Source organism: Physeter macrocephalus, unplaced genomic scaffold (assembly GCF_002837175.3).
Source record: "Physeter macrocephalus isolate SW-GA unplaced genomic scaffold, ASM283717v5 random_3, whole genome shotgun sequence".
Classification (NCBI taxonomy): Eukaryota; Metazoa; Chordata; class Mammalia; order Artiodactyla; family Physeteridae; genus Physeter; species Physeter macrocephalus.
The window spans coordinates 83,976-152,015 of record NW_021145288.1 but is presented as its reverse complement, the minus strand read 5'-3'; the positions used below and the strand labels follow the sequence as shown (position 1 = coordinate 152,015).

The following is a 68,040-nucleotide window of genomic DNA, read 5'->3' as shown; positions in this document are numbered from 1 at the left end:
AAGCAGCATGGCTTTGGATCACTTAGCCTCGGTTTGCTCTTCTGTAAAATGGGGACAAGGATGTGTACGCTTCAGAGCAAGGTCTTGGTGAAAGTCAAACAAGCTGACGTATGTGGACGTGCGCAGTCAACTGGAAAGCACGTTCCTGGGAGGGAGAGGACCCCACCCTTGGGACCTTGCCTCCTTCACCCGAATGGCAGGAGCTCAGGCAATCACCCTGGGCCAGCCCACCCTGCCTCCTTGGACCATGGAGCATGCTCACTGGCTCTTCGCCCTCTCTCTCCCAGGACAAAAGGAGAAGCAGCTGAGGTTTTAAGTGTATCTGAACCCTGCATCCTATCCCAGAATCTCTGCTTCCTCAGTTGGGGGCTTCTGAGGAGGCAGGAGAGTTCTCTGGGTGAGCGTGTCCGTATGTCCGTGTGGAAGGGACGGGTTGATGGCCATCTGGAAATGGGGACAAACATCCCGCCATTTCCCATGACCCCTCGTGTTCCCGGCTTAGGCAGTGGGCAAAGCTGAGCAGGGCCGATGTCGCTGCCACTACGCGGCCAGGAGGGGGCCCTACTGCTGAGGGTCCCCTTTCATCCCTGTCTGTCCACTCAGCTCTTCCCTCATCAAATCCTCATCCCCCTCCCCCTTGATGCATCCCCTGACCCTGGCCAGCAGACCTGTCAGGATGGACTGGTCGACCCGGAGGGTGGTGGACTTGATGGTGAGGATTCGGATATCTGCAGGGACTTTGTCCCCCACTGTGGAGAGACGAGAGGGGAGTGAAATCAGTTGAGATGGGAGTTTTCTTTCTTCCTAAGAAAAACCCAGTCTTTGATGACCTCACCTCATCCTTCACGTCTCAGGGAGGTCACCCGGGCTGTGCTCCTGTCACCCAAGCAAGCACCTCCCTCTAACACTCACTCCAATCGTCCCCCCTGCTGAATGTTTTTCTCCCTACCAGGCTGTGAGCCTGGCGAGGGGAGGTCTGGGCACACAGTATGTGCTCAAAAAATGTACCCTGAATGACACAGGGAAAATCAGGGACAATCCTGTCATCTAACGAGAAACTAAAACTGAGGCCGGGAGAGAGCAAAACAGAGAGGGAAACATGAGGGAGAGAGGTGAGGAGGGACAGGCAAGAAAAGAACTAGAGAAAATAAGGTAAGTCTCACAGACCTGCGTCCGTGGAGGAGAGCAACGTGGAACAGCCGGAGAAGGCAGCAAGAAACAGGAGGAAAATATGGGAATTGAGAAAATCGATGTCAATCCACACAAAAGGTGGAGTGAGAAGCCGGAGAGGGAAGTGTGAGAAGGACAGACGCAGGAGGAGAGGCAGGAGCAGCGCAGGCAGAGGGTGCAGGCCTGGCAGGTCCATCCCCCATCCATGGAGGGGATGGGACGCGCATCAGAAGCCTGCCGGGCCCTGGTCTGAGTATCTGGGGAAGGCAGGAAGCCACGGTGAGTGAGCTGGGGAGACGGCAGGAGAGAGGGGGAGTCTGCAGGAAACAAGGCTCTGGGGGGGCGCGGGGGGCGCCATACACAGCAGAGAGCTGAGAAAACAGGGAGGGGGGAGGGGGGAGGGGGGAGGGCAAGGGATGTGCACAGAAGGAGGGGGTCCGTACAGGAAACTTCCTGGGGAACACGGAAGATGCCCCACCAGACTTAGAGGCCTCCAAGGAAGCCAACTGCCTCCCAGCCTCATCCCGCCTGGTCCCAAGGATGGTCCTGGGGATGGGGTTTGACTGCTTTCCTTTCCCTGTCGCCAAGGTTCCTCCTCCGGTGCCAGAGGAAGCTGATGGAGGAGTGGGGGAGGTCGGCAATGGAGTTGGGCGGGACACCCTGTCACCCAAACTGAAGCGATATTTATAGACATTCATGGCGCTGACTCCAAACTGTCACCGTGGCAGAACGGCCCTGTGATGGGGCACCGGAGTCTTCAGCCCACCCGCCCTCCCTGTCACCAAGCTTCCCAGGGTGGGGACTTGGGTATCTGGTGGAGGGAAGTAGGCCTAGAAAGACACATCTTCCTATGCCAGGGGCCTGGAGACGTGGGAAAGGCCTGCACAGGGCAAATATAAAAACCGCTGAAGGGGGCAGAATTCCAGTAATCTTAGCCTCCCGGCCCCCACCCCTCCCTGGTCAGGCATTAAGTGTCCCTCACCGGAGAGGCGGGGCCCTCCTTGAGCTCCCCTCCTCCCAGTCCCGTGCTCTCTGCTGGGGCCTGAGTTTCCCTTACATGGTCGGGGGCTTGAGCCTCCGGCCCCCCTCCTCCCTTCTACCCTTGCTCCTTCCCCTTTGAGAAGCCTCAAGGGTACCGAGAGGTCAAGATTTAAAGCTGACCAAGCTTGGGGGTGGGTGGAAGGAGAGGGAAGCCAGGCCTCAGGACGGGGGTGGAGACAGGGCCATTGGCAGGGACTGGGTTCCACCTGTTACTTGCAAGTGCTGGGTGAGAGGAGGGGGAGCAGGGGTCTGCCTGCAGCGTCAGGGACAGGACTGGCTGTTCCTGCTGACACTCTGATGGAGAGGGGGTGCTGTGGCCACAGTGCCCTGGGGTGACCTCCTGAGGAGTCTGGGAAGGAGAAGCAGAGACTCCACCATCCTGGCTACCTCCTGGGCACTGGGGATCAGGGCCCGACCAGCCCCCAACATGCACATCTTCTTGGCCTCGAACCCATCCTGGACCACTCGTCCCCATCACTCACCAGCCACCTCCACGATGTCTCCGGGGACAATGTCCCGAGCCTTGATCCTTTGCACTGACTTGCGGTCAGCCCGGTAGACCTTCCCCATCTCGGGTTCATATTCCTTCAGAGCCTCAATGGCATTCTCTGCATTCCTCTCCTGGGGGGACAGGGTTGAGGAGAGGAGGGTCAGCAGAGGGAGGAAGGTCGTGGAATGACAGAGGACTGGTCAGGGAGGATGGGGAGGTGTAGGGATGGAGGAGCAGGGGCCAGAGTCCTGGGGGAAGTAGGGGCATCACAGAGAAGGAGGCAGGTTATGCAGTCCTGGCTCCTGGCCCAGGGGAGCAGACAAACCCCACATGACGGTTAAGGAAACCATCACCCACAGCTGAGAACAGGTAAGGAGGTTTGGGGGAGAGAAGGAAGGCGAATCAAAGAAAATCAGAAAGCAGGGGACAGGAAAAGCAGAGGGTGGTATAAGGTAAGAGGAAGAAGCACATCAAACTAGCATTTACTGAGATCCTCCTTTATGCCAGACACAGGGCTGGGCACTTTCACACTCATCATCTTGTTAAATTTCGCCACAACTCTGAGGGATAGGATTATGAGCCCCATTTTATGGATGAGGCAACTGAGACTCAGACAGAGGAAGGAACCTGCCCAGGGTTGTACAACCAGCAAGTGACAGTGGGAACACCAGTCTCCTGCCTCTTTCCAACATTCTGTCCCTTTTCTGAATTGGGCAAAAGGACCAGAGAACAAGGCAAGCCCAGGGTAAGTGATGGAGGAGAAGGAGACAGGGAGGGAGGCTGGCCTCATGTCCAGTGTCAGGATGTGAAGGAATGAGGCGGGGTCAAAGCTAACCTGCCAAACCCCCACGATGGCATTGGCAATGAGGATCAAGAGGATGACAAAGGGTTCAACAAAGGCAGTGATGGTCTCTTCGCCTTCCTCAAACCAGGCCAGCACCTGGGGAGCAAGGGAAGGGAGAATAACAGGTACTAAAGCCCCTCAAGTGAGTAAGGAGAGGAAATGGAGGTGAGAACATGTGCAGGAGCAAACGGGGCAGGGCATCACGGGGGCGCTGCAGCCCCACATCCCTTTAAGGGTCTATGTGCTCCACAGCTCGAACTCACATAAGCACGGCCACTACTGTTATTCAGCGGGTGCAGGCCGGCACAGACATGCGCAGCTAGGGGATTAACTGGGAATGCTTTCAGGTTTCCCTGACCAAGTTACTGGCTTGTAAACGAAGCTCAGGGGACACCCAGGCCAACTACCCCCGCAGCCACATCCATCCCCCGGGAGCCAAAACTCAGTAGGAAAAACCCTGTGGTCCTCGCAGGCGCCCGGCCCACACACGGCCCTCCCCCAACAGCCCAAAGCAGGGGAGCTCCAATTTCATGAGGGAGCAGGAGTGGGGGATAGTGTTACGGGGCCTCCTGTGCACACCCCACCCCAGCTGTTGCCTCTGCCAGGCAACAGCCTCAGGCAAATGTCAAGGAGCAAATCTGAGAAGGGAGAAGTGAGGCCCTGCCAGCTAGCACTCAGGGGCCCAAGGGGCCTCCACTAAAGACACCAGGGGACAGGGAGACTTTTTTGCCTCCAGAGTCTTGTCTTCCAGGACCATTAAGATGTTAAGGAAGAAACTCCAAAACGCAGGCCAGCCTGCTGGGGTGGTGGGTGTGGAGGGGAGCTCCAGGGCAGGAGAGGTGGCAGGGCCTTGAGACCCGGTGGGGGCAGCCCTGAGGCTGTGAGGGGGAAGGGGAGGGTCAGGCCAGGTAGGTGACGAGGGGGATCCTGGGAGTTCTAGCCCTGATGGGGTGAGTGAGGAGGTGAGGCTCTGGTTCTTTGAGCCACCCTCGCACCAGCAGCTCTTTCCCGCCACTACGAGGGGAGTCTCTGCCTCGACCAATCAGCGTCAGGAGGGCGGGGCAGGGGCGCCAGGATGCCCCGGGATTGGTGAAGCAGTGCGTGCGCCCCCGGGGCATGCTGGGAGCAGCGGTGGCCTGGGAACAGCAGTAGCGTCGGAGCCGGAGCCCCGGAGCCGCGGAGCCGAGCGCTCCGTGGGGTAACCCGAGCCCTCGGAGCCCTTGAAGCTCCGGGGGCGGCTTAACTTCAGTGTTTTGGCTGAGAACACCCTTAAAGCTTAAAATAAAACCTGCCTGCGGGGTGTGGGGGAGGACAGAGGAGTATACAAATCAGCGTCACCCCACCGCCCTCGTTTCTGGTCTGTAGAAAAGGATGCTGAATGCTTGGTCTACAGGAGCCGATGATTTGGGGCTGCCCGCCAGCAGACTCTCCAGATCCCCCCAACCCACACTCCCAGCCTGCCCCCAGATGCCCTCCCACACTTACAAAGGAAATGCAGGCGGCCAGGAGAAGGATCCGCACCAGGAGGTCTTCAAACTGCTCTAGCACCAACTCCCACAGGGACTTCCCTGAGGGAAGAGGCAAGGGGAGGGGGCCCCGGGGTTAAGGTCTAACGGATGAACGGCTGGGACTCCAGGTGCAGGCAGGCCATTTGGTACTGAGAAAAGGGCTGAGAGGAGCTGGCCCGGAGTCCAGAAACAGGCTCCTCAAAGTGGTGGGCAGTTGTTCAAGGACTGGATGCCTCAAGGAGAAAGTGCCTGGAAACTTCTGCCCCCAGCCAGACTCTAACCTTTGGGGAGGAACAATTGCCCCAGGAATTGGAAGGAAAGGGCAGGGAGAAGGGAGTGGGGCACAGAGGGGAGGAGGTGTCATTTATGAGAGCTCAGGGCTTCCAGTAACTTACCTTCCTCGGCAGGGAGCTCTGCCCAGGGAAAAAGAAGAAAAGGACATATTCATTTGGCGTTCAGTCTAATGCCGCCCACACCCAGGACTTTGTGGCTAAGGTAAGAGAATCAGGCCACCAAAAGGGCAGCTGAGATTCACCAGGGTTATCCCATAAAACTTCCCAAAAATCAGGGTCTCAGGAACCCTGTTTTCTCAGTATCCTCCCCTCCCTTGCAGTCATTGGACCATGTCCTACCTCTTCCGTAAGATACCCTGGAGGGAGAGGCTCCAGTGTGTTTGAGTGTGAGTGTGTGTGTGTGTGTGTGTGTGTGTGTGTGTCCATCAAGGGACACTTACCATTGTGGCCGTATTTCTCCAGATGCCGCTTAACTTGGTCCGGGGTAAGGCCTGTAGTTTCGCTCACCCCAAAATAGGCCAGACATTCTTCTGTGGTCTTGGAGTGTGCAGCCTCCATTGTGCTCCCTTCCCGGGGGCCAGGGGGCGGTGTGTTCCTTCTGGGGGGTTCTCACACGTCAGGGGCCTTCTTCAGTGTGTCCACCTGCCTGCTTGTCTGGGTTTCTTCCTTCTTCTCTCCTGCCCCCCCAAGTTATTCTTCCCTCCACGAAGCTCTGACCCCCGTTCCACTTGCAGCAGCCAGCCACCCGCCCCAGCCCCCAGCTGGTCCTTATGAGGGAGTGGGGGGGGGGCAAGCTCCCCCCTCCCCCAGATCAGGGATTGGCTGGCTGAGACTCTAGCAGGAGGGGTCAGAAGAGAGAGATATTTCTGCTGACAGAGGGGGAACAGTGGGGCTGCAGCCTGAGATGTCACTCATGAGGGAAGCTAAGGTGGCCCCAGCCCCAGGGAAGGGGGGGCAGAGAGAGACTTCACTTTCTGTCTTCTGCTACTGAGCCCTCCCTCAATTGCCTCGACTTCTTCAGCTGCACTGAATTTCCTGTTCCAACCTCACCCCTTCCAGTTCTTCCCTTAAGCCCACTTCTCCTCTCAGGCCTTCACCGTTCCCTTTCCTCGTGTCCCCTTCCCGTCTCATCCCCCTGAACCTGCCTGTTTCCACTGCCCCAGTCTCCTCCTTTCTCACTTACCTTGTTGAAAGGGCAGCAGAGATACTCCAACCCTCAGGGGATTGAAAAGGGGGAGAACACCCCTTGGGGGCAAGAGGAAGTGGCTCTAGAGGGACGAGGGGAAGTAGGGAGGGGAGAGGGTCAAGGGGACAGGGCAGAAGATGGTAACCCTACCCTAGGGAGGGGATGCCGCAGCCATCAACAAGGGATTTAGTGTCCAGGCCCTGGTGAGCAAAGCCAGGACTGCCTGTCTCTCCCCTAAACCCCCCCTCCCCATCGCTCTAACTCAGCCACTGGGAACAGAGCCTTCAGGGCCCCGCATCCCTGACAGGGAATCCCCCCCACCAAGAAAACGGGATACCCAGGCAGCCGGGTAACCCAAGAGCCTATAGAATGTGCTGATGGCAGAGGGAGAGGGATCAATGTTTCAGAATGGGGGCAGGGGTCACCCCAAGTCATGGAATAAGGGTCACCTCATCCCACACCGTGCTCTCTTTAACCCACGGGGTTTACATGGCAGACGCCACGTGGCGTGTGGTCGCACGCCGCCCTGGCCCTGAAGTAGCTGTCCTCAAAGGGAGTGAGGATCGGAGCTGTGTGCTCAGGCATACCCTGGGCACGCCCTGTCGGCAGAGGGCTGAGGGAAGGGACATTAAGGGAAGGGGCTCGGGGAAGCTGGGTAAAGCAGAGGCTCCAGACCAAAGGAGTGGACAGCGGGCAGATTGATGGGGACAGGTCTAGGGGAAATAAGGACAGTCATAGCTGGGGGAATAGAGACAGGGCTGCCAGGGTCAGAGGGAAGTCTGAGGAGCAGTGGGGAAAAGGGACAGCAGGGAGCTGGCATGCGGCAGCCAGGGGGGTGGGGGCCCAGGGCTGGGTGCAAAGCCACAGGCTGTTGCTGAGCGGCTGGCCTCAGAGAAGCAGCTGCTCTGAACACCCCACCCCCATCCCTCCTCTGGGATAGGGGCGTCTCTTGGTTACTACCAGCTGCGGGAGGAACAGACAAGAGGGTAGCATGGGGTGTGGGCAGGGGAGGAAAGGAGGGCAGAGAGGAGAAAGGCTGAATGAGAGAATGGTGAGAGGTCAGTGAGGGGAAGCAGGCTTATGGCCTTGGCCTCAAGTCCTTCCCCCATCTAGGCCTCAGTTTCCTGAAATGAACGGTGAGGGGTATAGGCCACTGAAAGGGTTCTCAAGGTCGCTTTGCCGTCTGGCACTCAAGTTCCTAAGCAGACAATGGCACAGGAGACAGCGGGGCAAAGGAAAGGGAAGCCCCACTTTTGGGGGCTGGGTAGGCCAGCATGGGTGGATGGCACCGAAGGATTTAGCCCCCCATACCCATCCTTTCCTCTGCCTGGACCTGGGGGAGGGCGGCCTCTTGGGTGAGTTGAGGACACGGTGCTCCTTCCCTCTCCCTTTTCATGGGTCCAACAGACCCCTCCCTGAAGCAGAATCCTGCTGCGATGTGCGGGTGTGAGGGCTCAGACAATGGTGTGAGGTGTTGGGGGTCACACCCTCCACCTGGCTCAGCACCCACCTTCTTAGGCCAGAGTCAAGCTCAGCATCTGCCAAGCCTTTTGGTGCTGGCTGGCTTCTCCCCGCCACCACCTAGAGGAGTGACAGGGGCACTGTCTTAAAGGAGCAGGAATGCCCAAACATGGAGAAGGGGGAGAAGACTGGACAGATCTCAGCTTCAAGGGACTGGAGAGCATGAGGCCGAGGAAAGGAGGCAGGCTTTACAGGGCACTGCTGCCAACAGGGCCCTGTAAGGTTATTCATTTCTGCCTCCCCCAGCGTCCCAGAGGGGAAACAAGCCAGAGAGGGAAAGCCACCAGCCAAGAGCTGCCAAAGGATCACCATCAGGGAGGCTGGGTGTGAACTGGGCTGGAGGCGCGTGCTCTCTTGGAGCCCTCACCTAGGGTCTCCAGGCCCAGAGGTGGAAGGTGTTCATCCCCTCCTGAGCACTGAAGCTGAGACTGGGAAAGGCGTAGTTCTGAAGGACACAGAGATAGAGCCGGCTCAATCCCCCACCAGTTCCGAACTTCAGCTGAACCATCCACAGACAGGCTTAGAGGGAAAGCGTCTTAGGCTCCTCCAGCCAAGACATGCAAATCTTGGGGGTGCGGGCGGGGGCGGTGAGGAGGCCCTTGTGCCCTTCCCCCGCACATCTTCAGAAGGCAAGTCCCTGAGGGCTGGCAGGATTTAGGGGGAGGGGGGAGCCTTGCAGCACCAGTTGCTGCTAGATTAGGAGAGGATCAGGTCCTGCTTACCCTGGGGCGCCACAGCCTTCACTGGCCATCTCACTTTGAGAACACAGCATCCAGATCCCCAAACCATCCCCCGCCCTTTGCAAGGCCAATCCTATCCCCAGTCTCCTGCGGCCAAGGTTTGGGGTAGCCCCAGGGATTAGACAAAACCAGGAGAGACAGCAGGCTTCCCCCATCTAGCCCCCAGGCTGGGTGGCCTGTGAGCCCAGCTGTCTCCTGTCCATCTCCCAACAGGACGCAAGGCCCAGAATAGCAAGGTCATAAGCATGGTCATAGGGCCTCCTGGGGGTGGGGGCAGAGGCTGAGGGGCATGGAAGTGTAGACTCCACACTGCCCGGGAAGGAAAGTGAGGCAGAATGGTAAGAGGCAGAGCTGGATGGAGGTGGGGAAGGGAGAGGGCCAACAAAACAGGTGGGATTCTTCAGAACCTGGCCCCTCCTTGTTGGCACCCACAGAGCTGGGAAGCCCAGGGGTGCCCTCGGTTGGAGGAGGGCACAGCCGCAATTCAGTCCAGAGAGGAGAGGCTGGGTTTAATGGCGGCGGGGGGGGGGGGGTGCGCAGGGAGGAGGAGATGTTGCAAACTCAAATGCTCACAGGCCTAGCTAGGCACATCATGTGAGTGAGGTGGGCTGGTGGGGATGGAGCAGATGTGGAAGGTGGATTCCACGTGAGGCTGGATCTTCTAAAGTTTTCAAGAGAAACCAGTAATCTGAACTTTTATGTGAAATTCCAATGGAAACACTGTCCAGGCCAAGCAAATCATGTCAGCAGCTCCAACCTAGATGAAACTTCCCATTTTACAGATAAGGATATTGAGGCCTGGAGAGGCTACACCTTGCCCAGGCCACACAGCAAATGAGAAGCAAAGGCAGGAGTGGAAGCCAGCACTCTTTATCAACTATCTGGCAGCTTCCCAGCTTGGCTCTGAGAAGGGGGGCAGTCAGCCTGCTCTTGGGTCCCTCTGGCTGCCACATTAAATCTCTCCCAACACAGCCACTGTGCCCCCAGCCCAGCCCCCCTACAATCTCTCTCGGCCTGCTTTCTCCCTAGGGTAGGAAGCCTTAACTGAAGAATTCAGAGCAGGAAGGCTCCTTGGAGGTCATCAATCCTGCCGTTCACTGTCCTGTCCCATTAAGAGAAGTTGGCTGGAGACCCCGAGAAGCACCGTTTGGCTCTGCACTTACCGCTCAAGAAACAGGACAGACCCCCAGAGGAGTGATGGGCCGAAAGCACAGGTCTGGAGAGCAACAGGGACTCAACCTGACCCAGCCCTCCAGTCTCTCAGCTCTGGAGCTCGCAACACTGAGTGGGCTGCCTTCCTGACCCACCTGTCCCAGTCCCCACTGCAAAAACTGGCCACAGCCATCACGATGGAACTGAGATAAACCCTTTTATTTATTTATGCTTCTCCATTTTGTTTAAAACAACAAGAACAACCACCTTAATGTAACTGACAGCCCTTCCCCCTCACCCTTCCTTGGGCTGAGGAGTGGTTAATGGGGAAATGGCCCCCAGGGATGGGGCTGACCATAAGAGCCCCTTGGGGAGGTAATGGAGCCTGAACCCCCTGCCCAGGGGATGGGGCACCTGTAGTGTATGAACTAGGGAGTTAGCAGGGCTCTTGAACCTTTTTGTACCAACATATATGCCCTTAGCCGTCAAGGGTCAGGAAGCATGTGGGGAGGGGATTCCCACTGCTCCTCTATGTGCCTGCCCAGCCCCAATCTCACGAACTGAGGGCTGGGGAGCAAGAAGAGTGGAGAAAGGGTGGGGTAGGGTATCTCACACGAAGGAGTACTGGTTATTTATGGCTCTGGGATGGCCCCCTTCTTCTCCATCGCCCCCTAGTGGTAACTGCTGGAGCTGCAGCATCAGGGTTACCCCGGGGGCCCCACCAGATCCAGCGCCTCCCTGGGCCTCCGTGCCTGGTGCTATGGCCTCTTCCATTTCAACCACGGGGACCAGCTCAACCACGGGGACCAGCTCTTCCTGGACCCCTCCACTGCCCGCTTTCTCTTTCTCTTGCCTCTCTTTGGCTGCTGCGGCTGTTGCTGCCGCCACTTCTGGCGTCCCCGACGCCTCTTCTGCCCCAGGATGTGGGGGATCTGTCCATGAAGGGGGTTCAGGGGGCTGGGGTGGGTCATGGGAGGTGCTCGGTTCTGGATAGGAATGGTAAGAAGACAGACTGATTGTGGAGGGAGGCAAGCTCTTGTAGCAGCCTCCCCTTCACTCATCCCCCCAGGAGCCATGTGCTATCTCCCCCGTATCCCATCTGGAGAGCAACAGGGACTCAACCTGACCCAGCCCTCCAGTCTCTCAGCTCTGGAGCTCGCAACACTGAGTGGGCTGCCTTCCTGACCCACCTGTCCCAGTCCCCACTGCAAAAACTGGCCACAGCCATCACGATGGAACTGAGATAAACCCTTTTATTTATTTATGCTTCTCCATTTTGTTTAAAACAACAAGAACAACCACCTTAATGTAACTGACAGCCCTTCCCCCTCACCCTTCCTTGGGCTGAGGAGTGGTTAATGGGGAAATGGCCCCCAGGGATGGGGCTGACCATAAGAGCCCCTTGGGGAGGTAATGGAGCCTGAACCCCCTGCCCAGGGGATGGGGCACCTGTAGTGTATGAACTAGGGAGTTAGCAGGGCTCTTGAACCTTTTTGTACCAACATATATGCCCTTAGCCGTCAAGGGTCAGGAAGCATGTGGGGAGGGGATTCCCACTGCTCCTCTATGTGCCTGCCCAGCCCCAATCTCACGAACTGAGGGCTGGGGAGCAAGAAGAGTGGAGAAAGGGTGGGGTAGGGTATCTCACACGAAGGAGTACTGGTTATTTATGGCTCTGGGATGGCCCCCTTCTTCTCCATCGCCCCCTAGTGGTAACTGCTGGAGCTGCAGCATCAGGGTTACCCCGGGGGCCCCACCAGATCCAGCGCCTCCCTGGGCCTCCGTGCCTGGTGCTATGGCCTCTTCCATTTCAACCACGGGGACCAGCTCAACCACGGGGACCAGCTCTTCCTGGACCCCTCCACTGCCCGCTTTCTCTTTCTCTTGCCTCTCTTTGGCTGCTGCGGCTGTTGCTGCCGCCACTTCTGGCGTCCCCGACGCCTCTTCTGCCCCAGGATGTGGGGGATCTGTCCATGAAGGGGGTTCAGGGGGCTGGGGTGGGTCATGGGAGGTGCTCGGTTCTGGATAGGAATGGTAAGAAGACAGACTGATTGTGGAGGGAGGCAAGCTCTTGTAGCAGCCTCCCCTTCACTCATCCCCCCAGGAGCCATGTGCTATCTCCCCCGTATCCCATCTCCTGAGCAACCCCCATCCATGGAAGATGGATCATGGGCGGCGGTGAGAGGAGGACCACACTTACACACAGTCACTCGCTCCGAAGGGCATGAGGGTGGAGGAGGCATCGGGGTAGCATCGATCTCCCTCGCACACCCCTGCATGGCTCCCGGCCTGCTCCCGGCCTGGGGGGGAGGGGCAACGTGGGGACAGATGGGACGTTGGGGTGGGGAAAAGGGAGAGATCAGACAGGGACATCAGACATCAAGGGAGGAGGGAGGGGGATCAGACCGAGCACCCCCAAGAAGGGCAGGCCCAAGGCAAGGTTGTGATGAAGGGCAAAGACAAGGCCAGGGAGGATGGATCTAGGAGACAGACAAACGATGGAACAGAGGGTCCGATGGAATGGGAATGCGCCAACCCAGCTCTCCACTTCCTCCCGGCTCCAGCACGGAGGCACCTGCCTTCCTACATCCACGTGTACTCCTTTCCCCAAGAAACCCAGCACACAGGAAACTTCTCTACCCCTCTCTCCCTGACAAAGCCTCTCCTCCTCAAGCCCCCCACCCCGTCTTTCTGGCACACACACCTCCTCACTTCTTGGGTGCACGGGCACCTCCTCCCCTGCAGACCTGCTCTGCTCACCCTGCTGTCGCTGGGAGGACACGACATAGCTGACAAGGACAACGTCACTGGAGCCTCCAGACTCCAGAGGGATGGGGTGCATCCGGAAATGCTCGAGCATATCAAAAATGGACTGGAACCACAGGTGCTGAACCCGGCACTGACCTTCCTCATTCAGCGAGAGACGCAGGTGCTGAGGGCAGGATGAGTGGGGTAAAGCAGGAGCCCGAACCCCGCCAGTCACAGAACCCTTCTCCCCTGATGGCGGCATTCCCCACTCTACCCGCAGGCCCACTGCCTACAGCGGAGCCTTCTCCTCACTCACCTTGGCCTTGCCCTGGAAGTTGAAAGTGAGTACGTATTCACCCCGTCTCGTTTCACTCTGACGTACCAGGAAAACGCCATGGGAGCCGGTACCTCCAGCCAGCACTAGCTGGGCAGCCTTGAGTCGAGAGAGCATCCCGTGGAACCAAGGATACCCTGAGAGGGGCTGATCCCCCTCACCTCCCTCTGGCTCTCCCTGGAACAGTAACGACCCTTCAGGAAAGAGAGAGGGAAGGAAACTGAGGTGTCGGGGAAGCCTCCCTCATCCTGGGAGATGAACAGCCTTGCTTTCCCCTCATGTCACTCCCCCTCTGTTCCCCCACCAGCCCCCCAGATCCCTCAGGATCCCAAGACAAGAGTTTCAGGCAGGTGGTCAACCAGGCTTGGAGGCAGACACACACTCACACCTCTGGTACCTGTGGCTGTTTCCGGAGTGTCCAGGGGTGGGTAGGGGGCCGAGAGGGGATGAACTGTCCCTGCTGGGGGTCCCTCTTCAATGGGGATACGGGGGGGCAACTCTGGGGGAAGCAGTTCCATTGAGTCAAAATGGGAGGCGGCAATGGAGGCGGAACTGGGGGAGATGGACGCTGAGGGGCGGTCTGAGAGGCCCCCATATGCCCCTGGAAAAGAAAAAAAGGAGGAGGGCAAAACTGAGAGCTCGAGAAGCTACTCTTTGGGAGGATTGGTCTGCTTGGGCCCACTTCTCCACCAGCCAGGTCACCCTGGGTACACCGGTGGTCAGCTGGCTGAAATGCTGAGTATTTCTTCAGGCACTGAGCCCTGATTGTTTTTATCAATGGCTCCTAACTTATGCTTCACGCATTGCTGAAGGACTGAAGTTATTCCAACAAGGTCCTAGAATCCTAATGTGCCTACATCTCTTCTGAATCAACAGTTGAAATTACAGCTATAGTCGCAGAGGTGGGGATGGAGGTGGGTAGAATCCCTCAAATATTTTCACGTTAAAAATGGGTCCTTTTTTTGCCTGCAGGACAAAACCCCCAACTCTGAGAGGCATCAAAGATTCTCCTTCTGTGAATCCCCGCAACCTAACCAACCTGATCTTCAGATTAACTTGTATTCTTGTGTCCTCTGCTTTAACCCAATTATCCCGTCTAATTTTTCCAGCTCTCCGGGCCTCTCCCCGTCTCAGGTCTCTGCTCTCCTAGCTCCTCCTAGCCGCGTTCTTTCTCGCCTCGCCTGTGTAGGATTCCCCGTCTGTCCCACCTCCCATGACTCTCTTCCTCCTCTGAGCTCCCGAGGCTTCCTGCTGGTGCCGCTCAGAGGACACGAAGCACAGGGTCTCCATTTGGGAGTCCTGCTTTTTAGAGGGAGTGATGTCTCGCCAACTCAGCTAGACTCAGCCCACGGGGCAGCTCTGAGCTCCTCATCCTGCCCCAGAGCCTAACAGAGGGTCAAGGATGTACTAGGGCGCTCCTGAATGTCTGCTGAGCGGCAGGCATGAGCCTACAGGCACGTCGTACATAATCAGTGCTCAGAGGATGGGAATATGCGGAGTGCAGAGTGCCATGGCTCAGGCAACAAGCCGGCATAGCCGCTGTCTTTGTCAGTGACTCTCACATGACCTCAGAAATGCCATTTCTCCTCTCTGCTCTTAGCTGCCTGAGAAACGAGGAGATTGGAATGGAAGACCTGTAAGGTCCGTTCTGGCTCTTAAGAGTCTTTAATTCATTTGTTTACTCATTGCATACAGCCCGTGTGCTAGGCACAGTGAAACTGAAGTTCGGAATGGAGGATCAGAAAAAAAGGGTGGAGTGGAGTCTAGAAAGGTGAGCTGGGGCCAGGTAGATACATCTTTGTGTGTTTATGTATGTGGGTAGCATACACGTGTGTTTAAAAGTAGGGAGTCAAAAGAAAATCTAGTACCGTCAACATGTGCACAGAGATGCAGAGTAAGAACAAAACAAAAATATGTACAAAGCGTTCTGGAAGCTCTGGAGAAGAGAACCATTACCTCCAGCCAGAGTAGTGGCCGGCACAAGGCCTACAGAAAAGGGGACAAGGCGGGCACAGAAGGCTGGAGAGGAGCTGGCCTGGGGCCCGTGTGGGGCTGCTGATGGTGATGGTTCTAAACTGTAAACTGTGGTCAGGCACGTTCGGGGACAAAAGTCAGACATTTGGTCGTGGCAGCTGAGGAGCAGGCATGGGGTGCACAGCAGAGCCTGGAGAGAGGGCCTGGGCCTGATGGCTGGGGTTCTTGCGTGGCGGGTCCCGAGGTTCACAGCTCTCTAAGGCTCCACCCTTACCCTGCGAAAGGCGGTCGCTGCTCTCGCTGGGCCCCAGCAGCAGCCCCTGGCTGGGCAGACTCTCCGAGTGATTCAGGCAGGGCAGCTCCAGGCTGTCTGTGTTCTCCCTTGTCAGGAATGAGGTCCCAGGGGCCAGGGGGAGGGTCATGGGGCGGGGACTGGTAGCAGGGCAGGGTCTGCAGAGACAGGGAAAATGGTGCTGGGAGGAAAGTCACCAGGGGAGAGGCAAAAGGCTGCTCACCAGCCTCACCCCCTGGTCCCCTCACTGACAGAAGACGGGCTCCTCACCCTGGGCTCAGGCATTCTTGGATGTCAGACACCCAGGCCTTCACGTGTAGAGCATCAGCTGTCTCCAGGATATACTCCGAGGGGCCTTCCACCTATGGGGACAAGAGGAGGCCCACAGGCCACTTCCAGGTCTCGAGGCCTTAATTCACTCCCAACAGGAACAAGAACATCCTCCCTCTCACCCCTTATCCCAGAAAAGCTGCCACCCCAGGGACACACCGTCAAGGTACCTGGCATATGTGCCCCTCCTTGCATCAGTGTCCCTTACTTCAATGTGCTAAGAGTGCGCCAAGTGGACAGGGGAGCCCAGGGCTCCTACCTTAACCACAAACGTGTTCTCCCGGTCAGGCATCTCCAGGGCTGTGGTTGTCCGCACATCGGTGATCGTAGAGCAGGGAATGCTAAGTCGAGGCCGAGACGCCTAAGTCGGGAGAGAGAACAAGATCCAGGTTTTTGGTGTGCAGAGACCAGCTTTCCTTTCCCTCGAGATTCATCTTTCCTTCCACACCCCAAGGGAGTTAAGACAAATAACACTACTTTCTCTGTCCTGCCCACGCTAGGAACCCAGTCAGGAGCTAGCTTTAAAAATCCAAGTAAGCAAAGCTAGGTATGTGCGCCACGTCCCCAGCGCTCAATCCCTCGCTCCCAGTCACCCACCCTCCTCCTCTGGTCCTCACCTTGGGTGGTACAAAGAACTCCAGACGACTTCCTCCTCCTCCTTCTCCTTCACTTCGAAGCAGCAAGCGACACTTCTGCCACCGAGGTTGCCCTCCTCCCCCTGAGGTAGGCCCCGCTGCCCCTCCTCCCCGGCCCACTCCAGCTGGGTCAGGGGCTGCCTCTTCAGCCCCCATGAAGCTCAGCACCTCTTCCCTCTGCACCACGCCCCCTCCATCCTTCAAGGTCCCCCCTCCCCGGCTGAGTCTCAACCTCTCAAAACGGTGAGTCCATCTGTCCCCAGGGGATGTTCCATCGCTAACCAGTCCCCTACCAATGGTCCCAGCCCCACCAGAGGAGTTGGAATTGCTGTTTCCACCTAACACTGGGGGGCCCGATGAGGTCTCTAGGGGCCCCGCTGGGGAGGGAGGGTCAACAGTCCCCCGCCACTGCAGGATGCCGCGGACTGAACCACGGACCGAGCGACCCACTGAGCGGAGGGAGAAGCGTTTCTTTAGCTTCGGCTTCGAGGAGGTTGTAGAAGAGGAAGAGACTGAGGAAGGGAGGGGGCCGGCCAGGTCCTCAGATGATCGAGAAGGGCCCAGCACAGCCAGGGGCCCGCCCACCCTGCAGCTCTCAAGGGACAGGTCCTGTGGCGGGATCTCCACACCAGGACTCAGAGGAGCCAGGATGGGTGGCGAGAGGGAGCCGGAGGCCCGGGCCACCTCAGCTTCAAAGTGCTGCAGGAAGAGCTCAGCAAAACGGCGGGAGAAGGCAGCCTCGGCCCCAGGCCCTGCGTATTGGGGGTGGGAGGCCAGGTAGAGGCGAAAACGGCGTGCAAAATCCAGGGCAGCCGCCCGGGCGTGGGACTCGCAGAACTCCCGCCAACTCGGGGGAGGGGGTGGGGGCAAGGGGGGAGGGGAGGGCGAGGCCCCATCCTCCGGGGAAGGGGCACCATTCATGATGGCCCCCAGGAGGTGGAGAGGGGGAGCCTGTGGGGAGGGGCAGCAAAGAGGGAAGCGGCCAGAAGACACAGGGTGAGCGGCAGCAGCTGCAGAAGGAAGAGGCACATAGATCGAGTCACTGCTGAGGTGGGACTGGGGCCAGAGCCCCACCCCGAGCCAGACTCCCTCCTCTCGTCTAGACTCCTCAAGAGAGCAACGGGGCTGAACACCACGCTGCCACCCTTCCCTTCCCCAGATCCTCGTGCCCCACCACCCCCAGGTCTAGCCTGCACCCACCCTGCTGCCTCCCCAGTCCACTCTCCCTGGCTTCAGCTGCAGGTGTGGTGGACGGCTGTGCAGCACCTTCCTCTAAAAGGGACTCTTTTCCACGTCACCTCCCTTCTCTAAAACCATCCTTCAGTATTTATTACGTGCCTCCCATGTGCCGTTCTTACCTTTCCCTGCGAGAGGTTTTAACAACCTCTGTAATAGATGAGGAACCCGAAGCTCAGAAAGTTTCAGAACTCCAAGTCTACTGTTTTTCCCACCGCACAGTCCTGACTGCACCAGCGTCAGTCACCGCCCCTCACTGCCCCAGCTCTCAGGGGAGCTGGGCCTGCAGAGCTTAGAGACCCTGCCTCATGCATCCCGAGGTCCATCTCTGAGGAGGGAGGCTGCTCATTAAGGAGGATGGATGGATGACAGATTCAAACAACTGTCTTGAAAGCCGACCCCAGGCCCCAGCACCCAAGCACTGTGTCAAGGAGGCTTGGAATGCCCGGAGCCCACTTCTTTGGTGCCCTTCCAGGTGGGGGCCCAGAGGCAGCAGCACCAGGTGAGGACAGACTGTGGGTTGGGTCCGGGCAAGTCTCTGCTGGCCACAAAGTAAATAAAATATAACAGGGAGCTGGGGCCTTGGATTTTTCACCTCCTTCTTCTCTCACAGGGGAGCGTGCCCTAAAGGCTGGTTCGCCTAATGGTTAAGGCCACAGGTTCTGGAGTTAGGCTTAGGATGAAATTCCATCTCTGCCACCTATTAGCTGTGTGATCGTGAACAAATTACATGTCCTCTCCGAGCTTCAGTTTTCATATCTATAAAACAGAGCTAATGATCCCTACCCCCTTAAATTGTTGGGAGAATTAAACAGAACATGTCCCTGCTTGACACAAAGTAAGCACACAATAAATGACTTGCCGTTATTACTATCTTTATGGGTTCCAATTTTCTCAAAGAGAAATCAGCGAAAGGAAGAGCCTTCCCAACGTCTTACAACTAGCAAGTGGCAGAGCTGGGCATGGAGTTTACAACCCATGGCTCTTCTGTTAGTGTTCCTCCCCCATATTATATTGGAAGATGACTGGCACCAAGAATGGGGTGAAAGCAGTTCAGGCAAATCTCCCCAAACCCCAGACTCCTGCTCAGACCCGCGGTCAGCGCCCCCGCCCCTTTTTCCTTGACCTAGACCCTACACACTCAGATGGCTCCAACCATAGGGACAATTCCAAACCAACGAGAAGACGCCAGGAGATGAAAGAGTCATGGAGCACGGGGGAACCGAGCCAAGAGGTGCCGACACAGCAGAGAAACCAATCTCCAAGCAGAGGCCACCTCAGCTCACACCGGCCGACCCAACCCTCTGCACCACAGGCAGACCCAGCCCCCTTCAGGCCCGCTGACCCTGCGGCTCCTGAGCAGGTGACTCAGTTTCTCTTCCGCCAAGTAAGACTCAGGCACCTTTTCCCAGTGCACCTGCTTCTCGTGTCAGTTCTGATATTTCCCGAAGGGCGGGTGGTGGAGCGTGCAGGCTCCGCTCCTCGCTCGGACCCTCCGGACCCGGTGGTCAACCCACTCCGACCCGACCCTCCTCCCTGGACACCCTCTACCCGCCCATTCCCCGGGGCCGCAGCCTCCAGGGAAGCAGCCCGCTCTGCTGCACTCTCTGGGGCCGGGCGCCCCTCCTGCCTCTAGCCCCCCACGCCCGCCCCCACCCAAGGTTCCTCGCAGGCGCCGGGGCCGGGTCGCGGAGAGGGAAGAGGGACTTGAAGAGGGGGGTTCCGGTTCCGGTCCCACCTGCATCTCGGTCCCCGCGGTTAACTCCGGCGGCGGCGGCAGCTCCCGCTCCCTGCCCCACCCCCCACTCCGCGACTAGCTCCCAGCCCGGTTCTGCGCAGGCGCCGGGACCCCCTTTTTCCCGTCACCGAAGGAAGTGACCATAGAGAAGAACGAGGAGAAGGAACGGCACGTTCACACTCACTTCCGCCATCCTCCCACTCCGTGCCACCTTTCCAGAGCTGAGAAGGTGGGAGTCTCGGAGGGCTCAGTGACTTCTCCAGTTGCGCCTAAAAGGGACCGCAGAAGCAGCCATAGGAAGGGGTTGGGTCCCACCAGAGTGTCCTCCCAGAGGAAAGTCGGGACAGTAGGGAGTCGTCAACCATAGAGAAGGCACCTTAGGGGAATAGAATCCCGAGGCCCTGATGAAGGCTAGAGGAGCCACCGGTACCGGAAACCAGCGAGTTGAGAAGGCTTTTTGAAGGGCCTGCTGTAGCCTAGAGCGCCCAGCCGGGCTGCAGAGGAGTTCGAGGACACCGCCCCCAAAGAGCTGGGGGAGGGAAGATGCGGGTGACCTTGGTGAGGCCCTGCGAGGAGGCGGAGCCTGAACTTAACGACCTTGGCTTCTCCGAGGAAAGTACTGGAGGTTCTAGAGGTTCCAGCTCTGAACTGGGAAATAAAGGTTGGGGAGGCAGGAATAATGAGGTCAGTTTGGGGCATGTCTGTAGGACGTCAGGAGGCAGGTGGACATACAGTCTGGAGCTGAGGAGAGACATCAAGGCCAGATATAGAAATTGAGACTCATTAAGGTGTAGTAGAGGGCAGTCGAAATCATGAGCATGATGAGATCCTAATCAATCAGGTCTCTCATTGACCCAGCTCCATCTGGCCTAAGCAATAAGGGAATCTTTTGGCTCAAGCCATTGAAAACAATGGATCAAGCTCCTTCAGGAACAGCTGAATAAAAGGGCCAAATGATATTGGGAACCTGTGGTTCACCTCTAGGCTGAGCTCTCCCCATGCCTCTCTTAGTGGCAAAATGGATTTCCATAGCTCCAAACTTAAGTCCCAGTAGCTTAGCAACTCTCGTAGGAGCATGTCTTTTTTTCTGAGATTTGCAGTAAAATTTCCAGAACTGACTTTAGCTGATTGGCTTGGATCATGTGCTTATCCTGAAACCCGAAGGCCTCGTGACCCACGAGATTGGAGATGGATAAATGCCCTGACTCATACAAGGATATTTGTTCGAGGCTGAGGCTACTGGATGGAGTTGAAAAAAAAAACATTGTGGAAGGGCAAGTTCTGGCCTAACCAGCCTTTGTCCCCATCTCTACCCCAGTTCTAACCAAATTAACGTCAGCTCCCAGATGGCCTTTGTTAAGGTCTTCATCACCATCTTTGTCAATTCCATCTTCCAGTTCAGAAAAAGATGTCACTGGAAAGGCCTCTAGTTCTGTGATCACCCCCCCACCTCCTCCCTGATACCCTTACATACCCTTTCTCTGTAGTTGGCCCATCCTTGTCCAGGAGAGAGAAAAGTTGAGGAGTACAGAAAGGTAAGGGGCTGGTGACGATGGGTTAGGTTTGGAAATGTGTCTAAGCTGTCCAATAAAACCTCTGCAATGACTGAAATGTTCTGTATTAGTACTGCCTAGTTTGGTAGGCACTAACCACATGTAGCTTTTAAGCACTTGAAATGTGGCTAGTGTGACTAAGGAACTGAAGTGTTCTTTTTTTTTTTTTTTTTTTTTTTTTTTTTTTTGTGCCATGCTGCACGGCTTGCAGGATCTTAGCTCCCTGACCAGGGATTGAACCCGGGCCATGACAGTGAAAGCGTCGAGTCCTAGCCACTGGACCGCCAGGGAATTCCTGGAACCGAAGTTTTCATTTTAATTAATTAAAGTAGCCACATGTGCCTAATGACTACTGTATTGGTGTAAGAGGTGCCTGGAGGCAACTAGGTGGAGCTGTCCAGCAGAGATGGATCTACAGCCTCAGCTGCACAAAGTAGTGTGGTCGTGATCAGACATGAGTAGTGGTTAAAGCCATGGACATGAATGAGATCATCCCGGTAATATGTGTAGAGAGAAGAGAGCCTGAAACCTAATTCTGGGGGCAAAGCCACATTTAACAGGCAGGCAAAGAAAGAGAAGTAGAAAGTGCTGAGATGTTGTCTTGTGTAAGATTTTCCAGAAGCATACTCTGCGATGAGAATTTTTGTGCAAGTGATTTATTTAAAAAGTGCTACCAGGAGAAACTAGTAAAGGAGTGGGAGAAGCAGGAGAGGAAACCAAGCAAACATGTGATCTCAGGAAGAGAGTAGTTCAGCTTGATTCCTCAAGGGAGCCCTGGATGTAAGTTGTGCCTCAGATTTATCCAGAAACAAGGGAGCTGGGCCTTTCATATACCAACATCTCTCAGCTGTAGACTAGGGCTTCCCCTGGGAGATGTCAATTCTCAGGCACTTCATCAAAGCAAAGACTCCAGTAGCCTGAGGACAGTACTCAAAAAAAAAAAAAAAATCTGGAAGGTCTAATTATTTGGAAGAAAAACCACACACCAAAGACCAGGGGGTGTGGGAATACAGTGTGTGTGTGTGTGTGTGTGTGTGTGTGTGTGTGTGTGTGTGTGGTGTGGGGAGGGGATTGGGCAAACACTTCACACACAAATGATAAAGAGGGATCCATGGTGTGTGTGTGTGTGTGTGTGTGTGTGTGTGTGTGTGTGTGTGTGTGTGTGTGTGGTGTGGGGAGGGGACTGGGCAAACACTTCACACACAAATGATAAAGAGGGATCCATGGTACTGGGCACTGCCATCGTCTCCTATAGAATATATTGACTTAGATTGCTTGGTGACTTTGTTGAGAGTATCTTTAGGGAAGTGAAAAGGAAGCAGAAGCCAATGGTAGTGGACTGAGGAATGAATGGAAGGTGAACAAGTGGGAGGAGGAATGCTGAGAGCTGCCCTACAGTTTGGCCAAAAAGGGAAGGAGAGAGATACTGGAGGGCTGCAATTTTAGAGGGTGGAAAGGTTTGTTTGTTTGTTTCAATCCTGAGGGAAACCTGATTATACCTGAAGTCCTAGGGGAAAGGAGCCAGTAGAAAGGATGGTAATTGAAGGAGTGAAGTTTGGGGAAGGTGGGAAGGATGGATCCAGGGCCCAGGTTAAGCCAAGGTATTAACATGAAAGGGAAAACACTTCTTCCTCCTTACGAACAGGGGATGTAATACTCAGGATGCTTTCAGTTACAAGTAATAGGAACACCCCCCCCTCCACCCCATTTAAGGTAGTTTAAACATGAAAAGAGGGGGAGTTTATTGGTTTACAGAATTTAAAAATCAGAGGTAGAATGATGTTAGGCATGGCTGGAGCCACAGGCTCAAACGATGTCCATCTGAACTTGCTGTCTCTTAGCTCTGCTTTCCTCTGGACTGTCTTCCTTCTCAGGCAGGTTTTCCCCTCATAGATAGCAAGATGGCCACCAGAATTCCAAGCTTACATTCTACCGGCTTCATAATCCTAGCAGAAAAAGATCATAGCTTTCCTAGTAATTCCAGCAAGTGCAATAGGGTTGTGTCTCATCAGCTTAGCTTGGGTCACCCAATGCCTATCTATCGTATAATAAAGAATTTGTCTGGTCTTTGTCCCATGTTCCTGGCACAGAGCTTTTAAAATACTTGGAATGTCCTCAGTGACAGATGTGCCTGTTATTCGTGAGCCCCTTAGGTCACACCTGAGTTTCTGCTGACAAGCTAATGGCAAGCCCCTACATAGCTTCAGGATGGGGTCACCAGAAACACCACCTTTGTGATTAGAGGGTTGGGATTTTGAGCCAGTTTGACCTCCAGGGAGGGGAGGGGACTTGGAGATTGAGTTCAGTCACACGACAGTGATTTAATCAATCATGCCAAAGTAATGAAACCCCTAATAAAAACTCTGGACACGGAAGCTCAGTGGGGCTTCCTGGTGGGTGAATACACTGATGTGTCGGGAGGTGGGGGTGATGTGCCCCGATTTTATGTCTCTGTGGACCCTCCCGGACCTCTCCCTATGTAGCTCTTTATTTAGCTGTTCCTGACTTGTATCCTTTATTATAAAATGTAGTCGTAATTATAATCGTGAGTATAGTGCCCTCCTGCATTCTGTGAGTTGTTCTAGTAAATTATCAAACCTGACGGGGGTCGTGGGAAACTCCCAGAGCCGTAGGCAGTTGACCAGAAGTAGAGATGGCTGGGGGACCCCACTTACAGGTGGCATCTGAAGCGGGTGCGGTCTTGTGAAGGAGTGAGCCCTTACCTTGCGGGGTCTGGGCAGCCAGTGCCAGAACTGCACTTCAGCACACCAGTGAGGGTTGAAACAGACTAACACTGAACAGACAATTGTGACTATGAGGAACAGATTATGCTGGTTGGTAAGCACTGGATCGCGGACCCATCACCTGAGGTTGGGATGGGCTCGGCTCCAGTCAAACTCCATGGGCTGAGCATGGCAGAGGGTGGCGCTTCAAAGGAAAACTGGAGTCCCAGACTGAAGGGGAAGTGGTTGCTTGTGGGCTTCTTCTGGAGGTCATCTTGACCCTCCCCCACTCCAAGAGATGGAAATTTCTCTTATTTTGTCCTATTTTCTGGGATGTCAAATTCAGCCTTGGTGCTTTGACCAGAACCTCCTACCCTCCAAGCAAATCATGCTTTGCCCAATCAGAACATTCTGACAGCTGAAGAACTCCACCTTTACTCAGGTTTTGCCTCTGATACTGCACACACCATTTCCCCCAGTTCTGCCAATCTTCCTCCCCCTGGTTTCAGGCTTCAAAGTGTAGCCTCCTCTAGGAAGCCATGCGTGACTAACACACCTAGGTTGCCTCTCAAGTGCCTTTTACGTAGGAGCTTTTGTGTGACATTCACAAAGTGTTTCCAACTGGAATGTCTCCAGTCACATCTGAGTGACACGAGTGTGGTAAGAGTTCTGTGTTTAGAATGGCATCCAGGGCCAGTATGGGAGGGCTAGGACTGGATGCAGAGAGGAGACGGGTGCAGTGGTCCAGGAGAGGGCTGATGCTGACCTGGCCAAGGCAGTGCAGTGCGGTTAGTTCCAAGGAGAATGTCCAGAAAGATTTCTGAGGAGACACTGCCAGGCTGCCTGGTGGGGAAGAGTGAAGGATGCCCTTGAGCTTCCAATAAGTCTGTTGAGTGACACCAACAACAAGGCTCTGGGTCCTAGTTCCCAATTTGCCACTAAGTTGTGGGTCACCCCAGAACCTATTTCAATGACAGAAGACCCCATCTCCTTTTAGAAGTTAGAGCTACAAAAAATCTTAGAGATCATCAGGTTTAACCTCTTCACTCAACCCCATTTTATAGATAATAAAGCAGAAGCCCCAAAAGTTACAGTGACTCACCTTTATTTTTAAATGAATGTGAATACAAAATTTGCCTTCCATTGAAAACATCGAGAAACTTAAGCCCAACACAATGCTTAACTGAATGCTCAACTGAAATTATTCAACAAATTCTTCCTTCAACAAATACTTCTTCACCTAAGCATTAGGCACTGTTCCTAGAGTGAAAAATAAGTTCTTACTGTCAGGAGCTGGTGAGACAGAAAAAAAAAATAAAAACAAAAAACCAAACCCCCAAAACAAGCAAACTACTGAGATAATTTTGGATATTTCGATGCTATGAAGAAAATCAAAGAGGACCATTGATAAGAGAGTGACAGAAGAGGTGACATCTGAGGTGGAAAGATGAGAAGGAACAAGCTGTGGGGAAATCTCCAGGGAAGATCATTCCAGGGAGAGGGAAGAACATTTGCAAAGACCCTGAGGTAGAAGCGATGGTGGATGTTTGTGGAACAGAAGGATGGCAGTGTGGCTGGGAGAGAGTGAGAGGAAAACAGTACTGAGATGGGGGTCAAAGAGGTGGGCAGAGGCCAGATCATGCATCTTGTGGGCCACAGGGAGGACTCTGGATTTTTTTTTTAATAGTAGGTTTATTGAGATATAATTCACCTGCCATACAGTTCACCCTTTTTAAAGCAGGAGTTTGGATTTTATTCTAAGTGTAATAAGGAGTCATTGAGGGAGGATTCATTTCTGAATCACATTTAAAGACTGATCTGGCTGCTGTGTGGAGGATGGATTTGACAGGTATTGAGAATAAGGACAGAAGCTGGGAAACCCATTGGAGAGGTCATGAGGTAACCTAGGGGAGAGGTGATCCCGGTTTGAACCACAGTATTGACAGTGGAGATAGAAGTGGTCACACTGAGACTTATTTTGGAGAGAGAACAAGTGGGACTGGGTAATGGATAGATGTCAGATGAGGGGAAAGAAGAAAGGTGGTGCCATTTATTCAGATGTGTAGGGAGAGCGTGGGAGAAAACAGAGAGTCCGGTTTTGGATATGTTAGGTTCATAGCATCACACTGGTAGCACCCTTCGGTTTGGAAGGCTCCTTAATATAGTTCAAGTGTAAACATGCACAGAGGCCTGCTGTGGCCAGGCACAGAGTACACGGAGATAAAGGAAGCCCAGTCCTTGCCCTCCTCAAGTCACTCAGTCTCAGACAAGTGAAACCAAGAAATATGTCTCAGGGTACCAAGTGCTGTAAGGCAGACTTATCTGTTAGGGTGTATTTGGCTGCAAGTAAGAGACAACTCTGACACAGTCTGGCTTAAACAATAAAGACATTCGTCATCTCACACCATGAGGAGTCCAGACTTCTAAGATCCTCTTCGCTTTGCCCTCTTCTGGATTTTGGCTTCATCATGGACTGGGAGCATGATGGGCACAGTAGTTCCAGGCTTCCCGTCCAGACCCAACAACTCCCAGAATCTGAAGGTTGTCCATCTCGTCAGTATCTCCTTCTTAAAAGTGGGGGATCCTCTCCTAGAAGCCCTCCCCAGGGTAGATATCCTCTTACCAATCATTAGCCCCAAAGGAATCACACACGTAACCCCAAACAAACCCCCTGGCAAGGAGAATAAGACCAGCAGAAGTGGGCTAGCTCTGTCAGGATTTATTCCTGGAACTGGGGAAAGGGCCACCTGAACAAAATCAGGGCCCTGACTGCAGAAAGATGGAAAAATAGTTATTAAGCGGGAGCTCAAAGTGTCCGTCATAGAGCAGAATGAACGCACTGCTGGGGAGACCAAGAAGGTCAAGAGCATCTTTTTTAAAGAGTTCACGATTCTGCACAAAAAACTTCTTTAACTGTAATCACATAAAAGAAATGTTTGCGAGAAAAATCTCTCCTTCTCCAAGCAAATTACAGCCTCCTAAAATCAGAATTGTTTTCCACTTTGTCCCCACTCCCACCTTGTAAACTTGCTTTTTTTTTTTTTTTTTTTTTTTTTTATAGTGGCCAAACTTCTTTCATTTAACACTGCTCACAAGCATTTTCACAGGTGGTCGGCTCTTGTCTCTGCAACCCTGAGCCCAACATTTCATCTAGTGGCTGTGCCAAAATGTATGCTACTGTATCCACGTACTGGGCATTTGTATTCATCTGCTCTTTCACTGTGATATTGGTCATAAGCACGGCTGGACATCTGGAGAAATTCCCTGCTATCAGTCTTGTTCTTACAACAAAGTTAGAAAAATACATCCCTCAGCCTCCTCTGATACAAGAACACTGAAATACGATGACCTAAACTTCTCCAATCAGACACATCCATGTGAGCCTTTGAATTTGCCTGGCTTTGGGGGTGGAGAGGAGAGAAGGTCACTTTCTTGATGCAAAAGTGGCTCCAGTGCCACAAGCAGTCACTGTTACAGATAAGTCTAAGTCCTGGCATTTAGTGTTTGGTGGCAGCGGCAGTAGCAGCGGTTTTCTTATCAGATCAGTTCTATGGCTTAGGAGCCATTTCTGCAGCCTGCCCCACAAGTCTATAAGCTGCCTACCACTTTTTTTGGTTATTTATTTATTTGTTTATTTGGCTGCATCAGCCCTTAGTTGCAGCATGAGGGATCTTTTGTTGTGGCAAGTGGGCTCTTCACTGCGGCACGCGGGCTTCTCTCTAGTTGTGGTGCGTGGGCTCAGTAGTTGCGGCACGCGGGCTTAGTTGCCCCGTAGCATGTGTGATAGTAGTTCCTTGACAAGGGATACAACCCGCGTCCCCTGCACTGGAAGGCAGACTCTTAACCACTGGACCACCAGGGAAGTCCCAAGCTGCCTACCACTTTTAAACAAATCCCTCTCTTCTCAAACCAGCCTTTGTAAATTCTGTTATCTGTAAATCAAGACTCCTGACTATTACAGAGGATGCTACACTCAACAGCTCTACAAGAAATTCTCTCCCTTTGGACTCTTTTCCGAGCACTGTGTTTTGCAAATTTCAGTCATTCATGTTCACCTCTCCCCAAATTTGCCATATATTCATACCACCCATTTTATCTACCAAGTATTGTTTTTCAAATTGATTCATTTTTTCAACTCAATATTTACAATGCCAGTCTTTCTGTCAAACTAATACACATTAAAATAAATATAGCACCACTAAAATAGTAAGCATGATTTCAAGTACCAACCCCCAAAATCTCACATCCTGGTGGTGGCCAATAGTGTCTTAGGAAATTCCCAGGAGTGACTGAGGTACAGGCTGGGGACAAAGAGAACTCTTTTATACTGTACCAACCCTTCGTAAGCAGAGCTGATGGGTTTGGAGGGCCAGGAGGACAGAAGTCTTAGCAAGTTTCTCATTGTAAAATGACAGTTAAATTATAGTACAGTGCAGTGGCTAAGGGCACACTCTTTTGGAGGTTAGCCATGTTGGGCTCCTTGATCACCCTATGCTCAGTTTTCTTGTTGCTAGAATGAGATAAATAATGGCTCCTATTACAGACGATAACACTGCGAGCATTGAATGTGAACCAATACGAAGCATTTCCACAACGTCTCATCCATAGAAGTCTCCAATTCTGAGTTTCCCAAACTCCTCTGAGCTTAACAAGGGTGTTTGTGTGTGTTAAAAATAAATATAGTTTCCTTGCCTATGCCCAGGCACTACTGAATCATAATCTCCAAGGGAGGAATTAAGGAATCTATTTGAAACAGACACCGTCAATTGAGTCTTAGGCTCTGATGAGTTTCGGAAACATTAATCAAGGTTAAGCAGCTGCTATTATCATCCCAGGGTGATGAGATGATGGATGTGAAAGTTAAAGGTCATCCTTGCACTCATTCATTCAGTCAACAGACATTTATTGAGTACTCACTGAGTGCCCCGCCCTGTGGTAGGAGCCAGGGACACAGCGGGAACAAGAAAAGACTCAGGCTGCCCTTAAAGGCACTAGAAGTTTGTCTCTCACCCGGTCATCTGTAAAATTGGGTGGGTGGAACGACGATCGAGGGAATTACTCTCTGGGCTGCTGAGGGTCCACAAGGGTGGACGGCAAACTTTGTCGCCTCAGGCTGTGAGCCAGGAGCGAGGGTATTTGAGGGTCAAATACTGTGGGACCTGGAGGCTTCTGGAGCCCTTTTCTGTCTCTTGCCCAGCTCATTTCCTCTCAGAGCCAGATGTCAGCATCTCCCTATGAAGTAGATACTACTATTCCCATTTCACAGATAAGAAAACAAAGGCTCAGCGGAGAGATGGGTCATACTAGAGCCCCACCCCCGAAAGATCCCCAGGACGGTCTTCCTCAGCCAGGCCGCAGGGCCTGGTCCTACCTCCAGCCGCGACACACGGCCGCCAGATCTGTCGCCAGACCCGCGCAGTGGGTCGCACTCCAGGGGGTTCGGGGCCAGGACGTTCCGGAGTCATCCACGCCGGGACAGCCGCTTCTGCCTCAAGGAGGACGGGACCGTGCCTCCAGACCTGGCCTCGCCCTCCCACGCTAAGCTCCAGCACAGCTCGCCGCCCTGGGAACTACAACGCCCATGAGCCTCCGGGGCGTAGGTGCGCTGTGGGACGCTCCACATCGCCCCCCAGTGCCACCAGAGAGAACTGCGTGGGCCCTGAGCCCGCGAGGCCCGAGGGCGCCTTGGAAACCTTCTCTACCCTCACCCAGCCGAGAGCCATCAGCACCTTCCTGGACGTCTTACGTCCCGCGCCCGGAAGTTGACACGGCCATAGAGATTAGGGGCTAGAAGCTCCCAGACTTGCTCTCTCAGCCTTCACTTCCGCCGGAAGCGACTTCCATCCACAGTTGCCCTTTGCTTACTGCACGCGCCGCCGCCAGTGCTCGGTACACACTAGTCCGGGCACCAGTACGACCACAATGGCGGCCTCCACCCTGCTGCGCGCGACGCCCCTCTTCAGCGGTGAGGGGGCGGGGAGGGCGATTGCGGCCCGGGTTCACGTGGGGTCTTCGGGAGCGGCCGGGCTCAGACCCGCGCCCTGACTCCAAGCCTCTGCCCCGGCAGGTCTCGGCGCCGGCCCGACCCCACTGCTGAAGGGTCTTTTGCGGCCGCTGAAGGCCCCGGCATTGCCCCTCTTGTGCCGCGGCCTGGCTGTGGAGGCCAAGAAGATCTATGTGCGCGACAAGCCCCATGTAAACGTGGGTACCATTGGCCATGTAGACCACGGCAAGACCACACTGACCGCGGCCATCACGAAAAGTAAGCAGCGTTGGGGTGGAGGCTTCCGGCAGCGCCCGCTCTGCTGGCGGGACCCGGAGCCAGGGAGGTGGGGCCCGCGGAGAGGCTGCTAGAGGTGTTTAAGTGTGACCCCAGGCGCCAGAACTCGGGCGGACAGTAGGTTGCAGGATGCAGGAGACAGATTTCCCGTAGACATGAAGAAGTTTGTGATGCATAAATTGGGGGACCCCGAATGGCCTCCCTCCAGCCGTGGGGAGTGCCTTGTAAGCAGAGGTGTTACCCTAGAGAAGTCACAGGGATGGCCCTTGAGGCCCTATAACCTTTTTTTCTGACCTGAAGTTACCTCTGCTCCAGGAGTTGAAGGAGGGAGTCTCGGAAGCTTGCTTCTCCCAGACTGTCCTTTGTTTAGGTAGGAGGGGCCCAGGGGTGTGGCCTGAGCCCCTCCTCTACCTCTGGAACTTTAGCTGAAACGTGTGTTCCCTGCCTTCCGTTAGTTTTAGCCGAGGGAGGTGGGGCCAAATTTAAGAAATACGAGGAGATTGACAGTGCCCCGGAGGAGCGAGCCCGAGGTATCACAATCAATGCCGCCCATGTGGAGTACAGCACCGCTGCGCGCCACTACGCCCACACTGACTGTCCAGGTCATGCAGACTACGTTAAGGTGAGAGCTGCTGGGGACAGGGCCTGGAACTGCCCCCCTCGGGAAAAATGTTAGGCTTGTGGGGAGGAGGTTAAGATACTTGAGACGTATGGTTTTGAGATCAGGGATCTGTGGGCCTGGCCAGTCACAGCAGGTGGTAAGGAGGTGGCTGGGGAGCTGAGGAGGTCATTGACCTACACTGAGTGTTTCCTCTCCTCTCCTCTCCCTCCCCAGAATATGATCACAGGCACAGCCCCCCTCGACGGCTGCATCCTGGTGGTGGCAGCCAACGATGGCCCCATGCCCCAGACCCGAGAACACTTATTACTGGCCAGACAGGTACCCAGAGCCTGGGTATGGGTGGAAGGAGGAAGGGGGGAGCGGCGTTGGGCCACTCTGGACATCATCTCTATGTCTTTCCCCACCTGCAGATTGGAGTAGAGCGTGTGGTGGTGTATGTGAACAAGGCGGATGCTGTGCAGGACGCTGAGATGGTGGAGCTGGTCGAGCTGGAGATCAGGGAACTGCTCACTGAATTTGGCTACAACGGGGAGGAGACTCCGATCATCGTTGGCTCTGCCCTCTGTGCCCTTGAGGTGAGGGCGGGGTCGGGCAGGAGCTGCTGCTGGCTGGGGATGGGGCTGGATGGGCATCAGAGCTCTGCTCTGAGTCTGGAGACTGGCTCTTGGCAAGTAAGAGGAGCAGAATGGAAGTTTCAGCATCCTGTCACCTCCCGCTCATAGCAACGTGACCCTGAGCTAGGCCTGAAGTCTGTGCAGAAGCTGCTGGATGCTGTGGACACTTACATCACAGTGCCCACCCGGGACCTGGAGAAGCCTTTCCTGCTGCCTATAGAGTCAGTGTACTCTATCCCCGGTGAGGACCCTGCTCATTTGCACTCCCTTCCCCTCACAGAAGCTTCACCCGGGGTCCCTGATATCCTGTCCTGTTTCTCCCAGGCCGGGGCACGGTGGTGACAGGCACACTAGAGTGTGGCATTTTGAAGAGGGGAGATGAGTGTGAGTTCCTGGGACACAGCAAGAATATTCGCAGTGTGGTGACAGGTACAGAAGGAAGCCTTGGGACCCAGGGGCTCCAGGATTACCCCTCCCCTCGCAGAGCCCTTGTGCCTTCCCTCTGCCCCACACCCTCCTCCCTCCTCCCTCCTCCCTCCTCCCTCCTCCCTCCTCCCTCCTCTCTCCTAGGCATCGAGATGTTCCACAAGAGCCTGGAGAGGGCAGAGGCAGGCGACAACCTTGGGGCCCTGGTCCGCGGCTTGAAGCGGGAGGACCTGAGGCGTGGCCTGGTCATGGCCAAGCCAGGTTCCGTCCAGCCCCACCAGAAGGTGGAGGCACAGGTGAGGGCTCCCTGTGATGGTGGGCAGGCACCGTGGAGAGGCTCAGTGCTTCCGGCCACGCCCAGCTCCACCCTCGTTTTCTCTCACAGGTGTACATCCTCAGTAAGGAGGAGGGTGGCCGCCACAAGCCCTTTGTATCCCACTTCATGCCTGTCATGTTCTCCCTGACTTGGGACATGGCCTGTCGGATTGTCCTGCCTCCAGGGAAGGTACGATGTGTATGACAGCGTGGGGGACTTTTCCCTCCTAAAGAGAAGCTGGCTGATGATGCAGGTGGAACTGGTGATCGAAGGGCCTAGATCAGTGGATTTAGGGGGAATGAGTCCTCATCCAGTATTCCTTAGCTTTGGTAGCATTTGCCCACAAAGATTTCCCAGAAAAGTTCCTGTGGTTGAGAGTTCCAGTGTATTTTACATAAGGGCTCAGAGAAGGCCTGTAACTAAGAAACTTGTGTAACCCAAAATTCCCTAAACATTTTTTTCTCAAGAAAAATGTGAGAAACATTAATCACCAGTCCTTTCCTGCCTTTGTGTATGCTGTCTGCATGTGCCTAACAGCTGGGATGAAGGTATCCCCAGAAGGAATCATCACCCTGCTTCATTTTCCCATACCTTTAACCTCCTTGGTAGCAAACAAATAGGGAATGGAGGCGCCCTGAAGAACATGAGTGGTCCTTGTCTCTGCCCTCCAGGAGCTTGCCATGCCCGGGGAGGACCTGAAGCTCACCCTAATCCTGCGGCAGCCAATGATCTTAGAAAAGGGCCAGCGTTTCACCCTGCGAGATGGCAACCGGACCATCGGCACCGGCCTCGTCACTGACACACCAGCCATGACCGAGGAGGACAAGAACATCAAGTGGAGCTGAGTCTGGACCTCTGCTGGGGCTCTCTTGTGTTCATGGCTGCCCTGGCCAGTGTTCTCTCCTGCCTCTCGTGCCCCCTTCTCAGGGCAGAGGCTGCAGCCCAGCCGAGTTACAGCTAGACTGACACTTCCCCTGGCCAGAGGGCCACGTGGCCGGCCAGGTGAGGTAGGGCAATAAACTGTTTTGTGAATAGAAAGCTAGCTTATGTGCCTTGTGTCCTTTGTACACACTGGAGAGGATGAGGAATATAAAAATGGAGCTGGACACATAGCTTGGGAGAGATCCCTGAGCCATTTGAACTGAGTTCACCTCTCTAGCCTCAAGAGTTCATCTGTGGTACAGGGTGGAAAAGCTCCTGTCTTAAAGCTGTCACCACTGCTGTGACAACTTGAGAAAGGCAGAGAAGCTAAATTAGGATTGAAAGCTAGTGAGCTTTGTATGATTGCCTAGCAAAATGCTACATATAATAGGCTATATGTTGGATATCCTACTGGGAGACACTGGGAAAGTGGTTATAGCTTGGGCCCAGTTCAGGTGCCAAACCCACCTGGTTTCCTCTGAGTAGTTACTAGGCTGTTAATGTCTAGCTACCTTTATTTAAGCTTGATACTGGGGACTGTATCTCACCCAGCACATAAAATGTACTTGGTAAATACGTAATTTGCTTGATGGGTTATCATCACCATATCACTAATTCCAAACAGGAGTGAGAAACTGTAGCATGAAAGTTTCATTTTCAACATTTACTTAGATTTAACATTAACAAGGTCTGTTTATCAAATGCACAGGGAGTAAAATGCTGAGATTTGGGGGAATTCCCTGGCAGTCCAGTGGTTAGGACTCTGTGCTTTCACTGCCCAGGGCCAGGGTTCAGTCCCTGGTCGGGGAAATAAGATCCCACAAGCTGCATGGCACGGCCCAAAAGAAACAAAAAAATGCTGCAACTTATAAAAACATGAAAGTACCGGTCAGATGCTGACCAACAGAAAGGTAACTTTCAGCAGGGACTAATGGGCACCCTTTCAAACTTGGATCCTGACAAATGAGTATATTCAGGACCGACAACCTGTTCACAAGCAGCTCATAGAAGGGAGGGTCTTGGGCCCAACCTGAGCTGTTTTGAGAAACTCAGCCTGATCCGTGATTCCAGAACGAGGCAAACTTGAGAGGACAAAGGAACATGATGAAAAGTATCGTCCAACAGTAAAGCGAGGTTACTGGTTTTACCCTCTTCAGTGTCCAAGGTGAGGCTGAAGGGTTTCACAGGATTCCTGACGGGGGTGAGGCTTAGTTCCAACTTCAAGACTTCTGCTCTTAGGAATAAATTATCATCGAAAGGGCTACCTCAGGAACGCCTGCAATTACACCTCTCCCAGGACTACAGAAGCCTGTCTCCATATGCACTGCAAACACCAGGAGCCCAATTGAAGGCTTTCCTGCTCCTGTTTTCTTCCATCATGGTTTGCCTCCCAACCCCAATGGATGGCCCCTAAGACAGGTCCAGTCACTTGGAACCCCAGACCCGCCCGGTTTTTAACAGCCAGTTAGCTGCTACAGATAGCCCCTTTCTCTACTCACCTCTTTAAACACCTCGCCTGTCTTCCCCAGTGCCATGCCTGCCAAATACCAGGTTTCAGATACACCTGGGAATTCTCCCCCAATATCTAACTTCATTCTTCCTGCCCTGGTCTCAGCCAATTTTCTCTGCCTGTAACTGAACACCAGTCCCATCCTCTATCCTCTAAGGGTGAAATCTTCACTTTTTAGACAAGAAACCAAGGCCAGGTCCTATAGTAAGAATTCCAAGCTGTCTCTAAAAAAACCCCCTCTCTTCTGAAGCCTGTTATTTCTCCATCCCATACTTGCCTCCTCTCTTCCTAATTTAGCTCCTGCTCCCCTCAGCCTGGCTCAGTTCAGCCCTCTCCCCACGTTCACCAGCAGCTTCATCTTACAGCTCTCAACCCACACCCAAGACCTCTCAGCTGTGTACCAGTCAGGCCCTTATTTCCAGTGGCCCAAAACACTAACGTACTTTGCAGTGTAAGAGGTAGACACAACTCATGAAGTACTTATATTAGAAATGAAAACCTCAAACCATACCTAGGAGGCCAACTGTGAGGGGAGAAAACAGCCTCAGAGACTGGGTGACCTGTGTAGCACTGAACAGAGCCAGAAAGGCATCTTTGGGCAGTACTGTTACACTGCCCCACCTTGGGAACCACATAAAACTGAGCTACGATCTCACGATTCTCCAAAGAGGAAACTATAAGCGGGTTAAGTTAGTTTAAAATTTTATTTTTTTTCATTTTTTTAAATATTTTTATGTAATAAAAAGTAAAAGTCCTTGTCCAACCATCCTTGTGGGGCATCTGTGTCTCTCACGCAGGTCATTCAAGTTAATGGGGAAGAAAGAACAGGGGGCCCAAGTCTGAGGTTATAAATAATAGAAAATAAAAGATCTTCGTCTCCAGCGGGGAGGATAGATGAGAGGATGGAAGGGCAAGATGGGGTGAGGATGGGCAGGGGCAGAGCAGGAACCCCCCACCCCCGCTGGACCCCGGCCCTGCCCACTTTGAGGCCCTTCCCATTCAAGGTGCTTGGCAGGAGTTCCCCAGCTCCCCCCGCCCCCGGGAGGAAAGGGGGATTGGGGGGCTGGGACTGGTCCGAGCTGCTGGGGGAAGAGACATAGGTCACTCTTCCCTCCATTCATGGAGGTCTCAGGTCGCGGCCAGGACAATCTTCAGTTCCCCGGGGGGTGGAAGGGGAGCTGCTGGGAGGGATGAGATTGAACTGGTTGGAGGGGAAAGAGAAGAGAGCAGGAGCATTAGAACCCAAGCAGCTGTCCCTGCATCCAGTGCCGTCCAGTGCGGGGTGTGGGGCAGTGCTGGTAGGAGCGCCTCCTCAGGGTGTCTCATGGGGCTGTCAGAAGCACAGATCAATCGCCGTTTCCCAGTGAGCAGAGCCCTTCCTCATGTGCCCAGCTCAGCCCCCCACACCCCAGCCTGGCCCTGTCTGCTGCGCTGACCTTACCTCGGCTAAGTCAGGAGACAGTCGGGGTCACTGAGAGCTGGGGAGGCAGTGGGGAGGGGGGCTGCTGGATCACAACTGAGCGAGGACGGAGGGAAGCAAAGGACAGAGCCAGGAGCAAGCCCCTGGCGGCGGCGACTGTGGCTTCTGCCCACCCTACATACTTCACAGACAGGTGCACGTCGGCAGGCGCCCTGTGGGACAGCCCTGCCTCCAAAACCCCTCACTCCCCACCCAGAACCCGTGCATCCTGCCCCACCTGCAGCCCATCAGCTCTTCCATGCCAAATTCCCCCAGCTAACGAGAACTCACGAATCCTGTCATCGGCTCCTCCTGGAAATCCAGGCGCCTGGCCAGGCTGCTCACCTTGGGGGTGTCCGATGTAGGGATAGGGTGAGGGTGTGGAAGCTGAGAGTGCAGGCACCCCACTCTGGGGCACCGCGCCTTGGGGGGGGCCCCCATGGCTCTGGGGTGGGTGCAGCAGCATCACCTGGGGCGGGTGGGGAGCCCCAGGGTGAGGGGGCGGGGCTGCTGTGATTCCAGTTTGGACATGGGCCTGCAGAAAACAAAAAGCAGCTGGGAGCACCTTTCAGACATGGGCTCTGAAAGTCCCAGTGTCAGGAGCCTGAAGTGAAAGGTGCACCGAGGGTTCAGGTCCTCGTGGCAAAGCGGGTCACGTGGGCTCTTACCTGGGTAACATGGGCCATGTTGGTGAAGCCGTGGGGCAGCTGCTGGTGGGCATGGATAGCATACACAGCGGCTGGCTGGGGGAAGCTGCTCTGAGGGGACTGCGCAGAAGGTCCCGGCGGCAGAGAAGGCGGCGTGCCTGTCAGGGCCCCTGGGTGGTACAGGTTCTGCTGTGGCTGTCCACTGCCCAGGTGTGGGGCCTGCCCCGCCTGGTGCTGTACAGGAGAGGGGGAGGGTGAGTACCACTTCCTCCTCCGGTCCCCCGGCCTACCACTTGCTGACCCCTGGTCCTCCCTCCCCGTTGGGGAATGACCCCTAGCCTATCCCTCTCTTGCAGCCACCCATTCCTGCCCCGCCCACTTGGATCCCCCACGGCAGGCACCTGGACGGGACTGGGGGCTGCATGCTGGGACTGCGGCTGGCTCCCAGTAGGCGTGGTGGCCGGCTGCGGCTGGTGGGCATGGAGCTGCGTGGCATGGTGTGGATAGGACTGGTGAACAGTGGCTATAGCAGGAAAGGGGGAGAAAATCAGGGCTGAGCACACTGGAAGGGGCCGAGGAGCACAGCCTGGAGCGGGGGAGGGTACAGAACTCACCATAAAGGGCTTGGGGGGTGGGCTGCTCTGCAGAAGGGTACTGAGGGGTGGAGGATGACACAATGGCCTGGGGATGGCTCCCCGACGTCAGCATGCGTGGGTTGCTTTGAAGCATGGGGGCAAACACCGGCTGGAGGAGCAAGGAGAGGAGCGGTCAGCACGGCGGAGGGCGCGGGAGGCGTAGCCTGCTGCCGAGCACCCTGGGCGCAGCGCTGCCCTGGTCTCATCACGACCACCTGCTTCCCGTTCACAATAACCCTACTAAGTTTCTTTCCCTATAAAGTGTAGCACTGCTAAGGCCCAGGGATCGACTGCCTTGCACAGGTCTTACCAGAGCCAGGACTGAAGCCCAAGTGGGACATCACCACCCAGAACTCTGCCTGTCTCCCTCGCCAGCTCCCAGAGTCTGGGAGGTGGAGAAGACGGGCTTTCTAAGAAGCGGGGGCTCTACACCCCTCTCTCCTCCCGTGCCTCAGTCACCTGCGAGGGGTAGTGGGCCATGGGCTGCATCATGGCGGGCTGGCCTGGGAACTGCTGTGGATTGTAGGGGATGTAGGAAGAATAAGGTGTGGCAGCCACCAGAGGGGGGCCAGCAGCGGCGGCGGCCTGCATCATCGGAGGGGCTGAGGCTGGCTGGTGTTGGTCCGAGCGCTGGGGGGGCAGAGACCCTGCCGGTGGGGGGAAGATAGTGCAGAGCTCAAGCTCCATCTGCCAGCAGGCACTAGGCAGTGCCACCGACTGCCCCTCCTGACCCTGCTCACCTTTTGCTCCCCGGTACTTGCCCTGCTGTCCAGGCACTGAGTTGGACACAGGATATGGATACATCTGAGGTGCCTAAGGACAAGGACACAAGTGAGACTGAACGACTTGCTTATAAATGCTCAGAACAGGTGTGACTCGGCCCCTCAGGTAGCCCAGCCAAACCTCTTACCCTGGGCCACCCAGTCTCTTCTCTCACCTGAACAGCTGGTCCCATGTGGATCTGAGGTATGTAGGAAATGTACTGGGGGCTATATAGCCCACTCTGGCCTGCTGTCAGCACCGGGATGGAGGGAGTTGAATGAGTCCGGGGCCCAGGAGAAGTTGGAGTACTGGTGGATTTATTCTGTGAGAGACAAAGGAGGACACGTACAAGATACCTTAATGACTTTCGTACCACCCCCCCAATCAACAGCATCCCCGGAGTGCTGTGCGCCAAACACATCCTATGCTTTATCTTGGTTAAGCCTCACGTCAAACCCTATGAAATGAGCTTTCTCAAATTACAGGTGAGGAAACTGAGACAGAGAGGTTAAGTGGCTTGTCTAAGATCACAAAGCTTGCAGGTACAGAGGATCAAGCCCAGTCAGTGGGCCCGTGCTCCTAACTACCAGACTCTGTCACCTCTCGCTGCCTGACAGTCAGGTGCTCCCCCACTCCAGTGCTCTAACACCCTGCTCCCAAGTCTCCCTCACGGAAACCAAAGCCCACATTCCCCCATCCCATCTCACCACAGACAGCAGGGGCTTAGTGGGATTGAACTCCTTGGCATTAGGGTTCAATGTTGACTTCTTCACTTGTCTATGAGAGAAAAATAAAGTAAATCCTCACGGCTTGCCCCTCCTCACCCGATACCCACCCAGCTCCCCACCCCACTCACTCAGCAACAGGGCCCTCATCCTTGTCATCTCCCTTGATGAGGCCCACTGGGGGGCTACTGGTTTGGCTTGGGCAAGGCGGTGGGGGCTGATCCGGCCCTTCGGTGCCTCCTGCTGGTGGCAGGGGTGGTTTGTCCTCCTTATCCGATATGGATTCTGTCTTGGAGGAAACAGGGGACCCCATGGGCTCTGAAGCCAAAAGACTATCAACCTCCTTCTCCTTCCCTTTGGCCTCCTCCTTTAGGATCCGGGGAGGAAAAGGATCCAGGCTGGTCTCAGGGGAGCTACTGGGCTGAAGCTGGAAGGAGAGAAACACATACACAACATACAGAGTACTGTCCAGTCCAGACCCCAAGCCCACCTTCCTTCCTTCATCTTTGCTTGTTCTCACCTCTTGGTGCCACCCAGTGCCTATTCCATAAACCCCCTTCATCTCCATCCTAACATCCTAGCTCATTCCCACACTTTTCTCACCTTAAACTGGGCCCCAAATTTTCTCAGTTCTTCCAGTTGAAAGCGTTTCTGCTCGTTCTGAAGGCCAGGGACTATGAGAAATACCAAAAAAGGAAAAAATACACATTTCTTTTCTCGAAGGTGGCTACACAGCATCCCAAAGGACAAAGAAACCATGGGAAAAAAGAAGAGCTCTTTAGAACCCTTTAAGTTAGGATCAAAGGGCTGATACACATTGTCTTTTTCTGAATTCCAACAACTTTCCTAACTGAAAGGCTGTCCTAATCCAAGGGGTATTAGACTCTGGCAGGGGAAAAAAAAAAAAAAAAAAGTCCTCACCTTTCCCTGCTATCCGGGACAGCTCCTGGGACTCCAGCGTTCTCCCAGGTTCCTTGGCTGGGAGTTCTTTTACTGAACAAGAAAGGAGAGATGCATGAAGGCCCTTCTGTCCAGAACCACACTTCCCACTGTCCACGGCCCTCAAGGAGGTGGCTCTTACCATCTGTGGGTGCCAGTGAGATCTTTGGAGAAGCTGGGGAAATGGAGCCTACTCCAGGATCCCCAACTGATGATGTCACGGGGATGGAAGCTGAAGAGGTCGGTACTGCTGAGCCGATGGGAGGCTCAGGACAGGAAGCTGAGATTGGGGCAGGGGCAGCTGACTTGGGAGAGCGTGGGGGGTACATCCGGCCTACGGGAAAAAGGGAGGGCGACGTGATAGTCACTGCTGGTCAATGAGCAGTGGGTACTGGGGACTCACCAGAAACACCAAGAAAAGTTTATCCACAAGGTCACAAACCTAAATACTTAGAAGGGCAAGGCAGGTAAGGTAAGCAGGTAAAATGGCTTCATGGGTACCATGAAAGACTGGAATGGTGAAAGGGACAGGCATGACTCAGTTCCAGCCAACCAGAGCTATGCATCAAGACAGGTTCAGTGTTGGCAGAACTTTCTGTATTTTAAAAGAAGTTAGAAATTCTCTGCGTTTTCTCCTGTCTTAAAATGTTGGCAACTAATTTAAACAAAAGACATCTGCCGGCCAGACACAACCCATGGATTGCCACGCTGGGATTTCTGCACGAGGGAAACTGAAAAATTATTTCCTAAAAAGCATAAATCCAAGCCTCCAAAACACCTGTGATCGTATCTTGAAACTGTCTCCCATCCCAGCATTCTAAGTGACCCATTTACATCGCCCTTCACAAATTTCTATCCATTTCTTCATGTAACACCACTGGAATCTTACCTGCAGGAGGAGGTGGAACAGAAGCTTCTCCAGAAGGCCTGCTGCTGGGGGAAGACAGAGTCTTGGCACCTCTCAGAGGCCGCTGTGCCTTAGGGGACATGCGGGAAGGGCCTAATTTTTTTTTTTTTTTTTTAAAGATGGGAAAAAAGAGGCAGAGTTCCTGCTATTACATTACCATCAACACACCTTCCTTCTAACCTATCTAAATCCTTTTAATTGTCTTCCCCACCTCCTTACCTTCCTGTTCCCTGCCCCCAACAAGTCGGCTTCATAACTCACCTCCATTGATACCGCGTGTCTCAGAACCTGGGCCAGGGCTGCTATTGTCAAGATGGTGAGGGCCACGAGGTGGCAAAGAGCTAAGGCCAGGCCGGCCACCCCGAGAACTACTGCATCGAACTCCTCCCCGGGGACCTTCCCGAACTCGTTGGGGTAGAGGGATATACTTTCCCTCCCTGGGGAGAGAGTTCAAATAACATTAAGTAGCCACAAAACACATTTTACAAAGATGAAGCCCTCCTCCTAAAGTCCACCTCCTGCCTCAACACACACACACAACTATGCCTGGCTTCGCTGGTCTGCACTCTTTCACTTGACGAACTGTCCTGGTTATGTGTTCTGTGGCTCCAGGATTATGCCCTTATGTGGCATCAACCCCTGACCAGAACAAAGCAGCCAGTACTCCACAATCCTAACCCTCCTGACCTACAAGAAAGGTACTATCACAATGTGGTTTAAGGTGCAGCTTTTATAAGGCACTATACACTTTGGTTTCATTTTCATAAAGGGAAGAGTAGAAAAACATACGAATGAATATGCAAAGGAAAAAAGAACATGTATCAAAAAGCTGAAAAAAACCTTTCCTTATCCATAAGCTTTAGCCTTGTTACCTTGGGCAAATTACCTAATGATTCTAGACTTCAGTCTCCTAAACCTAAGAACTGGAAATAACTATGTATTAACCTATATGGCTGTAAGGCTTCAACAAGAGTATACCGAGGCTCTTGGCCCCAGCCCTGGCCCAAACGGTGCGCCCGACGTGGACCAGCCATCCCTAGCAATCACCTAGATGCCAAGCTGGGGCTCTCTCGCCCTGAACCCTGTCGCTGAACTGCACTGTGCTTCTCCTCCTCGGTGCGCCCGTCATCGTTCTCCATGGCGATCCGCAGGCGGTACTGGGGGCTCGATTCAATCTCTCGAGCCAACTGGGCTGCGCGCAGCTCCCGCTGACGAAATTCTTCTGAGTTGTCCTTCTCTAACGGCACCCTGAGAGGACCACAACCATCCCAGTGCCACGGGACAAGAGGAGAAAAAGGGAAGACACTTCTATCAGTCCTATCACCAGCTCAGATATGTAGGTGTTTAAACCCTTCAACAACTCAGCATGTATTGAACTGGCATCTAGGAGGGTCCCAGGCAGAGCAGCAAGGCCTACCTCTGAATCTGAAGGACACTTAGACACATATATAAATCTGTTATGGTTTTAAGAGGAAAATATGGACAAGAAAGCAGTTAATTCTACTCATGGAATCAAGGTTAAGAGAAAAGAGAAAACCTTTGCGGGAGCAGTTCACAAGGCAGATCAGGAGTGGGGAGAGGACAACCCAGCACCCAGAAAAGCATGTACAAAAGCTATGTTCCACCTAGAGACCCATCCGCCTTCTGTTGATGACCCCACACCTCAAGCTGTACCACGTGAGAAGTACCAAAAGACACTCACGTGTAAGAAGAGAGACTGCTGTCATAGGTGGTCTTTATGCCGTAGTTCTCCTCATTGAACTTGAACATTTCATTGGGGTCCCATCCATTGGACTAAAGGAAAAGGGAGAATGTTTTAAAACCCAGGAAGGAAAGCAACAATAACCTATCTTTGTCCTCCATCAGGTTGAAAGATTAAAAATCTGACCAAATCAAGAGTGAAAAAAGGAACACAGCCGGTGGGAATGTCAACTAGTACTACGGACTGTAGTACAAACCGGCAATATCTAGCAAAAGAGAAGTCTTTAAGACCTAAAATCCATTTCCAGGTTTATATCCCAGGGAAATTCTGGCATACGTACATGAGGATACATGTTCTAAAAATTCACTAAGGCGCTATTTTTAATACCAAAATCATGGCCAAAGAAACACCAATCAGTAAGGAAAGGGATAAACACAATTTGTTGTGTATACATACATGTACATGTATATAAATAGGACAATACACAACAGTTAAGAGCAATGACTAGATCCACAGACCAACATGAAAAATTCAAAATCTATAAGCAAGAAAAGTAAATTTTAGACAAATTAATGCAGTGAAATGACAATGCACTCACTAATGAGCAACTTTAAATGGTCACGGTAGTTGTTCTGAGAAAGGAAAATAGGCCTAAACAGTACTCAATCTCATCTATATCTTTTTTTTTTTTTCAGGCTGGAAAGAAACTGACTTGAAGCAAAGGTTAACAGTTGTCAATCACAGATGATAGAAGAACAGGTATTTTTGTTTTTTTATTTTCTGTACTTTTCCATTGGAATCTAACTGCCATCAACAAGCAATAGTAAAAGAGATTCCCCCCGCCCACCCCAGCAACTCTTGGTTCCAAGAATTATGTCGTGCCAACAACCCACATGCTGGCAGCAGAGCTCCCCAGCTCTCAGGTTCTTGGGGAAGGAGACTGTACCATGTCAGACTCCAGGTCGTAGTCATCGCTGTTGCTGTCGCCCCCCTCCCAGCGCTGAAGCACCTTCTCTTTGTGCTCCCCATTCACCTTCGAGTTCATGGCAATGGCTGAATCAGTGAACTTGTCTGTGAGGGCAGATTGAAGACCAGGAGTCAGGTGATATTTCACAGCCTTCTTCCCAACACCCCTCCCACCACGGGAGTAAAGAAAAGTTTCTGTGTGTCAGAGTTTGGGGGGTGGGGGCAAGGGGTGGGGTGCAGCATAAAAAGCCTCATTCTAAGAGTTCAAAAGGAGCAAGGAGTTGTAAACAAAGCAAGGAAAGTATGAAGAACCACAACACAGGCTGGAATTCATTCCACTGTATCTTAGACATTAAGACATATTCTCAAGAAGAAAAATCTAGTCATCTTCCTCAGAGATAAAGGAAGATGGTAAAGAGGGGGAGGGAGGAGGAGAAACAAGTCATCACGTTCTCTGCCCTCTACTCAAGAAGTGAGTCTGACATAACACCCTGGCCCAAAAAAATACCTTTAGTAGCATAATTGAAGTCAACATTTCGGAAGTGGACAAGCATGACATCACTTGGCTTAAACACCATGGTGTCCACAATGTCTTCCCGACGAGGGCCACCTGCTGGCTCCGACGCTTTCCGGTGCACAGCGTCTACTGCCAGTTCAAACTACAAAAGTCCCATTTCCCAACACCCAAGGGTCAGTATCAAGAAATGTGAAGACAAAAATATGACTACTTTTGTTTTACCCTTTCTAAACTTTCCCCAACACCACATTCTCACGTACACTGTCTTCTCAACACCAGCCACAGGACTTAGCCAAAGTCCCAAACTTAAAAATTCACATCTTTAAAGTTGAGCATTTTAACATCAAAGTACTGAGCCCTCAAATCTCAAACCCATATCTTTTAAGTGAATGCAGCACTATTCCGGCACAGGCCTGAAAAAATGAGTACAGCCACAATGTTGACCAACACCACTCAATTTATATCTGCAATGAGCCTATTTCATTTTCCCCCTCTTCCTCCCATGTAATTCCAAAGCTAAGCTAATTTGAATACACTGACCTTTGAGCTCAGTGTCTTGAAGATACCTTCATAGGTGGTACCATTCTTTACCTTTACATCACAAGTGGAGCCCTGAAAGACCGGGGGGTGGGGGGGGGGAGAAGAGTGCCTCTAGCAAACTGATGCATTACATTCCTCAACCTAGGGGTTAGGTACCCACTTACCACAACAGCTGTAAGGAAATGCAGCATTCTGGAATTGTTGTAGACACCCTCAAACACCTGTCAGTAACATAGGAGAAGGACAAATAAAGGAACAGCCAGTCACCATCTCACCTTTCTTCAAAATGTCCACATTCCACTCACACCCACCTTGTATGTGCTGGGCCCCATGCGCTTCTGAAGCCATCTGACTATTTCTGCACCTAATCTGCCCTATATCCCCACATATACATCTTTTAGGTCTCTGTACCTTAGGCAGGGGGGAAAAGGCACTCACCGGTGACTGTGGGGGTCCCTTTCCTGTGCTTTGTCCCCTGTAAGAGAAAGAAATGAGCAACTAGTTATTTAAATATGTTCAATTCCTCTTATACAACTGATTTCAAAAAACTTGGTATGCTAGAGCCAGATACCATGTGAAGATGATCATTTAGGGTACAGACCAATCAATCAACAAGATTTTCAAATTCTCACTTTATAGAGGAAGAAACACAGGCATTAAAAGCCATTTTCTCCAAATGCCAGTCAATCATCAACGGCTGTCAATTGCTTTAAGAGCCAATTCAACACAACCGTTTCACTTTCTGCAAGAGGGCCAGGGCTGCATGCTTCCAAAAGACAAATGCTGCAATATTCGACAACAAATAACCCACCCCCGATGTAAAGGTGGAAACTCAGAGAGTGCAGATTTGGAACTACCTAGCTCAGGCATATTACCTCCGAAACAGAAAACACCATCATTTTTACGTCCTAAACCCTGGAGGGTGGGGGTACTCCCTCTACAATCCACCCTTCTCGACTTCTTTACTCATTCAGCCTGTTACCCCACTCTGGGAGGGGTCACCTATCGCCCGGTAACCCTGCTCCTCGCTGGGTGATGTAACCAGCGTTGAAGAGGGCGATCAGGGGGGCCGTTGGCGGGGCTGGGGGACAGCGCAGCCGCAAAACCTATCCACCGGGAAGCCTCGCCCGGTCTGCGCCTGCGCACTAAAGCCCACGGGCCTCTTCTAACCTCCCCCCTCCCGCGATCAGAACCCACTGCGCCTGCGTGTACCTCCACTCTCAATTCCATACACCCACACACAGAAGAAACCGAGTGGGGTGTCCACTAGTCATCCAAGAACACCAGGCGAACCCGTCCACGCACACTCCCAGCAGCTGCCCTATATGTTACCCGGGGCTGGAGAATGGCCGGGTCATAAGACAGAGCATCGGCGCACACGTAGGGGAAGAGCGCGCGCGCGCGCTGGAGGTTCCCGACCCGCAGTCCTCCCAGCTTCGTCCCTCCTTCCGCCCCCCCACCCCCGCCCACCCTGCTCCCCTCCTACTGGCCAGACTGGGAAGGGGGAGGTAGCAACTCGCTCCCAAGTCCCTCCCTCCCCATTGGCCAAACTGTGGGCCGCGCGCCCCCCTCCATTGGCTACGGCCAGGGACCCCTTCCCGCAGCTGACTCCCCATTGGCTGAAGCCGGGGACCGCCAGACCCTTCGTGGTAATGGAGCCGGGGACCCCGATCACCTCTTCACCACCCCCCCCAAACTCCTCGTTCCGACGCCGCTGGCGGGATGCGCCCTGCCTGCCCTTAAAGCCCAGGTCCCGAGCCCTGACTAGGCTCGCAGAGCTGAACACGGCCCCTAAACGCCCCGGTGGCCATCCGGGGACCCTTTTCCTCCGACCTGTTTGGACCTGAGGGGCCCAACCCCAGCTTCACGGGGTTTCCCCACTCCCCCTGGCGCCCCTCAAAAGTGGCCAGGCTGTTAGTCCGCCTCGCGCGGTGTCTCAGCCACCTCAGCTCCAGCGCACGGAAACCCACCCATCCTCACCTGGCGCTGCCGATGGCCGCTGCCCCTGGCCTCTCCTGATGCTGCTGCTGCGGCGGCGGCGGCGCCAAGATGCCCTCAGCTCCCCGGCGGAGCCCGCTCCCGGCAGCGGCTGCAGGCCCCAAGCAGGGAGAAGCAGCGGCGGGAGGCCCTGGGGGAGCCGAGGTGGAGGCCAGGGGCCCCGGGAGGCCGCCGTTGGGAGGGCTGGTGCCCCCGGGAGGCCGGCGGGCCACGGCCTGTTGCGTGGGGGGCGGCTGCTGGGGCTGGGAGGTCTGTTGTGGCGGCTGAGGCTTCAACATGATGGCAGCGTCCGGAAGGGGAATTAGGGGGAAGGGAGGGAGAGAGGAAGCCGGGGCTGGGCCCCCGCCGGAGAGCGCGGGAAACGACGGGGACTGGGAAGCTGGGGACCCGCCGTTGGCAGGCGGGGGCGAGCCCCGCGGTGTCGGGGGTGGAGAGAGAAGACCGCGGTGCGAGGAAGCGCCGCGAGGCGGAAGGGGAGGGGGTCTCGCGGGCCGGAGGAAAGCGAGAGGGCGCGAGCCGGCTTGGCGCGCGTGCGCGTCGCCGGGGAAAGGGGAGGGGGAAGAGCGCCCGGGCGGGAGCTCCCGAAGAGCTGGGGGGAGGAGGGAGCGGCGGCGCGAGCTGTCCGCGCACACCGGGGTGTTTAGCTCCGGGCGGGAGAGGCGAGAATAAAAAAAGGTGAATCTCGCGCCCCTCGCCTTTGGAGTTGGGAAAGAGCAGCGCGGGCGCTCACGCGCGCCAAGGACTTATGGTCTCTAGGTCTCAAACAGCCCGGAAGGCTGCCGACCGCTGTCGCTTCACAATGAGCGTGTGAAGCGCTGGGGGTGGAGCCGAAGAAGCAGAGAGGAAGGAAGAGCCGGCCGCCCCGCCTAGGCCTCCGGCGTAGCGTCGGGATACCTCCGCAGTCGTGTGAGAAGTCACGACGAAGGGTGCAGTTCTTCCGCCATTTGGGGGCCCATGGGCGGAGTCTTGAGTACAAAAAGAAATCCCACGACTAGACCAGGGACTTATCCTAGGCTTGTGGTAGGTTGCATGGGGACCTTATCTGCTTTACATAAAAGACTGATAGGCATTAAAGTTATCAGTTTGAGCATGCTGATCTTTGGGGATAAATCTATGCCTAATTCTAAATTATTTTAATGATTTTCAACCTAATGGTTTCTCCATGCCCTAGGATGAACCCTTAAACTGTAGTAACAAAGAGACTGAAGGCCATAGTTCCTAGGGTCTAGTTCAAAATCCTCCACCCAACTCCGCAATGAAGGCAGGCTTCATTCATTCAAATTAGTTGGGCATTAGGCTAGGTGCTTTGGATGTAACTAATTAAACCACTTCTTGCTCTCAAGGAGTTCAAACTAATGGTGGATTCAGATAATTAGATGAGATCTATTAGGTGAAGCACAGGGCACTATGATAGTACAGCTAATTCAGCTTTGGGTGATGGATTTCTAGGCAGGGGAAATAGGATATGACAAGGTAAGAAAACTTCATTATGTCGAGTATAAAATAAGAGGGAGGAATTAAAAAACAAAAACAAAAACTGGAAAGGTAAGTAACCTGGGACCAGAGTTTAAAAGAGATGTGGAGGGACTTCCCTGGTGGTCTAGTGGCTAAGACTCCATGCTCCCAATGCAGGGGGCCTGGGTTCGATTCCCTGGTCAGGGAACTAGATCCCACATGCCACAACTGAAGATCCTGCATGCCACAACGAGGATCCTGCACGTGGCGATGAAGATCCGTGGTCCACAACAAATACCTGGTGCAGCCAAATAAGTAAATATTTTAAAAAATAAATAAAAGCACTTCCCTGGTGGCGCAGTGGTTAAGGATCCGCCTGCCAATGCAGGGGACACGGGTTTGAGCCTTGGTCTGGGAAGATCCCACATGCCACAACTACTGAAGCCCACGTGCCTAGAGCTCGAGCTCCACAACAAGAGAAGCCACCACAATGAGAAGCCCGTGCACCGCAACGAAGAGTAGGCCCTGCTCGCCGCAACTAGAGCAACTAGAGAAAGCCCGCACACAGCAAAAAACACCCAACACAGCCCCCAAAATTAATTAATTAATTAATTAATTAATTTTTAAAAAGAGACGTGGACATCATCCTCAAAGCAGTGGGGATCCTTTTACAGAAAATGAAGGGAACAGATTTGCATTTTTAAAGGATTACTCTTTCTTTGCAAAGTGGAGAGTGGAGTGATGGGTCTGTGGTCTTAATCCTGGCGAAACTTTCAACATCTCATTCTCTCTTCACTTAGGCATTAGCATTGGAACTCCTCCAGCTCCCAACTCTCCCCTGAACATGCACACACTTAGCTAAAAGTCTACCTTACTCTTTGGGAACTATTCCTTCGCCCCACCTCACTCCTAGCTTTTTAGAGTGTTAGGTTCCCTCCCTCTGTGTTTGGCCAGCAATTTTCTCCACTGAATTCTGTGAGCTCCCTTTCATTCTGTTTTCCTGCTGGTATCAGCTCCCTAACGGCTGGGATCTTATTCTTGCTGCTCCTTCTGTGACACCTGGCACAATGCAGGCAGTCAATTAAATACCTATGAAGTGGATGGATCCAAGAGGTATTTTGAGGACCATGTCTCCTGGTTGTCTGAATAACTGTCTAGCTCTTTCCTGGCATTATGCCACGTCCCCAGCCTCGTCATGGGCACTCCTGTCTCCCCACCCACATTCTGCTCCCACACTCTGTTATGTCTCAGCCTGTTAAACTTCCATTTCCGCAACATGCCTTGCCCTTATTCAACTCTGCCTTTACATGTGCTGTTTCTTCACCTACTTCTCATTCTTCAAGCGCTGTTTCTTCACCTACTTCTCATTCTTCAAGCTCAGGTGTCAGTCCTTTCGAACATCTTGTTATTGACTCCCTCCTCCAGGCTCCCAGAACACTGTGATTTTCTTTTTTTTTTGGCTCCCCTTTCCATTGGAGCCTAAGGTCATTAAGGTCAGGGACTGTATTTTACTCATTTATCTATCCTTCCTGTGTAGCTCAGTGGCTGGCACACAGTCATTCAATAAATTGATAAATGAATGAAATGTCTTATTACCTGCAATTTAGAGATTATATCACTGTGATTTGCTCTGGAGTGATCTCCAAGGTATACTGTTAAGTGAAGAAAGCAAAGAGTATAAACTATGCTTCCTGTGTGAAAGGAAGAAGGGGAAATAAGAAAACAAATATATCTCTTTCTTCCAAAGAAAAACACAAGAAGGGTAAACCAAAAACTAATAAAATTGGGCACCCATGAGGGGTGGGAGAAGATGAGGGTTCCCTGGTTGTTGGGTTACATCCCTCTTGTTGAGGGAAACAACAGTGCCCTGAATGGGGAAAGGGAGACACTTCCTTGAGCCTATTCATATAGTTTTGACTTTTCAAATAATGGTCAATATATTAAAAAAATTAAATCGATAGAAGCAGAGTACCTAAAATCTGAATACAGACATAAATAAATGAACCCAACACTATTTTAGATAAGTAAAAATAACACCCTTGGGCTTCCCTGGTGGCACAGTGCTTAAGAATCCGCCTGCCAATGCAGGCGACATGGGTTCACGCCCTGGTCCAGGAAGATCCCACATGCTGCGAAGCACCTCAACCCGTGCTCCACAACTACTGAGCCTGCGCTATAGAGCCCGTGAGCCACAACTACTGAAGCCCACGCGCCTAGAGCCCGTGCTCCACAAGAGAAGCCACGACAATGAGAAGCCTGCGCACCGCCAACGAAGAGTAGCCCCAGCTCACCGCAACTAGAGAAAGCCCACCTGCAGCAACAAAGAGCCAACGCAGCCAAAAATAAAAGACAAATAAATAAATTTATTTTAAAAAATGCCCTGGGGGCTTCCCTGGTGGCGCAGTGGTTGGGAGTCCGCCTGCCGACGCAGAGGATACGGGTTCTTGCCCCGGTCCAGGAGAATCCCACATGGCGCGGAGCAGCTGGGCCCGTGGGCCATGGCCGCTGAGCCTGCGCGTCCGGAGCCTGTGCTCCGCAGCGGGAGAGGCCACAACAGCGAGAGGCCCGCGTACCGCAAAAACAAAACAAAACCCTGAAGGGCAAAAAAATAGAACTAATTCAAGTAACTTTTAAGCACCTTCTGCTAAAGAAAAAATATCTGCAAACCTTGAATTCTTAAGTCAGTTTGCTCTTAGTGGTAAGGGCATGGCAATTCAGAAATTATTTTGGGTTTATGGTAGGATTGAGCACATGAGTAAATATGCAGGCTGGTTGGGAGCGTTCTCACTGAGGAAGTAGGGAGAAGCAAATGTGGAGTGAGAGAAGTGAACAAAAACTGTGGGGATTGGAATGGGAAGCATCAGTATAAAATTTATGGGAAAAAATTAGATGGATAGACAGACTGATATTTACACAAGTTCCCAGATCTTGTTTACTAAATATTCCACCGAAAGAAACCAGGGGTCCTTGAAGAAATGGCTGACTCCAGCCTGGACAGGCACAAGGAAGGTGCCAGATGAGCTTGGAACATTGTGTTGTGCCAGAAAATAAGTACTAAAAACATTTAGAAGCACATCAAAGAGCCACACGAGCCATCTTGAGAAGGCCAAATCTGGCACAATTTGAGCATTGAAACAAATAAGGATAGTGAATGATTATAGCTCATTGAATAAAAGAATCCATGCATCCATACTGTTAACAGAAATAACCATACATGCAGGACTTCCCTGGTGGCGCAGTGGTTAAGAATCCTCCTGCCATTGCAGGGGACACGGGTTCGATCCGTGGTCTGGGAAGAGCCCACATGCCATGGACCAACTAAGCCCGTGCAACACAATTACTAAGCCTGCGCTCTAGAGCCCGCTAGCCACAACTACTGAGCCCACGTGCCCTAGAGCCCACACTCTGCAACAAAGAGTAGCCCGCACTTGCTGCAGCTAGAGAAAGCCCGCTTGCAGCAACGAAGATCCAATGCAGCCAAAAGTAAAATTAAAAAAATAAATAATGCATACACTGCTAAAAAGAAGAAACGTAGAAATGACTGTATTTTTCAAAAATGTCCATGGCATGAAAGGCAAAGAAAGGTTGAGGAACTGTTCCAGATTAAAGGAGGCCAAAGTGACTAACAACTAGATGAAATACTTGGTCCTGGCCTAAATCCAGAACAAAATTGCTATAAAAGACATTGTGGGGAAAATTGATGAATTTGGAATATCGATTATGAAGTATTACATCCATGATAAATTTCTTGAATGTGCTAACTCTGTAGATGTGTAGGAGTATATTCTTAGTAATTATACACCAAAGTATTCTGGGGCAAAGGAACATGATATACGCAACCTACTATTAAATAGTTCAAGTTATATATATTCTTTATACACCCACAGAGAAAATGATGAAGCAAATTGGCAAAATATTAGTTGTTTGTGAATCTTGGCAAATGTTATACGATAGTTGTATGTAGTAGCCTTTCAACTTACCTGTAAATTTGAAATTAAAAAAAAAAATTTTTTTTTTGACACTCAGTTTGTGGGATCTTAGTTCCCCAGCCAGGGACTGAACCCTGGCCCTCGGCAGTGAGAGCACCGAGTCCTAACCACTGGACCAGCAGGGAATTCCCTGAAATTATTTTTAAAATAAGGAATTTACATGTAATTAAATAAGTAAAAATTATTTGATACCCCTAAAGTTAGGGAAAAGAGGGAGAGTAAACCACCTAATTATATTTACTAAACACCCATAAACTCGTTGATAAATTAGGTGAGGAGTTTTTAGCTCTTGAGAGTACCCTTAGGCAGTACCCCAGTGTTCACTGCAAAGTAATCCCACTTTGAGGTTCAGGTGTTACCAGACTCCATTGATACAAAGAGGCCACATTCCTCACTTAAGACATGTTAAGAGAGAGTGGCTGGAACAGCAAGAGACATTCGTTATGATGAAGCCCAGCTCAAAGGCATGTCCCCGACAGATATCCCACAGGGGCAGTTTTCCTTCACAAAGGCCTGCACGGTAGCAGGAAGAATAGAGAGTCTGTCCCGGGAGACAAGAACTCTAGCTCTGCCTTTGTCTCTTATTAGCTCTACCGACGAGGGCAAGTGATTGGACTTCTGGGGCCCCAGTCTGAATCTGTAAAAGGAGGGGCTGGATTAGAGGAAGGATCCCATACTCAAATTCCTGCATGAGACGGGTAATAAAATAGGGTGAAACAAAGAGGCACCGTGAAACTGGAGAGCATGTGCCCTATCTAAAAGGGGTGCCTGCTTCTCAGCTCCAACAAACTAATGCCAGGCAAGGATGTGTCCCAGTGTTGCCAGAGATCTTGATTTAAAAAAAAAAAAGAAGAAGAAGAAGAAGCCAGAATTTTGGATTTTTAAAAATTGAAATCTCCCAATTTTTCTTTTCTTTTTCGGGGGAAATATTTTGTGTGCCAAACAATGTATGTGTGCAAGCCACAGTGTGCAGCCGTCAGGTTGGATGAACCCCAGTGTCTGCTGTCCTCCTTCACCGAGGTCTTTCCAATGCCGCTCATGCTATCCAAATATGGTATGAAGACCTGCTTCAGCCTTCATCAGGAGAAGATAGGCACACCTTAGCTATGCCTTTGCAATCAGTTTGGAGAATAAGCTCCCTTTCTGAGCATATCTTGCACTTCCTTTCCAAAAGAAGACTCTGGATTTCTCATTTCCCTCCCAATGGACCACTAGGCACAAATCTCCATGACTGCATCCTTCAGGAGGAAAGTAAAGGCAAGAGCAGATGACACATTAACAGATGCTCTACCCACATTTTCCCACTTGATTCACTGGGTTTCTCTATCTTCTTTAGGTCTCTCAGAAGTTCCATCACCATCTTTTGGCACCTGCTCATCAAACACTTCTTCACTTTCTGCTTCTAGGACTTGGCTCTCTCATTTGTCTCCCCTGACCAGTCTCTCATGTTTATCTCTGTCCTCCTGAACATCGACTCAAAGATTGAGCTCATTTTCTCCCACACATTCAAGCTCACTCCTTCCATCTCCTTCCAGGAACCTCTCCATTCTTCAAAAACCATCTTTCTCTCTTGCTGGTGTCTGGCCCCCAATCCCTTTGCACTTTCCTGGGCTTTGCATTTCAGTATTTACATATCATGCTTTCATCTCTCCCCCACCTTCCAGTAATCCAGAGAACAGTGGGGTCTAGCACTCCTGCCTCCTGGGAGCTCCAGCCCACTTGATCATAGGGACTATGCTTCCAAGTCTACCTCAAGGACAGGAACCCAGTTCTCTGTGGCACCTCTTCCCTGTCCCCTCCATCTGCTGCTTTTCAGATCTTGAAGACTGGGAATACATAAGGATGCTAGAGTAGTTTCTCCTTCCAAAGAAGCAATTGTCTAATTTTCTCCTCTCCCTGTCCAGAATCCAGGATTTCCACAAGAAAGGCAGCAAAGTTCCTGCCCTTCTCAAGCTGCCCTGCCCCTCCTAGTCCATGTCACCAGGTCCCCAACTTTTATTTCTTGTCTCACTCTAGGGTCTTCACCTTGTTCCTTCTCTACCCCCAGAAACTTCTGTGCTTCTTTAGATGTAGAAAATCACACAGCCAGGGCAGTGATGCTCGTCAAAACAGTCAGGATGATATTCCTATGGCTCATCATCACCCTGAAAACCCTGTTGCCCCTGCCAGTCTCCTGACCATGGAGGAAGGAAAAAAGTAGAGTCTGTTTCCTGAGACTTCTGGAGCAGACTCTTCTCCCTGGAAACTTTCTCACTTGTTCCAAGGAGAAAGACCTTCCCATAGCTCAGTGTTCAAATCCTTGAGAAATGATCCCTCTCCTGAGTATCCTCCGAATCTCTGACCATGTAGCCTCTTCGTGATGTTGGATGGATGAGTCCACATTCAAGAACTTTCCTTGTCCAACCCCAGACGAAGCCTGAACCAAGCCCAGACTTTTCTCCATGAACACCCTCTTCTGCCTCTCAGACCTATATTCATTTCCCCAGTGCCCCCCTGTCTCTCATGCCTAAAATGCCACACAGTGACTTAAGAGTTACTTTTTCATTCACTTCTCCAGGTGCCCTTTGTTCTCTTTCCTTTGGTTCCTCTTTCTGGTTCTCTGGCAAGTTCTACCTTCTCTCCTCCTTCAACCTTTCCAATTCTCTTTTAGTTGGACTCATTTCATACCCGTGTCCCTTTCTCCTGACTTCTGCTTTCCAAAAGGATTTCTTATTTCTAGAAGTAACCTTCTAATCCATCCCGTTCTATCACTCAGTCATTCACTAATGCATCAGCATTAATGGAGCGTCTATTATGTGCCCAGCACAACCCCAGCAATGAAGGGTGGATTTGAAGCTGAGAGGCAATAAATTGATAACCATCATCGTAGCCATCTCTTTGGCTATTCAGCTTTTGTATGCACCCTTTTTTTTTTTTACACATTAGAACATCCATGCCACTATGTTTCCACCTTATAAGATACAGCTACCCTTCATACAAGTGAAGTTCTTTCCTGTTCCCTAAAATGAGGGAACCATCATTGTATAAACTGCTGGTTATATGAATTACTCCTCAAATTCAGTCACAGTCCTACAGAATACTCTACTACCTAAGCACTCATTGTAAAGTTAAACCCCAACAACTTGTATAAAAATAAAAATGAGGAGAGAGAAAAAGAAATTGGTTAGCATATACAAATAAACACGTGAATATATTAAGGGAAGAGAAAATATGCCTAGCTTCTACAGTCGCCATTTCTGTAAGTGGTCATGAGGCTGTAATTAATACCTATAGTTCCTTCTTCAAGTATCCAAGCCATCTTTCCTCGGCACTCAGCCAGAATCTCAGATAGTTGGGATTTTTACCTGGTGGAGTGATGCAAAGCTTCATTCCTTAAGGGTCCTCAATTGTCCTGCCTTCTTTTAGTTGTGGTAGCTCTCCATTAACCTCTGTAACTGGGCATGGAAGTAGTGCCCAGAGGCACCTCAGAGAACCCCTGGGTTTCAGACACACCATTCACACGCACACTGTGTAGCAGCAACCCAGTCTCCCCTGGTCATAAGTATCAATTACTCCAGCCAGTAGAGTAACCCCCATTTTTTGCTGATTGGTTCAGTGGCATGAAAGTCCAAAATAGCCCAGCGGAAGTCTCATCTTCCAATTCAATGGAATCATCCTTGTGGGCCCTAGTGGAAGAATTCCTCCCTTGAGGACTAAGTCCTCCAAATCAGCAAAGCTCAAAGTTGCCAAGTTGAGAAGCAAAAATTCTACAAGGGGGTTATTAAGTATAATAATGAGAAGAGCAAGATTCATTTCCACCCATTGATTCTCAGACCCATGTGTTCTGGCTTTAGGGGAAACAGCATCATATAACGGTCTCTGATTAAAGTATACACTCCATGCTGTAAAAGAGAGCCCCATCCTTTCAGGGTGTGGTCTCCCAAGTGATGCCATAATTAGCCCTTAGCCCTTATAGTTAGCCCTTCTTGCCATAATATTCTCACTCCATGGACTGGGGAGCCATTGTGGGGAATCCTTCAATTTGCTATCAAGGTCTATTCTAGTTATACTCTCAGGAACTTAGAAATAACTGCAGGGTGGGACTGTGGATCAGCTGAGCCCTCTGTGAGTTGGGCTAAGACTCCATCTATTACCTGACCACCTTAAGCCCCCACTTTGATTGGTGAGCCACAGTAGCATTTGGATCCCCAGGAGTTATCAACAATACATAGCCAGTATCTAGTAATCCTCAAAAGGTCTGGGTATTTCCTTCTCCCTAATGTACAGTCACTCTAGTAAATGGGCCACAGTTCCTTTCTTGAGGACACCCAACCTCCCCTTCAATCAAAGGATTCTGGATCTATGCTGACTTAGGTCTGGAAACTGGGAGAGCAACCAGGGCTCTCCACTGTGGTGACTCAAGTTGGGTTTTTGGCTACCAGAGCAGGATTTTTTCCCCGTTATATAGACCAGGCAAATTTTTAGTAGGCTTCTCATCTATTTGTTCTTAGGAACATCGTAACCAATTAGCCACGGCCAAAGATTGCTGTGGGCCAAGGCATTCCAATTAATGGTATATCCTGCTGCCCTTTACAGCAGATGCATCCATCTTGTCTTTGGTGGTAATATACTGTCATTTGGCCTCTGCTACTTCAGGTTCCCATTATCCCTATTAAAATCAGAGAGCCCATCTCAATGGTGGCATCCTCCATGGTAGTACCTGGCTTACACAAACACACAGCAAATCAGAGCTTTCAATAATGAGGTGTTGGGACTCCCCTGGCTGTTCAGTGGTTAAGACTCCGTACTTCCACGGAAGGGGGCGCGGGTTCAATCCTTGGTTGGGGAACTAAGATCCCACATGCCGCTCGGCGTGGCCAAAAAAAAAAAAAATGCAGGTGTTTTCCTCACTAATGTATTACTCAATGCCTTTGTGAAGGAAATATCTTCTAGGCCTTCTCATGAAATGTAATTAGGTGAATATTTTAATTGCACGTGATAAATCTACTCCAAAATTCCCCTCTATTCCCTGCTCTGCATCATGGCAGGAAAGTTCTGGCATCTCAACTTCACTGAAGGTAGGCCACTGTTAAGTTCACATCGCAGTCAACTTACTATGTAAACTGTTAAAGAGCCACCTGCAGCTATATGAGCCAACACATTAAATCCAGAGTCTCTAGCAAGTGCACCCATATCAATGAATTCAACCCAAACCAGGGCTATACTCTGCTCTACTTGGTCTAATACTCTTAGGATCCCCTTCTGCACAAATTCCCCAGGTTTCTGCTGATATATATTAGCAAAGTCTTGCAGTTCTTTTGCTGTATAAATTATTTCCTCCTGGGTTATAGTGTGCACCTAAATCCTCTGGAGCCCACCGAGATTTGACCCTTGTTATGGATCTAATGGCAACAGGAATAGTTGTGGTTTTAAGGAGGACGAATATCCCCTTCCAAGGAATCTGTCCCAGGTGAGGTTATCACAGAGTTTTCAAGCAAGGAACACTAGTGTCCTTAGACGTCAGAAGGCAAGATAGTTCTACTGGCAAGGGAGGCCCAGAAAACTTGTGTATTCAAGATTATCAGTTTCATCATGGTTTAATATAAGACATCCCTATTCCAAGTTTCAGGATCCCAATCTTTCCCAATCAGTGTCCAGAATTACATATAAGAAACTTGTGAGACTGTGAATGTAACTATCATTGTAATTCATCAACTCATAGAATTCATTTTTAAACCAGCTTAAATTGAGGTATAGTTAAAATACGATAAATTGTACAAATTTAAAGTGCAAAATTTGGTATGTTTTGACATATGTATACAGCCATGAAACCATCACCACAATCACAGTAGTAAACATATCCATCACCTCAAAAGTTTCTTTGTGACCCTTTGTAATGTCTCCCACCTGACCCTCTCCAAGCCCCCCATCCCCAAGCAACCATTGATCTGCTTTATGTCACTATAGATTGCCTGCGTTTTCTAGAACAGGAGTTGGCAAACATTTTTTGTAAAGGACCAAATAGTAAATATTTTAGGTGTTGTGGGACAAGAGGCAAAAATGAGGATACTATAGGTACTTGTATAATGAGAGAGAAAACAATTTTTTGTCAGATTAAAAATATTATAATCTGACAAATAAAAAATTGTTCTCTCTCGTTAATGAGTACAATTTTTGTAATATAAGCCTACTAATGAAAATAATGGAATTCTTTTGTATAACATTTTGCTTAATTGGGGTTCAAAGTGAGTGTTCCCTATCATCAAAATCTATCACAAATGTTTATATGTTAATTCAGATTTGTAATGATATTTTTAATCTGTGTCTTCCACACAGACAGGTACTGCAAAATACAGATATCAATCCACAAGCATTTGACTTTTTTTTAATAGGATGCTTATTTTTTTAAATCTTTAAAAAAATTTTTATCTATTTATTTTTGGCTGCGCTGGGTCTTCATTGCTGCATGCAGGCTTTCTCTAGTTGTGGCCATTGGGGGCTATTCTTCGTTGTGGTGCACGGGCTCCTCATTGTGGTGGCTTCTTTTGTTGCAGAGCACGGGCTCTAGGTGCGGGGGCTTCAGTAGTTGCAGCACAGGGGCTCAGTAGTTGCAGTGCGTGGGCTCTAGGGCGCGTGGGTTTCAGTAGTTGTGGCGCATGGGCTTAGCTGCTCCGCAGCATGTGGGATCTTCCCACACCAGGGATTGAACCTGTGTCCCCTGCATTGGCAGGAGGATTCTTAACCACTGGACCACCAGGGAAGTCCCAAGCATTTGATTTTACTTGAGCATTCATCATTTGGAAGGCACTTAAAGAATTCTATTAGATTTTTTTCTTGATATTTGCTTTTTAGCATGTCACCACATTGCAGATTGATCACTTCCAATTGAAGGTTATGTGGAATAGCCTCAATCACACAGTTAAATGGATTTTGAAATATGGAAATTTCCTTTGTACTGCTTGTATTAAAATCCTAAAAAATGCTGCTGGAACTGTAGTAGTTTGAGCTTGGAAAATAATAGCTACTACAAATTTGTGGGGGAATGGAGATCTTGCTTCTTGTTTTAACTTTTGACATCATGTGTATAATGCAGCTTGTCATTACTTGTGATTCAGACAATGTTGTCATTGAAATTACTTTATGGCATCATAATTTATGTATATAAATGCTATTTTGCCTTGTAATTTTAGGTTTAATTCATTAATAAACATTGTCAAGTTGCAACAAAAGCTAGTTACCAAAGCCATTGAGTGTTGGATAGTAGTGGTTGAGTTTGATTCTTTTCATTCAGAAAAAATTTTAATCTAAGCTGTGAGTTCAAAAAACCACAATAAAGCTTTAGCACTGCTAAGACATCAAACTGCTATGGGGTAGGGTAAGACAGGATATTCAGCTTCCATTTCTAACAAAAATTTATGATGGTTAAGTCCACAAGAGCAAATGAAGTTCACAATTGACAGTACTAGTTCCATATCGTATAATAGATTCAAATAATTTCTGCAAAGTACCTACTGATGAATAATACAATTAATAATTATACGCTTTAAATACCTCACATTTTCACAAGCTTTGTAAATTTGACCAACTAAGGCTTTTTCTACTCCACATATATTTTTACCAACATCAGTTGTAACACATCTTAGCAGATTCCACTTCAGTTTGTACTGAATTAGTGTTATCTCAATTTCTTTAAACATATTCTTACCTGTACTTATTTCACATAGACTATTCATAGAGGCTAATTCTTGAGTTACTTCAAACATTGATTCCTCATATAAACACACTAACTAAACAGTATTGGTAACATCTGTTAAAACATCAAGAGCCAAGAAAAACCACTTGAAAGCATTCCCTTGTTTTGTTTTGTCCATGCAACTTGTGGGATCTTAGTTCCCCAACCAGGGATTGAACCCAGGCCCTAGGCAGTGAGAGAATGGAATCCTAACCACTGGACCACAAGGGAATTGCCATTCACCTTGTTTTTTAATCGTCATTCATGTTGCTCCCAATTTCTTCATCTCTTCTGAGCAACTGTTCTCACCTAATGACTAATAGTCTAAATAAGTTTATTTTCTCTGAACACATTTCTTTGGTTACTGCAATCAACTATTATCACTATCTCCAGAACTCCTTTCATCCTGAAAAACTGAAACTCTGTACCCATTAAAAAATAAGTTCCCATTTTCTTCTCCCTCCAGCCCCTGGCAACCATCATTCTATTTGTTTTTTATTAATTTGATTACCCTAGGTATAACTGAAATCATACAGTATTTATCTTTTTATGATTGGCTTATTTCACTTAGCATAATGTTCTCAAGGTTCATCCATATTGCAGCTTCTATGAGAATTCTATTCATTTTTCTGGCTGAATAATATTCCATTGTATCTATATAACACATTTGCTTATCCATTCATCCATCTGTGGGCACGCAACTGTTTATAATATTCCCTTATAATACTTTTATTCCTGAGTGTTGGTAGTGATGTCTCTTCTTTTGTTCTTGTTTTATAATTTGAGTCCTTTTTTCCCCCCCCTTGGTCAATCCATCTAAAGATTTGTCAATTTTGTGGATTTTTCAAAGAATCAAATTTCAGTTTCATTGATTTTCTCTAGTGTTCTTCTATTTTCTGTTTCATTTATTTCTTTTCTTTATCATTTTCTTCCTCTGCTTGCCTTGGGTCTAGGTTGCTCTTCTTTTTCTAGGTTTTTGGGTTTTTAGCGTTTTTTTTTTTTTTTTTTTTTTTTTTTTTGCAGGGCTTTGGCTTTGGGGATCTTAGTTCTCCGATTGTGGGATCTTAGTTCTCCGACCAGGGATTGAACCCGTGCCCTAGGCAGTGAAAGTGCAGTCCTAATTGATTTAAGATCTTTCTTCTTCTTCTTTTTTTTTTTTTTCGATACGCGGGCCTCTCACTGTTGCGGCCTCTCCCGTTGCGGAGCACAGGCTCCGGATGCGCAGGCTCAGCGGCCATGGCTCACAGGCCCAGCCGCTCCACAGCATGTGGGACCCTCCCGGACCGGGGCACGAACCCAAGTCCCCTGCATCGGCAGGCGGACTCTCAACCACTGTGCCACCAGGGAAGCCCTCTTCTTTTTTTAATATAGATATTTACAGCTATAAATTTCCCTCTAAGTACTGACTTAGATGATTTCCCTAAGTTTTGGTATGTTGTATTATTGCTTTCATTCATCTCAAAGTACTTTTTATTTTTAAAAATATTTATTTGGTTGCACAGGGTCTTAGTTGCGCCACACGGGCTGCTTAGCTGTGGCATGCATGTGGGATCTAGTTCCCTGACCAGGGATTGAACCCTGGCCCCCTGCATTGGGAGCACAGAGTCTTATCCACTGTGCCACCAGGGAAGTCCCTCAAAGTACTTTTAAATTTCCTTTGTAATTTCTTCTTCATCAATCTTTTTAGAAGTGTGGTCTTTAATTTCCACATATTTGTGAATTTCCCAAATTTCCTTCTGTTCTTGATCTCTAATTTAATCCCTTTATGCGTGGAGAACACACTTTGTGTGATTTCAGTCTTTTAAAATGTACTGAAGTTTGTTTCATGGCCTAATATATGTTCTATCAAGAAGAATATTCCAAGTATACTTGAAAAGAATGTTATCCTGCTATTGTTGGGTACAGTGTTCGATAGATGCCTGTAAGGTCTAGTTGGTTATGCATCGTTCGAGCCTCCTGTTAATCTTCTGCCTACTTATTGTATACGTTACTGAAAGTGAGGTATTGAAGTCGTCAACTATTATTGTTGAACTCTAATCTCTCTTCAATTCTGTCAGTTTTTGCTTCACGGGGCTCTAATATTAGGTGCTTATATATTTATAATTATTATATCTTCACAATGGTATGCTTTTATCATTATAAAATGTCCTTCTCTGTCTCTAAAAACATTTTTTTCTTGAAGTTTATTTTGCCTGATATTAGTATAAACACTTCAGCTTTCTTTTGCATTGTATCTTCTATGATATACAGAGCGGGCCTTGGGCTGTGTTTTGTGAGGGAACAGCGCCCCCTGGGGAAATAAAGGTAGTGCGGAGGGTGAAGACAGACACCAGGTCAAGGATGTCAGAGGACTGAAAGGCAGCAAAATACTAGACCCTTCTACACTCAAACCTGAGGAATCTGGGGCCTGGTGGTTCGATCTGAGGGCATCGTGGGTCCTGAAGAGGGGACCAAAGGCTTGCTTTGTGACAACTGTCTGGACTGTCCTGACAATCCCTTTCTCATCTCTTCTGACTGCAGATCTGTTCTCCAGAGCACAGGGGTGGCACTTCCTTCCCCTCTTTCTCTTGAGAGTGAGGCCTTGTTCATATGTATCCATGGGGCCCAGATCAGGGGCTAGCACAGAAAAGGTGAACCAAAATGACTGTTTAAATGAATGACATTCACTGAATCTCACCCCAGTGCCTTCCTCAAAGCCCTGCATGAAAGCCTCAATAAATTTTGGCCGAATGATTAATTAATTCTTACTAACAGTATGATGAGAGCCGAATTCAACAAACTGAGAGCCGTGGGGCTGAACCCAGCCAGCAAATATTATGTTTGTCCTACAAAGTACTGATCAGTAAAGTGTTTTATAAAAACCCAACAAAGCGGGCTTCCCTGGTGACACAGTGGTTAAGAATCCGCCTGCCAATGCAGGGGACACGGGTTCGAGCCCTGGTCCGGGAAGATCCCACATGCTGCGGAGCAACTAAGCCCGTGTGCCACAGCTGCTGAGCCTGCGAACCACAACTACTGAGCCCACGTGCCACAACTACTGAAGCCCGTGAGCCTAGAGCCTGTGCTCCGCAACAAGAGAAGCCACTGCAATGAGAAGCCCGCGCGCCGCAACAAAGAGTAGCCCCTGCTCACCACAACTAGAGAAAGCCCGTGCACATTAACCAAGACCCAACGCAGCCAAAAATAAATAAATAAAATAAATAAAATTTTTAAGAAATCAAAAAATACCAAGATCAGAAGATTTCACAATAAAATCCAAATTTCTGCTTCTCTTGAAAAATCAGCTCTGGCAACATTGGGCCCATATTCTGAGGGCCTGCCTCCTGAGATAGGGCAAAGCTCTCCAGTTTGTCACATTTCCACCATCCCCTATTGCTTTTCTCATTTATTTTGCTTCACTGCATGATTTACTCATGACTGCCTCCTGTAGGCATTGTCTTGTGATCCCTAGACTAGAACAAAGGGGTATCTCTCTCCTGACCCCCAATAAGACACTGGGAAGTGAAACATTATTCCCAAAAGTGGTTACCCAGGTCAAAAGGAAACAAGTTTTCCTGTTAAAAAGAATGTGACTCAGAGCAGAAATCTCAGTAGCCAGGTCAGAAATTCCCCTGGAAAGATCCAGTGGCTGCTCCCCAGAGGCCAAGAAAACACACCCATCATGTATGTACCAAGCCCCTCCTGCTGGTTCACCCCACCCGCTGGAGAGTTATATAGGATGATCCCAATTGGTAGTAAACTAATATACACATGCCAGAAAAAAAAAAAAGGCACCAAAATGTTAAGTGTTTATTTTTAAAATACAGGTGATTTCATCGGTTTTACACTTTCTAGTATTTTCCAAGTGTTCTACAATAAGAAAGAGTGACTTTATAGTCAGAAAAAAAATTTTTTTCTTTGAAATATCACTCAGGTTGCATGTATGAGTTATTGGTGGGTCTGCCACACCTCTCGACTACATGTCCCTTCCTACCACATTCCATACCTCCCATAGCCCCAGGGCCTGGACTGAACCCAAGTGGGGGCTTGACATCTGTTAGCAATGCCCTTAGCTTTTCATTGGCCATAGCCTCTCTCTCTGCCTTAGACACACCATGTGGCCTTTAGAGTAAAGGTTTGGGCTGTGTAGCCACTTTCTACCCCAAAGAAGGCTGCTGCTTGTTTTCAGACTCCAGAATTTGTTTCTTAAACTGAGATGTGCCAAGACAAGGGCTAGGAAATCTTGTCCTGTTTTCTCTGGGAGGCCAGCCCAGGAATTGTGGCAGAGATTCCAGGAGAGGCATCCATAACTTGTAGCAGGAAGACAACAACTTGGGGCCTGAGTTTCTTTCCTACACTAAGGGGGAGAGAGTCATGGACTGAGAATTCGTGACAGTCACAGAGGGATGCAAACGACCTCGGGAAAATAATTTTCCTTGTATTTTAATTTCCTCATCTGGCAAATGTTGACTACAACACCTGAAAGTCCTTTCAAGTACTAGCATTATACATTTCTTTTCTATTTAAAAGCTGTATGACCTCAAGCAAGTAACTAAAACTCCATTTATGACAACATAGCACACTGCACGCTTAAACAGCTTTTTACAATTATACTATCACAGATCTTGTTAAATCTTAGTGTGCCAGTGATGTAGCCATGGAGAAATTGAAGCTCAGAGAGGTTGAGAGAAATCTGCCCCAGATCACACCTACACAGAAGTGGTGGCAGAGAAACCAAAACCAGGTTCTGGCCCTGCATCTCCCACTTCACTCTGTCCTTCCTATCCACAAGTTTGTCACCAGCCCAGGAAAGACAAGCAAGCCATGGAGAGCATTACATACGGGTGTCCTCAATGCTCTAAACCTCTTGAGACCTCTGTCCATATGGTAGCTGTATAACTCTTTTTAAGAAAATGCCAGGTCTTCCCTGGTGGTGCAGTGGTTGAGAGTCCGCCTGCCGATGCAGGGGACACGGGTTCGTGCCCCCGTCCAGGAAGATCCCACATGCCGCAGAGCGGCTGGCCCCGTGAGCCATGACCGCTGAGCCTGCGCGTCCGGAGCCTGTGCTCCACAACAGGAGAGGCCACAACAGTGAGAGGCCCGCGTACCGCAAAAAAAAAAAAAAAAAAAAAGAAAAAAAGAAAATGCCAAACTGTTTTCCACAATGGTTATGCCATTTTACATTCCCACCATGTATGAGTTCCAGTTCCTCTACATCCCGCTCCCAACACTTAGTACTGTCAGTCTGCTTAACTTTAGACATTCTCATAGGTATATGGTGGTATCTCATGGCTTTAATTTTTATTTCCCTAATAACCAATGATGTTAAGCCTCCTTCTAATGTGCTTATTGGCCATCGATATAGCTGGTAAAGTGTCTGTTCAAATCTTTTACCCATTTTTAAATTGGGTTGTGTTACTTTCTTACTGAGTTTCAAGAGTTCCTTATACATTCTAGATACAAGTCCTTTGTCAGATACATGATTTGCTAATTTCTCCCAGTCCTAGCTTGTCTTTTCATTCTCTTATCAGTGACTTTTGAAGAACGGAAGTTCTCGATTTTGATGGCCCAATTTATCTTTTTTTTCTTCTTTGAAGCATGCTTTTGGTATTACATCTAATACGTCTTTGCTTAACTCATGGTAACAAAGATTTCTGACCAATGTTTTCGTCTAACAGTTTTATAGTTTTAAGTTTTACATTTAGACCTTTGATCCATTTTTGTTTTATTGTGGTAAAATATACATAAAATGAAGTTTATCATTAAAAAAAGACACTATTTTTTAAAGTTTTTTTTTTTTTTTTTTTTTCTGGCTGCACCCTGCAGCTTCTGGGATCTTAGGTTCCTCAATGAGGGATTGAACCTGGGCCCTCAGCAGTGAGAGAGCAGAGTCCTAACCACTGGACCGCCAGGGAATTCCCATTAAGAGCAATTTTAGGTTCACAGCAAAATCGTGCAGAAGGTACAGAAATTTCCCATATACCCCCTGCTCCCACACATGTACAGCCTCCCTTATTATCAATGTCCCCCCACCCCCTGTACATTTGTTACAATCAACAAACCTAAACTGACACATCATCACCCAAGGTACATAATTTACGTTAGGGTTCACTCTTGGTGTTACACATTCTATGGGTCTGGAGGACTGTTTAAGGACATGTATCCATCATTATAGTATCACACCCAGTAGTTTCACTGCCCTAAAAATCCTTGTGCCCCACCTATTCTTCCCTCCCTCTCCCCCAATCCCTGGCAACCACTGATCTTTTCAGTCTCCATAGTTGTGCCTTTTACAGAATGTCACATAGTTGGAATCATACAATATGTAAACTTTTCTTCTTCGGAATGCATTTTAAGTGGCTTCCACGTCTTTTCATGGCTTGTTTTTTTTTTTTTTTTTTTTTTTTTTTTGTTGCGTTGGGTCTTCATTGCTGTGTGCAGGCTTTCTCTAGTTGTGGTGCGTGGGCTTTTCACTGCAGTGGCTTCTCTTGTGGAGCACAGGCTCTAGGCACACGGGATTTAGTAGTTGCAGCACTCCGGCTCAGTAGTTGTGGCTCGCGGGCTTAGTTGCTCCATGGCATGTAGGATCTTCCCAGACCAGAGATCGAACCCGTGTCCCCTGCATTGGCTGGCAGATTCTTAACCACTGCGCCACCAGGGAAGTCCCAGTTCATTTCTTTTTAGTGCTGAAAAATACTCCATCATCTGGATGTACCACAGTTTACTTATCCATTCACTTACTGAAGGACATCTTGGTTGTTTCCAGGTTTTGGCAATTATAAGTAAAGTTGCTGTAAGTACTCACGTACAGGTTTTTGTGTAGACATTAAGTTTTCAACTCCTTTGGTAAATACCAAGGAGCATGATTGGTGGATGGTATGGTAAGAACATATTTTGTTTTGTAGATAATTGCCAAAATTGTCTTCCAAAGTGGCTGCACCATTCATTTTGCTTTCCCACCAGCAATGAATAAAATTTCCTGTTGCTCCACAACCTTGCCAGCATTTGGTGTTGTCAGTGTTCTGGAATTTGGTCATTTTAATAGGTAATAGTAATCACTACAATCTATTTCCAAATCTTTTTCATCACCCAAAACAGAAACTCTAGCTATTAGCAGTAATTCCCCATTTCCCCCACCCCAGCCCCCAAAAACCTCTATTCTACTTTCTGCCTCTATGAAGTTGCCCATTCTAGATTCCTCATATAAATGGACTATGAGAATATTTGTCCTTTGCATCTGGCTTATTTCACTTAGCATAATTTTTTCAAGGTTGTAGCATGTATCAGAACTTTATTCCTCTTTAAGGCTAACAATTATTCACTTCATGTATATACCACATTTTGTTTATCTATTTCTCTGTGGGTGGATATTTGGGTTGATTCCATCTTTTAGCTACTGTGAGTAATGCTGCAATGAACACTGCTGTACAGGCATCACTTTGAGTTCCTATTTCCAATTCTTTTGGGTATATACCTAGGAGTAGAACTGCTTGGTCATACAGTAATTCTGTTTAGCTTTTGGAGGAACCACCAAACTGTCTTCTGTAGGAGCCTCACTATTTTCCATTCCTACTAGCAACATGAGAGTTCCAATTTCTCCACATCCTCACCAACACTCATCTTCTATGTGATAGCAGCCATCCTAATGGGTGTGAAAGGGTATCTCGTGGTTTTGATTTGCACTTCCCTAAAAATTAGTAATGTTGAACATCTTTTCATGTGCTTATTGGCCATTTGTTTATCTTTTTTGGAGAAATATCTTCAAGTCCTTTGCTCATTTAAACATCTTGTTGTTGTTGTTGTTTTTAAGAGTTCTTTGTATATTCTGAATAATAACTCATCAGATGTATGATTTTCAAATTTCTCCCACTCTGTGGGTTGCCTTTTCACTGTCGGTAGTGTCCTTTGATGCAACTGATTTTTGTGTTGTGTACCCTGTAATTTTGCTGAATTCGTTTGATCAAGTAGCTTTCTTATGGATTCTTTGGAATTTTCTCTATATAGGATCACCTCATCTGTGAATATTTTACTTTTTCCTTTCCAATTTGGATGCCTTTTCTTTTTCCTGTCTAATTGGTTTGGCTCAAACTTCTAGTACTATGTTGAACAGCAACGGTGATAACCGGTGTCCTTGTTTTGTTCCTGATCTTGGGGGAAAAGCTTTCAGTCTTTCACCAGAGAATGTTGGCTATCAGTTTTTCATAAATACCCTTTATCATGTAATGCAGGGGTCCCCAACCTTTTTGGAACCAGGGACTGGTTTCATGGAAGACAATTTTTCCACTGGTTTGGGGGGGGAATGGTTCAGGTGGTAACACGAGCGATGGGGAGAGACAGATGATGCTTCACTCTCTCGCCCGCCTGCCGCTCACCTCCTGCTGTGCAGCCTGATTCCTAACAGGCCGTGGACTGGGCCCTGGGAGTTGGGGACCCCTGATGTAAAGAACATTCATTCCCTTCTATTCCTAGTTTTCTATTGTTTTATCATGGAAGGGCATTGTGTTTTGTCAAATGCCTTTTCTGCATCAACTGAGATGCTCATATGGGTTTTTCTTTGTCCTATTAATGTGGTGTATTACACTGACTGATTTTCTTACATTGAACCACCCTTGCATTTCTGCAATAAACCCTTTTGGTCATGGCATATAATCCTTCTAATATGCTGTTGAATTTAGTTTGCTTGTATTTTGTTGAGAATCTAAGAACTTCTATCTTTCCATCCACTTAAACTGTGTTTATATTCATTTCATGCAGTAGATGTAATAGCTGCTTTATAGGTTTTGATATGAGCTGGCATCTGTCAATGGACTTTCCCTTGAGAATTGGTCACATGGTAATTCTGGACGATATCTTGGACATTTTGAATATTATGTTGTGAGACTCTAGATTCTGTCTAAATCCCCTTAAGAATA

At 50.4% G+C, this 68,040-nt stretch overlaps 4 protein-coding genes and 1 long non-coding RNA gene across 33 annotated transcripts in view; 1 reads left to right on the top strand and 4 right to left on the bottom strand.

Annotated features, from left to right (window-relative positions):
• The window catches only part of ATP2A1 (ATPase sarcoplasmic/endoplasmic reticulum Ca2+ transporting 1), a 17,046-nt gene extending 10,949 nt beyond the window's left edge, over window positions 1-6,097 (bottom strand). For 2 of the 3 annotated variants that reach the window (XM_028483027.2, XM_028483026.2), the window contains exons 1-6: window positions 5,787-6,097; window positions 5,449-5,466; window positions 5,031-5,113; window positions 3,537-3,641; window positions 2,694-2,832; window positions 669-749 (exon numbers count right to left, since the gene is read on the bottom strand). In XM_028483027.2, the coding sequence (XP_028338828.1) occupies window positions 669-749; window positions 2,694-2,832; window positions 3,537-3,641; window positions 5,031-5,113; window positions 5,449-5,466; window positions 5,787-5,904 (544 nt within the window). In that variant the 5' untranslated portion in view covers window positions 5,905-6,097. The remainder of the gene's footprint in view (window positions 1-668; window positions 750-2,693; window positions 2,833-3,536; window positions 3,642-5,030; window positions 5,114-5,448; window positions 5,467-5,786) is intronic. The other variant, XM_028483029.2, reaches the window with a different exon arrangement.
• Window positions 6,098-11,178: 5,081 nt separating this feature from the next.
• SH2B1 (SH2B adaptor protein 1) lies at window positions 11,179-19,778 on the bottom strand. Of its 9 annotated transcripts, none has more exons than XM_055081991.1 (10): window positions 19,609-19,778; window positions 19,417-19,501; window positions 16,241-17,268; window positions 15,883-15,984; window positions 15,564-15,655; window positions 15,276-15,451; window positions 13,425-13,628; window positions 13,010-13,221; window positions 12,706-12,877; window positions 11,179-11,966 (listed from the first exon to the last, which is right to left on the bottom strand). In XM_055081991.1, exons 3-10 carry the CDS (start codon window positions 17,177-17,179, stop codon window positions 11,590-11,592), a joined length of 2,274 nt encoding a protein of 757 aa, XP_054937966.1. In that variant the 5' UTR covers window positions 17,180-17,268; window positions 19,417-19,501; window positions 19,609-19,778; the 3' UTR covers window positions 11,179-11,589. The 9 variants fall into 9 exon arrangements, with proteins under 9 accessions (XP_054937966.1, XP_023979501.1, XP_054937964.1 ...); XM_024123733.3 differs by lacking the exons at window positions 19,417-19,501; window positions 19,609-19,778 and adding exons at window positions 12,146-12,245; window positions 19,233-19,317; XM_055081989.1 differs by adding an exon at window positions 12,146-12,245 and having other exon boundaries at window positions 11,820-11,966; window positions 13,416-13,628; window positions 19,417-19,676.
• Window positions 19,779-21,815: 2,037 nt separating this feature from the next.
• Window positions 21,816-29,256, bottom strand: LOC102981467 (uncharacterized). The gene is made up of 3 exons (XR_447735.4): window positions 28,880-29,256; window positions 24,611-24,768; window positions 21,816-22,731 (listed from the first exon to the last, which is right to left on the bottom strand). It is a non-coding gene; the product is annotated as an uncharacterized lncRNA (long non-coding RNA).
• Window positions 29,257-29,345: 89 nt separating this feature from the next.
• Window positions 29,346-32,805, top strand: TUFM (Tu translation elongation factor, mitochondrial). Its single transcript, XM_007107328.3, has 10 exons — window positions 29,346-29,473; window positions 29,576-29,770; window positions 30,244-30,410; window positions 30,624-30,728; window positions 30,821-30,985; window positions 31,133-31,265; window positions 31,349-31,453; window positions 31,595-31,746; window positions 31,836-31,955; window positions 32,438-32,805. The coding sequence occupies exons 1-10, from the start codon at window positions 29,431-29,433 to the stop codon at window positions 32,609-32,611; spliced, it is 1,359 nt and encodes a 452-aa protein (XP_007107390.1). The 5' UTR covers window positions 29,346-29,430; the 3' UTR covers window positions 32,612-32,805.
• A 2,127-nt stretch (window positions 32,806-34,932) lies between these two features.
• Window positions 34,933-46,534, bottom strand: ATXN2L (ataxin 2 like). 19 transcript variants are annotated; one of them, XM_024123433.3, is made up of 23 exons: window positions 45,977-46,470; window positions 44,435-44,471; window positions 44,161-44,217; window positions 43,997-44,068; window positions 43,448-43,598; window positions 42,920-43,044; window positions 41,974-42,065; window positions 41,319-41,519; window positions 40,533-40,708; window positions 40,254-40,364; window positions 39,507-39,698; window positions 39,347-39,418; window positions 39,029-39,099; window positions 38,557-38,852; window positions 38,408-38,477; window positions 37,876-38,022; window positions 37,679-37,751; window positions 37,398-37,585; window positions 36,918-37,047; window positions 36,705-36,826; window positions 36,325-36,537; window positions 35,948-36,191; window positions 34,936-35,798 (listed from the first exon to the last, which is right to left on the bottom strand). In XM_024123433.3, exons 1-23 carry the CDS (start codon window positions 46,270-46,272, stop codon window positions 35,644-35,646), a joined length of 3,291 nt encoding a protein of 1,096 aa, XP_023979201.1. In that variant the 5' UTR covers window positions 46,273-46,470; the 3' UTR covers window positions 34,936-35,643. The 19 variants fall into 19 exon arrangements, 18 of the variants coding, with proteins under 18 accessions (XP_054937981.1, XP_054937978.1, XP_023979201.1 ...); XM_024123431.3 differs by having other exon boundaries at window positions 34,936-35,398; XM_028483019.2 differs by having other exon boundaries at window positions 34,936-35,375.
• Window positions 46,535-68,040: the final 21,506 nt, after the last annotated feature.

Coding starts and splice junctions, on each gene's coding strand:
- ATXN2L (XM_024123433.3), bottom strand. CDS start 46,272: ATGTTGAAGCCTCAGCCGCCACAACAGACCTCCCAGCCCCAGCAGCCG. Junction 36,827..36,917: donor CACCCCCCAAGCCCTTTATG/GTGAGTTCTGTA, acceptor TTCCTGCTATAG/CCACTGTTCACCAGTCCTAT. Junction 35,799..35,947: donor AGGAGCCGATGACAGGATTC/GTGAGTTCTCGT, acceptor CTGTCTGTGAAG/TATGTAGGGTGGGCAGAAGC.
- TUFM (XM_007107328.3), top strand. CDS start 29,431: ATGGCGGCCTCCACCCTGCTGCGCGCGACGCCCCTCTTCAGCG. Junction 30,411..30,623: donor GTCATGCAGACTACGTTAAG/GTGAGAGCTGCT, acceptor CTCCCTCCCCAG/AATATGATCACAGGCACAGC. Junction 31,747..31,835: donor ACCAGAAGGTGGAGGCACAG/GTGAGGGCTCCC, acceptor TTTCTCTCACAG/GTGTACATCCTCAGTAAGGA.
- SH2B1 (XM_055081991.1), bottom strand. CDS start 17,179: ATGAATGGTGCCCCTTCCCCGGAGGATGGGGCCTCGCCCTCCCCTCCC. Junction 15,452..15,563: donor CAAGAATGCCTGAGCCCAGG/GTGAGGAGCCCG, acceptor CTGTCTCTGCAG/ACCCTGCCCTGCTACCAGTC. Junction 13,222..13,424: donor CACTCCGGAAACAGCCACAG/GTACCAGAGGTG, acceptor TCTTTCCTGAAG/GGTCGTTACTGTTCCAGGGA.